At 37.4% G+C, this 72,089-nt stretch overlaps 2 protein-coding genes across 3 annotated transcripts in view; both read right to left on the minus strand.

The window, feature by feature from the left end:
• Positions 1 to 10,385: 10,385 nt before the first annotated feature.
• LOC118746277 (TBC1 domain family member 9-like) lies at positions 10,386 to 34,366 on the minus strand. 2 transcript variants are annotated; one of them, XM_036480117.1, is made up of 16 exons: positions 34,080 to 34,366; positions 33,910 to 33,983; positions 32,931 to 33,097; positions 19,698 to 19,956; positions 19,371 to 19,632; positions 19,129 to 19,300; positions 18,919 to 19,046; positions 18,703 to 18,851; positions 18,504 to 18,618; positions 18,263 to 18,451; positions 17,714 to 18,196; positions 17,032 to 17,619; positions 15,422 to 15,639; positions 14,735 to 15,333; positions 10,857 to 10,948; positions 10,496 to 10,789 (listed from the first exon to the last, which is right to left on the minus strand). In XM_036480117.1, the coding sequence occupies exons 2-16, from the start codon at positions 33,951 to 33,953 to the stop codon at positions 10,496 to 10,498; spliced, it is 3,759 nt and encodes a 1,252-aa protein (XP_036336010.1). In that variant the 5' UTR covers positions 33,954 to 33,983; positions 34,080 to 34,366. The 2 variants fall into 2 exon arrangements, with proteins under 2 accessions (XP_036336009.1, XP_036336010.1); XM_036480116.1 differs by having other exon boundaries at positions 10,386 to 10,789; positions 33,910 to 34,365.
• Positions 34,367 to 69,992: 35,626 nt separating this feature from the next.
• The window catches only part of LOC118746279, an 8,938-nt gene continuing 6,841 nt past the window's right edge, over positions 69,993 to 72,089 (minus strand). The window contains exon 2 of the mRNA XM_036480118.1: positions 69,993 to 71,361. Coding sequence (XP_036336011.1) covers positions 70,285 to 71,361 — 1,077 coding nt within the window. The 3' untranslated portion in view covers positions 69,993 to 70,284. The remainder of the gene's footprint in view (positions 71,362 to 72,089) is intronic.

Here is a 72,089-nt window from a genome sequence, read left to right on the forward strand (position 1 = left end):
TACAATCGCCATTCGGAGTCGGCGTAAAACTGTAGGTCCCTCCCCTTTGCGTGACAACATCGCCACAAATCGGAGGAGAAGCTCGGCCAAACACTAACCGATGTGTAAGCGCCAACCTATTATTTCGCGAAAACAATTTTTCGAACAATGGAAAAATCTCACCAAAAATTGGGAAAAAGAGAATATGAACACCTATATAATTTTAAAGTATGTATGTATAACCTTTGTTTTCTGAGAGTGTAAAGCAGGAAACAAAAATTAACCGGAATTCCATCACATTTAATGACTGGGCCCATAATTTTTGTGAGTTTTGGGCGTTGTAGTGATAGTGATAGTATTTCTAAGTAAAATTAGAGCACATGTTAAGTTTCAGCAAAATCGGTGGAGATTTACTATGATTTCCACCTGCCTCCATATAGTCGAAAGACTGTGTGGCGTTGCTGATTTTCTCCCATATAAAAAAAAAATCGAATATGCTTTGTATTGAAGAAAATGCGTGACACCGCCAGCGAAACCATCCCCAATAACCAATGCGAGTTCTTAACCGTTTAAAACTTGCACAAACAAAACTGCATGCCCGAATTTTTTTCTAGAAATTTTGATTAAAAAGTTTGAAATTCTAATGGCCATTTTTTGAAAGTTGGCGGACTTTTATAAATCTTGAGCAAGGTTTGAAACTTTGATTTGAGTTGTATGGTTCTCGTTGTGGTGTAAAAGAAATTAAAAAAATAAAGAAAAAATAAGTGGCCAAAATTTTTAAATCAGTAGCGTCCCTAATTAATGCGTATTAATTGTCGATGATATGTATATGAGTCACATGTTTTAAATAGGTACTCCATATATTTGTGGAAAATTATTTCTATATTATAGAGGAAGCATTAAGTTTTTGATTTAATTTAAGTAGAAGTTCACAAAAGCGCTCATTATAATTTAAAAACTATGATGTTAATATTGTACAAATACATATACAAATATGTATATTACTTTCTAGATCTGCATAAATTAACTGTAAATACATTACATATAATCAATATGAAGCAATAAACTCCACGTTTTTTTATTTATGAGTATACTCAGGCTTTCAGGATAAGTATTCAAATTCAGGATATACGGCTGTGTTAGAAAAATAGTATCAAAAAAGAAACTCAAGTGTTACACGTAAAGGATGCTTTAAAAAAGTGAAACAAGCAGATTCTAGATATTTCGAGTAATTGTCAAATCTGCGCAACCACGGTTAAAAGCCGAATTTGAACTTAGTTGCGTAAATAAGACATTTCCATCAATAATAGTTTAGAAATAAATGCACCCATAGCCAATTTGTTGTCCTTTTTTTGGTATATTTGTGTCTTGTATCTTGTATTAAATCATTTTCAGACTATTTTGGACAAATTTTGATGTTCCAGAGGGCCGGTAAAATCCTGATGGACTATAATGCGGATTTAAGCCATTTCTCTTTCAGAATTGGTTAGATCATTGTTTTTATTAATCGATTTGTTGCTGTTAAGATTTTTAAACCTTTCCTGCCTCTGCGCCATATACCAGCACGGTCATGATCAGTGACTTATAGAGTGTTGTTTTTGAACGTCGAGAGAGGACTTTACTCCTGAATTGCCTGCTCAGTCCAAAGTAGTACTTGTTGGCAAGAGTGATTCTACGTTGGATTTCTATGCTGACATTATTATCGGCGTTAATGCTGGTTCCCAAGTAAACGAAATTCTCTACTTTCTCGAAATTATAACAACAAATAGGTGGTGAGTGTCGATTCTTTTCTCGCGGGTCTTATCCAAGATTTGGCGTATTGTGAATACCTAGTCTATGGTGGATTTTCCAGGCCTAAAGCCACACTGATAAGGCCCAATCAGTTCATTGACGGTGGGCTTCAGTATTTCACACAATACACTCACTCTATAAGGCCTTGCAACCTATGCTTAGAAGACTGATCCCGCGGTAGTTGGCACGCATGGCGGGGTCGCCTTTCTTGCGGATTGGGCAGAGCGCACTTGAATTCCAGTCGTCGGGCATGCAGCTTATTAGCTCTTTGCCATCGTAATTGAATAGTTCAGCTGACAGGCCGTCAGCTCAAGCAGCTTTGTTACTTTTCATCAGCATAATCGTCATAGTCAGGCGCTGGGATATCGACTCCATATCATCATCGACTGGGGACTCGGGTTCGTCTTCTCCACTTCTTTCAGTGCTTCTGCCATTCAAAAGGGTCGAAAATTGCTACCTCCATAATTTGAGTACGTTCTGGACATCGGTCACTAGGTCGCCATGTTTGTTCCTACATGAGTCTTGAAACCTTTCGTAAGTCGCTCAACTCTGCTAAAAGTTTCGGGTGTTTTTTCTGTCGGCCAGCATTTCAAGTATTTTTCTCTGCAACTTATTGACACTCTTCATCGTACCAGTAATGAGCGGGAAATGTGGTTCCACTGCTCGCGTTTGTGGTTTGTTGAAGAGTGCTCTCTCACAGCAGGTGTTGGCCGTCTGCTTTGATTGCAGCTTTTCGACGTTGAACTTTCCTTTCATTGTTGGGGGCCCTTTTTTTACTGCACCGAGGTGGGGTCGTATATTGGCTGCATCAATATAGTGATGCGAGTCGATGTTTGGCCCTCGGAGTGTACGTATGTACATTTAAAACACTGGAAGCATGCCTTCTGTCAATCACAACTCGATTGGCTTCCCGTTTTTTGATCTGGAGACACCCATGTAGCTTGATGGATATTTTTATGCTGGAACCCAGTACTACATACAGCAAGAAGTCGATCAGCCTCAGCCCGCCGTTTCTATATGGAGGCTGAATTTTCCGACACTGGCGCCAAAGATCCTTTCGTTGCCCACATTGGCATTTAAATCACCAAGCACGATTTTTATACGTGTCGGGGGCAGCGCTAATATGTACGCTCTAAGCTAAGAGATCCTTGGATGCCTCGTTCTTCTCGTCCATCGGGGCATTGGCACATATGAGCGAGATGTTGAAAAATCTCGCTTTGATGCGGATTGTGGCTGTGGGAACTGCAGTAGACGTCGCAAGGCTCCACGCTTACCCTGCTCGCCCCGTCCATCGCATTTCATGGATGGCGGTGACGTCAGCCTTTATTTTCCCTAGAACATCAACCAGCCGGGCAGAGGCACCTTCCCTATTAAGGGTTCGGATATTCTAGGTGCATACCCTCAAATCATCGTCATCAAAAGATCATCCGAGACACGTGTTTTTTTTGCAGCGGGCAGGGTTTTAACGAGGCGGGACCCAAGCTCGCTTCCAAACTAATGTTCGGTTCGGTAGTGAGCTGCTATTTGAATCGTACGCACTCGAATCACTTTTGGCCACTCCCAAATGAATGGCAGTAAAAATCTTTGCAGTACTGGGAAATGTATAAAACATAGTGGTCAAAGGCGAATATCTCAACTAAACGCCGATGTATTTTTTAAATTCATAGCTCCGCATACCTGTATAGTAAACCAAATAGCCGGAACAGACGTTATTCAAAATAAAAAGTAAAAAAATAAACTTTTCCGTATACTCTGTAATATTCCTCCGCAATTTTGTAAGGTAAACTAACAATTTATAATCGTTGCTTTGCAGCGAAATATCTTCTCTTAAATTATACACATTTGTATGTATAAATATGAGGACGTATTGAACATTTTGAGTATGCAGATTTTTTATGCTGGTGTATTCATTTATGCTAAATATATTACTTGATTTTGTTTTGTCACACCATGTAATAAATAAAAAAATTCATTAAGGGCCGTTAACTTATCTATTTCAAAATATAGTTAAATCATTAGTTAAACTTAACTACAGAAAATTCTGTGTAATTTTTCTGTAACTTTCGATGTACGAAATTATCAAGCAAGCATTTCCTGGTACTATTTTTGAATATCTAGGCAAAAATTTGGAGGCCCTGCCCCTACCTGGCTACGCCCATGTTTCAGCCCTTCTTTGGTAGGCCTCTTAGAATGGCTTTACTTAAGAAGGCCTACCTAAATTATCTTCTGGGTAGTCAATACTAAGATTCGATACCATTAGAACCTAATTACCATTGGTGGACTAATTCATTAAACCCTTTAGGACGTTTTATTCATACCTCAGCATCTTCCATCATGAAACATGGTACTATTATGAAGAATTTCACCTTCAAATTATTTTAAGTTAATCAACCACATAGTTCTACAACGTTATTTGACAGATTTAGCTAATTTCTTATCACTTTTGGGAGACCCGAGGAGCCAAACCCACAAAGTTGCCCATACACCCGGTCGCTTTGAATGTTTGTTTTGTTTGACTACCAGAAGTTTTTTGTTGTTTCAGTTATTAATTAATAGGCGTAGTATTATAAGGAAGGTGTATTCAAGCATTTTTTTCTGAGGTTTTTTGTACATTTTGTCTTCTTTCTTTATAATTATCGATTTCTTGGTATAATTATCGCTTCTCGCTTGTCAATGAACAGATGCGTGTATCTTCCCAATTACAAAAAAAAAAAACGGGCACGGTATTTTTTAGTAATTTTACATTGAAAAATAGTCAAATAACTTAAAAACATCTAATTATGGAGACATGTTTTTTCCTTAAAATTTTATAGCTTCTCAAGTTAAGCACTACTATTTTTTTTCTAACAGCTGGTTTTTAGTGCATATTGGGAAATGGCAAAATGAAACAAAAGTGTCGAATCCCTTTCTCTTTCGTGTTTGTTATATTCTAACTTAAAGCATTATATCACAACTCTTCAAGTTGTAAAGCAGAACATGTCGAAAAATAGCTTTTATTATTCTGCGCCCGTCGCACTATTATTTTTTGAACACAACTCTACATACATTGCACATTTGTATATTTTCTATTTATTTCATAATCATATAGACACATACCTGATGCTAACAAATGCTTTGATAAAAAAAAAATAACACATTTGTTCTCAATGACCAACGAACGCTTTAATTATGCAAAAATGGCGTGTAAATTTTTTCTTGTTGGAAATCATAGAGTGGGAATCGATTGCAATTCATGCTGCGATTATGACAAATTTTTAAATATTCCTTCAGTTTGCTTTCACCTTATCGAAACTCAAAGCCAAAAATACTTTAATTTAAAAAGTTCTTTGAAGTGGTCGAAAAAATTATAGCCACACCACATATGTATTATTAACAAGTTTAAATATTTTTTTTATTTAAATTTAATTATTTTTTTATAAAAGTATAGTTCATTATTTAACAATTAAAACCTAGTATAATAAAAAGTGCAAGCATGATTCAAGTACTTTAAAGCAATGCTGGTGCATTCTCTTTTGTGTTTTCTATTTGCAAAAATGTCAAAAGCAAAGCAGGAAACTTGAAACCACTTGACGGTACAGACCATGATACAAATATTTAAAGGTAGCTTTACTTCTTCTTCTTATCCGTCATTACTCCCACTTGACGTAAACCGTGCTTTTGACGTTTTCTTTTAAATTGAAGCTACCAATTCTTTGAAGAAACTAAAAAGTGTTTTTTTACTTAAAAAAAAGTTATTCCAAAATTATTTCAAGGAATATATTTTGAGCATCATTTTATAGCGAGCTATTAGTGGTTTATTTCTATAATTAATTATAAAACGGAAGGCTCGTAAAATACTCCTATTACATTGCGTAATGCACATGGATAATCTATTTGTTTATGCAATTATTTTCATCGTTATTTAGTACGATTAGCTGCATATTTCGGGATGGCCACGTGCATGGTAACTTCCCCAAGGTGTTGTTTGCTTGTTCCAACCACTTTTCGTCGGAAAATTTTCAGCCTCGGCACGGATGTGCCCAATCTAAGCGAAACCGCTGCACCAGCAGCAGAAGAGCGAGTAGTTTATCTGTTTATAAACTATGTATAACAAGGAGCTCTAAGAATTCGTAAATTGTAATTGTTGTTATCTTTTAATGCATAAAAAATAATAAAATTTCTAAAACAACAATTTGTTGAGGTGGCAGTGATACTCGAGCAATTTACGAAAAGTATAAACGTCATAAGCACAGTTTATGTCAAAAAATTTCAAAGTGAAACTACCTTCTTTTTTTGTATCATGGTACAGACTCACCTCTCTCTTCCAATAGCAAGCAGAATTGAATTCATTACTTGAACCTTGTAAGACCCGGTAATAGGTAAAAAAAATTGTGATGTGTAAGCAAATCAAAGTAGCCAAATTCCCATTTTCAAAAATAAAAAAATGCATACTAGTTATAAGTCCCCCTTCAGACATGTCAAGTCTTGCTTTCAAGACTGCTCGTTGGTAGGCGAAGGAGGTGAGAAGAGAGGGGAAGAGTATAGATACCTCCGTACCGTCAATTCGTTTCAAGTTTTCTTGCCTCTTTTGATCTTTTCGTTGCTCCCCATTTAAAGAACCAAGGACTTGAATTCAAGTAAAGTTGACGCGTGTCGAAGCAAATAGAAAACACAAAAGAGAATGCGAAAAAAATTGCTCTCAAGACTTGACGTGTCTGAAAGAGGACTAATAAAAGCAATATATATCTTTCCTCGAACAAAGACTATCGATAGTGGTCAACGACCATAGTGCAAAAAAATATAACCATTCGATAGTATCGATAGTACCATCGATAGTTTTACAAAAATTCAATTTTGTTTATTTACAAAAGTTGCAACCATATGTTTTTTGATCATATGTTTTCGTGATGGATAATTTTTGCAGGCTAAAATTTTGCCAGTTCAAATGAACGCTTCTCTTGCATCAAAATGAACGCTTCTCTTGCATCAATATGAACGCGTGTTCTCTCAATTTTTGTGTGTTGGATAATTTTTTGTCATTAGGTTTGTTCGTCGAGCAAAAAATTTGTACGAATTATCACGATTTTTGCCCAAATCGCGTTCGTGCAGACCAAAAAATTATCCAACACTCAAAAATTGTGAGAGCAAAGTGACAGTTTTCTTGGAGAGAAGTTGCAAACACACACAAGCTGTTCAGGCGTTTGGCGCTTTACAAGCTTTCAGCTGCACAATTCAGCTATTGCTGAAAGCCTGAAAAGCTTGTTGTGAAGATGTACTCCAACATACATACATATGTGTAAGCGCCAAACTATTATTAATACAAAATAAGTAAGTGCAGCGCTGTCTTCGGCTATGCCGAAGGCTTCATACCTTTCATGAACATCTGAAAACTTTACTTTCAACAGATTACTGCATTTGAAAAAATTTATATATTCACAGCACACATAGATAGAGGAGTTACATATATAAAAAATCTTATCTAAACAATCAGAGGTATGGAAGATATACCTTATATAGCACCAATCTAAGTGATTTTCACTGCTGTGTGATCGGTAACACAATTTAATGGGTTTAGCTTCCTACATAAAGGAGATATATCGCAAAAACTGGTATAGGAACAATCAGTGGTATACGAGATAAGGCTTATGCAGCATAGATTTTGACAATTTTCTCAGTAAACTTTGTATTATTATTTATACAACAGCTTACGAAATTTATCGGTTTTAGCTGTCCAAATAAATTAGTTTTACAATAAAAACCCATATCTGAACAATCAGTTATATGGAGGCAATATATAAGTTACAGTCACCCGATCTTTGTTAATTTTACTCTAAACTATCTGTTGATATTGAGTGAAAATAGTGCGAAATATCATGTTTCTAGCTGCATATATTTAGAAGTTATAACAAAGAATCGCATATCTGAGCAATCAGTTGTATGGGAGCTATATGTAAAAGTGACCCGATCTTTGTTATTTTCACTGTAAGAATTCTGTTGATAATCGTTGGAACTATTGCAAAATTTCATCAAAGAACGTAGATAACAAGAAGGGACAACTCGTTATAATTGTAGCGAAAGTGAGCAACAGGGGCGTGCCTTCTCTTTTGTCCTAGTATGTTTTTTGATTGGATGAAAAGAGAAGGCATGCCCCTGTTGCGCACTTTCGCTACAATTATAACGAGTTGTCCCTTCTTGTTATCTACGTTCTTTGATTTCATGTTCCTAGCTGCATATATCGAGGAGTCATAACGAAAATTCTAATAACTGAACAATCAGTTGAATGGGAGATATATGTTATAGTGACCCGATCTTTGTTATTTTCACTGTAAATATTCTGTTAATAATGAGTGAAAACGGTGAGAATTTCCATGTTCCTAGCTGCATAACGGGAGAAGTTATCGCAAAAATATCTCATATCTGAACAATCAGTTGTATGGAGGCAATAGGTTATAGCGACCCGATCTTCGCCATTTTCACAGAAAGTATTCTTTTGATAATGAGTGACAACAGGAGGAGGTATAACGAAACATCTTATATCTGAACAATCAGTAGTACGGGAGCTATAGGTTATAGTAACCCGATCTTTGTAATTTTCACTATAAGTTCTCTGTTGATAATGGGTAGAAGTATTGCAAAATTTCATGTTCTTAGCTGCATAAATGGAGAAGTTATAACGAAAAATCTCATATCTGAACAATCAGTTGTATGGGACCTATATGTTATAGTGGTCCGATTCTTCCGGTTCCGACAAATGATTAATACATTATAAAAATACACCCACCTACCAAATTTCATCCGGATATCTCGAAAACTGAGAGACTAGATTGCATACAAACAGACGGACAGACAGACAGACAGACGGACAAGGCTAAATCGACTCAGCTCGACGTTCTGATCATTTAAGTATACATTTTAATGGGTCTATCTCATCTTATTCGGGTACTTACAAACATCGGACCAAAGTTATAATACCATTTCATGCTCATGAAAGGTATAATGAGAAAGAAATAAGTACAGATAAAGATCAATGTTATATACTAGGAAATAAAAAAATATTTACGATTTTCTTTAAATTTTTTAACCGGCATTAGGGTGGTACACAAATCCATGTGGGGAAAAAAGTAAAGTCGGAACTTTAATGCTCTCATCCCCTAGGATTGCTCTAAATCGAAAATAATAAACCCATTTTTTATTACGAAATCAAAGAGTATTTAGAGGTCGCCCAAAATTTTCCATGTATTTTATATGGGGAAAAAACTATTTTTCGTGAAAATGGTATAGAATTCTTAAAAATCAATATTTTTCGATCGGAGAACTCTGTTTCTCTTCAGGAGACTGCTAGTAATAATACCCAATTGTTTATTTTACCATTTCTTAACACTATAGTGTACACTATATATATATATATCGATGAAAAAAATTGTTAATATGAAAAAATGTTTAAACCAATGGTCATTGTTATTGAGTCTCCTGAAGACAAACAAAGTTCGAAAAAGATCGATTTTCAAGAATTCTAACTGAACATACTATCGAAGATGTTTGAAATAGGAGAAAACCACACCTGTTTACCATGTAACGGTAGTTTTCGGAAAGGTATTTAATACATACGTGCGCTAGGTATTTAATGTTCAGCTATGTCCGGTCTTAGACTTCTTTACTTGTTTTAGTTGTGATAGGCGTTTAGTAAATGAGTGATATCAAAGAACGTAGATAACAAGAAGGGACAACTCGTTATATTGTAGCGAAAGTGCGCAACAGGGGCATGCCTTCTCTTTTCATCCAATCAAAAAACGTACTAGGGCAAAAGAGAAGGCACGCCCCCGTTGCTCACTTTCGCTACAATCAAATCTAAAAAATACATTTCAGGTATCTTTGCTACCAACCTATTTCCTCGTGAGTAAACTAAACGGGATTACAACAATTTCTGTATTTTTAGCAACTTCTCTAGTTATTCACAAATTTAGACAGTCTGCTCCGGTTCTCATGGTCTTCAATCCAATAAAAGTAAGCGAAAGTTTGTTCTTTAACTAATATATTTACGTAAGAATATGTATGTAGTATGTGTATGTACGTATTTCTACTGTATGGTAGTACATGAATAATCCACAATGTAGGTACATATATAATGTAAAACAGTAATAATAATAGCTTTGTTTTTATAAAAAAAAACATCACTTTTTATATAACAGGCTACTTTTTTGTGTTTCAAGGCTAAAACAATGCATTATTAGCACAATTAACTATGAAAATTTTGTTTAAAAAATTTGGAAAGACAAGGGAATGGCCGTATATTTTAAAAGCGTTTGCTCATCGAGGTGCTTCTTTTACATAGAATTTATATTTAGCGTTTTCAACAATTATTACACATTATAGTCGAATAGAGACGTTAAGAACGTAATACCTCCGCATATGAATTTGAGATATGGTTTGCTATAGAGGGAACAGCCGATAATTCATTTTACAAAAAATCGTACACCATTTCTTTGAACAATATGTATATGCACATATAAATGCACATGCACGTGCAAATATATATATGTATATTTGTTTCAGTATTATAATGTGTATCATATTCGATATTTAAAAACACAAAATCAACTATGCGTTCTAAGTAAATTGTAATTATTTTAATCGCATATTTTTACTCATTTCTACTTTTTATTACTTTACTCAATATTCTCTTGAGATTAAGCTTATACTTATAAGTTAAGGTTGTTCGTCAAACCCAGACAATTCCTTCGTTTGCTTAATAATTCGTGATTACACATTTACGACGATTCTTTTGCATTTTTTCGATATTCTCTTTAATTGGTGTTTTCTGGTAGAAACACTGAACGATCGAAGTGACCGCCAAGACGGTTGCAATGAACTGATTTATGGATATTTCCCAACTGTCCAGATCTGTCGAGCTGTTGCTGCTGCTGCCTGCGCCGCCTCCACTGGAGGAGTTTTGCCTCAGTTCCTCTTCATAAGCTTGGAAGAGTTTTGTCGTCGCGTTGGTATCTGCGGAGGGAGTTGTTGGGTTGCCATTGCTGTCAGGCTGTTTAAAGGAAGTTGGAAAACAAATGTCTAAAGCTTTTCAAAGTCATTTGGCGAAGATTACAAACCTCATCACCGTTACCCAAGTTTAGTTGAGTAAAGCTGTCTAAGCTGATCCCTTTCTTCATGTTATTGTTACCAAGTTCCAGCAGATTTTCATCTAAAAGTGAACAAACATCCATAAAATAAATATTTTTTTTATTTTGTCTCTTGTAGCGGCACCACCAAGCCCTGCCCAGATCGCCTAGTCTAGCAATCGTTGCCGTCAAATTCAACTAACGGAAACATCCTATGTCGACGAGCCGGACCAAAGAAAAAGAGGTGTTGGCCGGATGGGTGTTAGGGGGCAAGTGAAGTGATGGACATATATTGGTTATGCCATGGGGTGAAGCTCCGCACTGAAAGAAGCGAGGATTTTCGGCAAGATAGCTGCTTACTTTTAAACACAGATCAACTATGACATTGCCGGGCGCAGTCGCCAACATATGATATCAATTCCCTCACATGGGCTGCCTAGGTTAAGGCAATGAGATACCAAAATTTTCATGGTGTTAAGTACTGCGGTTGCGATGTGCCATCATGTTGATGCGTAGTGGGGTTCAGGTAAAGTAAGGTAGTACTTAGTACGGCCCAATGTGTCTTACCTATTACAGAAGGAAAGTTATCGGCCGATAAGACTGTCCTCTCTCGGCTAGTTTCCCGGGGGCGTTAGCAGGGTAGGGTTCAGTGGGCATGCGAAGAGATGCTGCGAGTCAGTGGGCATGCGAAGAGATGCTGCGAGTCAGTGGGCATCTCTCCGCATGCCGGGCATTCGTTTAGCACATCTACATTTACTCTGCTCAGGTATGAGTTCAACCTGCTGAGCGAAGTTGGGCTATTGTGGTCCGAGTCTCGCGAGGCAGGCGAAGCTCTGTCTCATCAACGGCATTCACAGGTCGAGAGTCTATATAACTCGAGACTGACTCTCATTGAATGCCGTTCAAGGCCTGTCGGTGAGCTCACGGGTGGTTTAATAAACCTCTGGACTTCGTCCGTCTGTTCATATAGATGCCTTCTGACGTGCCCTGGCGTTCGGGTGCCCACGACGATGAACCCTACAAGAAACTGCTTGCAGAGCATTGTGTTATGCTCCTTAATCGGGAGCATGTGGGCCTCGTCTCGCAGGTGATGTTGCGGCGACATCAGAAAGCATCCTGCCGCTGTCCTAAGTGCCATACACTGCGTCCTACTAGTCCCCGGCAACCACACAGGCGCTGCATAGTTCAGAACCGGCCGGCCAATCGCCTTGTTCGTTGCCAACAACATTTATTTTTATTTGCCCCAGGTGTTGCCGACTAGCGACTTGAGGACCTTGTTGGGGCTTTGTACTCTTTGTTGACAATTGCGGTTGTATGCGCCGAGAAGGAGAGGACATTGTCGAAGGTTACTCCGAGGATCTTCGGGTTATTCACCGTCGGGATTGGTTCGTCATCGACGTGAATACCCAGTTGCAGTCTGACCTCCTTCGTACAAGTGGTAAAAAGCGTTGCTGAGGATTTTGTAGGGGAAAGGGTTAGGCTCTGCGCAGTGAAAAAGTGAGAGATCTCGGCGTGATAACCTTTTACTTTCGAGCACAATCATCAATTCCATTCCCAGACGCCATGATCGAACAATCGTCAGCAAAAGAGACAATCGAGACTCCCTCTGGTGGTTGAGGGAGCTTTGAAATATAATAATCAAACAGTAGTGGGGAAATGACACCACCCTGTGGAACCCCCTGTTTTATTTTCCTAAGATTGCTCGATTTGTCTCTAAATATTACTGACGAGTGTCGACCGCTCAGATAATTCGCCGACCACCGTTTAAGTCCCTGTGGGAGAGAGGAGGCCTCTATGTCTTCCAGCAGCTTTGAATGGCTGACAGTGTCGAACGCCTTAGACAGATCCAACACTACTAGAATAGTTCTCTAACAGGGGCGGTTTCGGTTAAGGCCACGAGTTATCTGGGTGTTTGTGGCGTTAGGTGCTGTTGTTGTGCTGTGCACTTTACGGAACCCATGCTGATCCTTCGCTGGGTCAGGTGATTTGTGTAGTGCGGAAGTAGAAGGGCCAATAGTGTCTTCGCTACCGGGGAAAGGAGAGTTATCGGGCGATAAAACTCTTTTATTGGACGGTTTCCCTGGTTTAAGCAGTGGGACCACTCTCCCCATTTTCCAGATGTCTGGGATGATGAGAGTGGCCATGGACAAATTGAGGACCTCCGTTAGGTACGCTACCCCCGCAGGACACAAATTTTTCAGCATCAGCATGCATATTCCGTCGGAACCCATGGCTTTGGAGGCTTTCGCCTCCAATGGCCACCTGAACTTCACCGCAAGTGAAAGCAAGGGGGAACAGGTTGTTGGCAGTTTGCGCAGCCTTCTGGTCACTCGACGCTTGGCTTTATTCACCGGAGGATGCAGTATGAACTGCCGGCTAAAATAGCTCGCGCATCGCTCGGGGTCCGACGAAGCATGGTCGCCGAAGGAAATTTCGACTCTGTCGTCGTGCTTCGTCGGATTGGACAGTGACCTCACGGTTGACCAAAGCTTACTCACACCAGAGGTGAAGTTGCAGGTCTTCAGATGCTCTTCCCACTTCTTCCGCTTATGTACGTTTACTAGTTGCCGAATCTCCGCGTTGAGATCCCTGATACGGGGATCTCCGGGATCGACCTGACGAAGGCTGTCACGCTCATCGGCTAGAACAGCCGCTTCTATTGTATTGTGGTTGTGTTTGCGTTGAGTTGCTTAGGCGGACTCTGGTTTGCCGTGGAGGCAGCTCAGTTTGAGCAGCAAGGGGCCACGTATGAGGTGGTCTACTGCCTGTGAGTTGTAAGGCCTGAGTATCTCGAAGGCGGCTCCACCCATTACAGGCGTTGCACCTGACGGCAGTGGAGATATGGTGTAGTCGTCTCTGGCACACACAGCAGGTTTCTGGCCCAGGGTTTGACTCGACGCCAGCCCTGAGCAGAAGTATGCGAAGCAGATGTAGCCCTATGAACGTACAACTTTTCAGGGATTTCGCCGACCTAAACGGGGTTAGATCGCCGAAACAACAGCATTTGTTTTGGTAAAACCCGAGTCATTCCGGTACGTAGAAGCAGCTGTCGTGGGAATGTCCGTACGTCGTCAGGACCAGTGGTTGTGCTGTTTATGTAGGTCTCGATCTCGTCCACGAGCTCGAAGGGAAGCCTTCTAACAGCGATCTGTTCGGTAAGTCTGCAGGTGACATCAGAAAGCGCCCTGTTGCAACTCGAACTGGTAATGCTGACAGGCATGCTTCGTCCGCTACGTCCAACTAGCCCCCGCTACTCAGTCTGTCATGGCGCATCGTTGGGTTGAACAGGTACCTCATGGTTGACAAAGTTTAACCCATTCCTGCAGGTAACCTTTCCACTTCTTCCGCTAATGCTGGATTACTAGTTGCCGTATCTCCAATTTGAGATCTTTGATACGGAGATTGACCAGGCTTAGATGGTCATGCACATTCGCTAGTAAAGCAGGCCCCGGCGGGAAATTTAGGCGGATTTCCGTAGCCTACTCCCTATGTGACCGAAGTGTAGTCCGGACCAATCCGTATCCGGCATACCCAGCAAATGTCGGTTTCGGACTCAATGCCAGCTCAAAATAGCAAGAATGCAGAGCAACCCTGCAGCAAGGTGTTGCTCCAGGGACTCACAAGAATTGGTAGGTTTCGCCGATCTAAACAGGGTAATTTCGGTAATTGCCGTTAATGGATTCTCAATGGCTGAATAAGAAATTGTATAGTAACAATGTAATTCAATGTGTAGCCCAGCTCGAAAGTTTCACGAAGCTAGATTGTTCATTGCTTATGCGTTTCTTTTGGAGGATCGTATCGGTAAATACTAAGGTTCATGCAGCATCTCCCTTCTTTTCCTCCTCTTTAGACTATATTTCTTTACTTACATGCTTTCCTCATGTCCTCGTCTTGCTCTCCTATTATTTCTACAAGTGATCTCCACAAAAATTGGAAGTTCGCCTTTTTCATGTTTGGTATATTCTTATTGGGCGCATTTCCATCGTCTGGTTGATCAAGTAAATATCTTAAACTGCCCAAGCTTTTTGTGTCAGTTGTTGAGTCTGCACGATCTCCTCTGGTAGCCATTATTAAATCACTGATTTGTGAAAAATTCGAAATCGTTTCCACATTTAATTGTGGCGGTGTCACCTTCGCGGCACCCAAATCGGAAATATCCGAAAACGTATCAGTCGATTCGAAACGGCCTTGATGACGCAATGCATTGCCAACAAGATCCGAAGTGCTGCTGCCAGTTGCACCATTTTGTGAGCGAGCAACGTCCATAGGGGCAACATGTTGCCGGGGTAGATCCACATAGAACGTTGACGAGCGTTCTCCGTTAATGGCGCCAGACGATGGTGATGGCTGTGATAGGCCTGCCAAGCAATGCAAATGTTTCGTGGCTGTGATGAGCGCGTACTCGTCATCGTCGAAGTTATTATCTGTAGGCGAGGGGAGTGCCTCGATTGATTCGGATGGATCGTCGCTAGTAAAAGCAAATCAAATGTTATAATAAAATGTTTAAAATACGGAAAAGTTTTGTGTATGTATATTTATATGTATGTATTAGGTACCCGAAAAAGTCCTCAGCTTCAATGGCCTCCTCAGCGTCTTCTTTGGCCTTCGACTTTGGACGTCTGACCTGCTGAATTTCAGCTTTCGAAAGCAGCGGCGGCAGGTGTAATATATAAAGCAGCTTGAGCTTTTCAGTGTATTTGCAAGAACATACTAAACCCAGTGCATTTATAATTTGTGAGAACTCTATTGTTCCAGTACTTTTCTTATCGGTCAGCTGGTGGATAAAAAAACAACAAAAAAAAATAAAAAATTATGTCCACAAGCATTTAAGACCAAGGTAAAGACGTTCTTGTAATGTTAACACTGTAAAATAACAGTGTTTGATTATAATAAATAAATAAAAAGTAATGTTAGGCAACATGTAGTCCAACTTAAAAGCTTTTTGTTGTCGGAATGTTCATTGCCTTAAAGTTGCTCTGGGAGGTTCGTATCGACAAAAACTAAAGCTGAATAGTGATTGTCTTCTTTACCCCCGAATTGTATTATAATTTAAGCAGCTGGCCAAGAAAATCAGCGATTAGTTTCACTTCAAACAAATAAAACTCCTTTTTCCTTGTACTAAATGGAAAATACGCAAATTTTAACGAACAAGAAAAAATTTGCTACCTTTTAATTAGTTAGTTAGTCTTCAACAAAACGCAAAAAATCCACTTAAGTTTTTTCTGGGTTTCGGTGATTCTAAATATTAAATTCTATGTAATTAACTTTATGTTTTAATGGAATTTTTAAAAAGATTTTTGAGAAAAATAGTTAGGAAAATGAAGCGAGTTTTATGTTTAATTAAGTCGAAACTTATTTAAAACGGTAGAGATGTGTCAAATTTATGGGGCGATTACGGATTGCAGCCGAACTAGGTTGCGCTAGTTAGACCTTTTCTTCTATGTAGTGCGTTTGGAAATAAAAGGGACTGATACTTTGTATGTCTACCTTCAGGACTTCACCCGTACTCTTGACCAGCTCCCAAGGCCAGGGAAAATCAGTTTTTATGCCTACTACGTTAGATTTCCAGAACAATTTTTAAATGAAGTGTCCTTATGGATGGTATTGGAGTAGAGGCTGGCATCTATACTGACGGGTCCAAAATACTGTGGCGGGGTGCGGCGGCAATCTCTGAAATGATGGATGGCTCTCTCTCGTTCAGACTACCTAACTTTACTAGTATTTTCCAAGCCGAAGATTTAGGATTTTAGAGTGACTGTAGGATTATGAAAAGAAATAAATAGATATTTCACACGTCTGGGCTCCCTGTCATTCAAACAGATATGGTAATCAATAGGGAAATACACTTGTAATTCGCAGGAAATGGCTGATTACTAACGTAAGTAGATTCATCAGCATGCTCTAGGGGTTTAAAGTTACCAACGAATTGTGACAGAAGATAATATCAGAGGTTCCAGAAATAGCATATCAAAGTAGCGCTTATACTGCTAATTGGGATCGGGGCCAATGATCAAAACCAAGGTGCAACCCAACCAATCAACAACGGATGCTATCTATCTGGCTGTGATATAATATTCTTAATTATCTCAGTAAATGTTAAAGTGGAGTTATTGCGTTCTGTTATAGAGTTCTTCATATGTTGTAGGTAATGGGAATAAAAATGTACCCTAAACAGCTTTTCTGCCAGATCAATGCTAACGCAGGTGCGCCATGGCGTTAACTCGTGGAATAGTGTCCGGAATGTTTCGAAATCAACATTATAAGATTCGGATCGGCTGCAATTACCCTCCGCATAGCCAACACGTCCTGTTGGTGGCAACAGTATTGGTGATTCCCCACCAAGTGCAGAGTGCGCTTTTTGTTGCAACACTTTACGTGGAGTCGATTTCTCCTCTCGTATAATGGCTAGAAGTAGATGAAGCTCCTCTTTATCAAAGTACATGTTGTCGGTATGGAATTTCACAATTGTATTTTCATTGTCAATATCGAATTGACGTATTGTTAGACGTCGGTGCTTATTTCTTAATTCTTCGATTTTCTGTTGAGAAATCTTGGAGCCAAACTTTGTGTACGCATCGTGGATAAGCATTTGCACTGATTGTGTTTTAGATTTTCGCTTATCCGCTGGTGTTGGTAGTTGATATTCTGGATTGTAAATTCCGTCCAAGAATTTAGAAAGCACCTGCATAGCTTCGCCGTCATCGTTGCATTTGAGTAGCTGTTCGCAGTTCCATTCCAGAATTTGGAGTGCAATCTACGTTGAAAAAAATAAGATTGAAAACAAGCAGTGAGTTATAAGCTCCCAAATTAAAAAATAATATTAAAAATAAAACATAATTTGTACTTACCACAAAAATTATCTTGGCACCATCGTAAAAGAAACAATCGATTATATGTAGTGAACTTTCATATGAAATGACACTTATGAAAATAGTTAATAGCCACGACAGTGAGATCATACGAATTATACCCAACTGCTCCAAGTGACTGTGCAACTCGGGTAGATATGTCTCAACGAGCTCATTTAATACACTTTGATCGATTTGTGCACCTACTACTTTGTCTTTGTAGTAGTCAGGCAGCAAGTTTTCACAAAGGCTTGCTAGCAACCAGAATGCATTCTCTTCGTCGCAAAATAGCAGAAATACTGATGAAACGATATTCATGGCTTGACAGTAACCCACTTGAGGATTGCGCAATGCGTATGCTTGTAATACGCGTCTCAGTGCGCCTATGCCGTCTGCATGGTGAAACGCCGGGTGTTCTGGCAGCGAACGGTGAAGGTCGCGATCAATTTCGTCGTGTATAGAGGATTGCTTAATACATGCAGCCTACAGAAAATATATCCAGCATAAGTAAAAGTTGTTGATATTCTTATAAGTGAATTTTTGGCATACTTTTTCAACCAAGTCTTCATATAGGCCAGGATTCATATCCTTCTCGTGTATTGCACCGGAAAATACTAGCCAGATCTCTTGACGCAGTTTATCAGGAATGCCTTCAACAATCAAATTAATTACTTCTGTTGTACGAAACATTGAAATGCCGCGCCCAAAATCACGGAAATGTAACTCCCAGCGTGCCAGCTGCAAAGGAATTGTAGAATTACGACTATACAAAATAAGGAGCGCTGTCTACCTTTTGTTCTTGAATCTTCAACATTTCCTCACTCAAATTAGTCTTGAATGAGTTCATGAGAGCGGCTTGTTTACTCCAGGATATATCGTATTTCGCACGCTCACGGCTGAGAGGACTGCACAGTTGAAAAAGAAGTTAATGTTTTATATACTAATATCGCATGGCTATTATTGCGATTACAACAAGTGGAAATGCTTACACGTGGAATTGTGATAGCAGCTCGCTAATTTTTTCCACCAACACCTCCCGGTCGACAATTTGAGCGAACACAAAGTGTACATTCTCAGCTGTATGTAGGACGATTTGATTATCATAACGATGTGGGCCATCATTTTTCTGTTCAACACTCTGCAAATTCACATATACCAACAATTACGCTACAGATGTTTTTTAAGGGAAAACTTTATAGACTTACTTTAATATTACGCATTGGAATGACAAGGCTGACAAGGTCGGTTACATCACTGCGAAAACAGAAGAAATTTCGAGACAGGTAAATGTTGCCGCCCACGTAGCGTTTCGAATATGGGGTCCAGATGTTGGCTATGAAATATTTATTTATTTAAAAAAAACGGGCAATTTCTTAGTAATATTTTCCCCAGATATGTATTATTCTAAACCATACCCCTTATTTGACCATCAATAATTTCCGACTGTGGTAAGCGAAAATAGCTACGATACTCTTCAGACTTTTGGCGAGCTGTCAAATCCCGCAAAAGTCCCGGTTTATTTGATGTTTTGCGACCGAAGCGTTGAAATACTGATGCATCATGATCGACTATTGGACTATCCGGGTCCTATTAACGTAAATAATAAAAAAAATATTGACCTCATTTTTAGTTTAATAATTTGGAGCCAAAAAAGTACCTGTATCTTTTGCTGTATAGCCATTTTGCTCAGCTGCTCAATCAGTCCATATGCCTCTTTTACATCAGTCAATAAGGTGAAATTATAGTGAACATTGTTAACCGTTTTCAAATATATAATTTGGCCGTGTCTTCTAATATCTTCCAGTTCGCTAAACCTTATGACTCGCTTCGTTTGACTACCCAGCATATACGAATAGAAGCAAATGTGATTTAACGAAATGTACAAGTTACCTTGATGTGGCATTTTATTTTTGACATAACTGAAAGTAAAAATGGGAATATTATGCAACCAAAATCATCCAATTTAAAAGAATGTCTTCATTACGTGCAAGCATAAGTAGTAACCAAACGCTCCTCTTTGGGCATTTCGAAAATTTGCTGGAATTTCGAAGCTGCCACTTTGAAATTAGCCGATTCATCTGATTCATCGTGATTATTTTGTGCGTTTAGAGATTGAATTTTGCAGATTGTAAAGTTTGTGATCTCTTCTTCACTTTCCATTTCGTTGAGCACTTTGAAAAGATGTTCGGCAAGCCATTCCCAATCTTTAATGATTTCGTCTTGTGTTAACCCGATGGCGATTTCTATCAGATGGAGAAGAATAAGTGGTTAGTAATTATGCGTACATACATACATACAAAGTAACTTAAATGAATTGTGGGAAAAAGTTTGTTTATAATCACCAAAAACCATATAAATCCAAGTTTCATTTGTTGTTTTTACAAGCTTTTTTGCAATTTATTGAACAAGAAAATTAATACAGTACGATTTTGAATATTTTATTGTACAACAGATACGAGTGGAACTCAGGTTGGTAATACATTTACAAAAACATTACCATGCTGATATTAAAAATGTAGGCTTACATATGTATATACTTAAGGCTACGTCAATAGTTATAATTTAAAATAAAATAAAATCATGCTACAAATATTTAAATTTTTGTATCATGAATAAAATAAAATAAGATGGTCAGTCTAGATAAGTTGAGAAAAATAATTATAAATAACAGTTCTATAATTGCTTTTGTTTGTAGTACTCCTTATGGCGTTCCAGGTACGTATAGTGTTCACAAAAAACAATCTAGTCGAGGCTACAGAGTTAAAGTTGGGGACAATTAAATCGTATAAACGGGACGATTTTGTAAATTTTAGTTTCTCATAATGATATGAAGGCGTTCTAGTTAGCATAAGTCGATAAAGAAATATGCAAATCGTGTCTCCACTGGGATGTGTGGTCAAATTTACGCAGGCCATGCACATACCGAGTGCTATTATTAAAAACAACCTCAACCTTATGGGCAGACTGTGAGTCTAGTCTATTGTAGATGAGTGCAGAGTACGTCAAATTATGTAACAGTAATTGGATGGCAAGCTTACGTCTGACGTTAACCAGGGTAAACAGGAACGAATGTCTTAAACTACGTAGCGCGCAATACAACTTACCTAAATATTACCATATTTATATGATCAACACATGTTAAATTCGAGTTGATTACAAAACCTAGGTTAGTACTTTTACTGACAAAAGCAATTTGTTTGGCACCTACGTAAAGGGATGGAATGTTATTTACAACAAACTTTCTTTTAGAGATAGGCAGTACATACATTTTATATGGGTTAAGGCAAATACTGTTGGTTTCTGTCCAGTGCATTATTGGTAAAAGATCTCGAATTACCTTATCACAGAGATCATTAACATTTTCGAAAGAATTTGACAAGTAAAGCTGGACCTCGTCTGCATAAGCATGCATACTAACAAATATACACAATGAAAAGATGCCATTAAGAAATAGGGCAAATAATATAGGTCCTAGAATTGAGCCCTGTCGTACACCAGAAACTAGTTTCATTGGTTGTGAGGATTGATTCCCTACTGTAACTCGTTGAAATCTGTTCTTTAGATAACTCGTCATAAGTTTCAGAGAATATTTGCTAAATCCAAAATAATACGTGAGCTTAAGACAAAGGAAATGATGGTCGACAGTGTCAAAAGCTTTGGAGAATTCAAGGAGACATAGTAATGTAAGGTAACTGTATCGTAGTAAGATATTTTGTTATTTAAAATTTTCTTTTCCTTATTGTTTGATTGCGTTGAAAGTTTATTTATTAATAAATAAAAAATTTCTTTTTCAATAACAAACAAATTCATAACACAATAAACTTAACTCCAAGAATTTAAACAAGTGTAAAAACATACGGTTTAATTAGCCTACATTTACAATATATCATGATGATATCTTATTATTTTGAATCATTTATTGCTCAATAAAAAATTTTATATTTGTATGTTGAAGACTTTTATTTTAACGCATTTAAAAACTTTTCATTTAGAAATTCCAATAAATTCTAAGAACAACAGAACAAATAAAAATTAAACAGGTATAAAATAAAAAGGTATTTATACCCTACATTTACTCTCCTTCCAATAAAACGATAATTTAACTAATATTAGATGGAGCGTGCAAAATAATATAAATAATAATAAAAAACAATATTTGTATGCATACATACATACATACATATGTATAAATATAGAAATATTTATCTAAACATTTAACTAAAAATTTGTTTGCTTATGATAACGACGACAAAAAAAATTAAATGCGCTAGAATGTTGTTGTTATTGCTGTGACATGATGTTGCTGCATCAGCTGTTGACCTTGCTGTTGATGCTGTAAATGCTGCTGCGTTTATAACGTAGTCAATGGTTATTGTTGATTAAGAGCCTAGAACCAATTTTATGTTAAGCGGCACAACAGTGACTAACATTTGTGGTGTTGAACTGTTGGCTGTGGTCATCGACGTTGAGGCTTGACGGAGAAATGAACGGCTGCTGTTGCGGTAGCAGTATCGGTAAATAAGCAGGGGGCTAATGCTTGGTTGCTTACTAAAATTGTGGTTGTGGTTGCGCAGATTCAGGAAGATGTGATATGGCAGGTTGTGCAAATTAAGGTTGCAAAATTCTCCATGTGGAGCGATTGACTAACTGAACAAGTGACTTGTTTCCGAGGCTTGCCTTTGTTGATGTATATTGAAGGATATAAGAACTGCGTTTGTACAGTTTGTTGTTGCTTACAGTTGTGGCAGTTGGACTGGCAAAAATTTTCACACTATTGCAGCGGAAAGGACAACAGCGGATGCATATCGAGCTAGCCGCTGAACATTTCGAAAGAGATTGATAGACATTTGATCTTGGTCGTTTTTTGGTAGTCGAAGTAATAATGCAGGATCGCCAATATACCGTAATAAGATATTTTGTTATTTAAATTTTAATTTTCTTTATTGTTTGATCACGTAGAAAGTTTATTTATTAATAAACAAAAATTTTCTTTTTCAATAAAAAACAAATTCATAGAACAATAAATTTAACAAGTGTAAACACATACAGTTTAATAACCCTACAATAACCTTTGTCGAAAAAAGAACGAGCGTCATCAAGAATTTTTAATATAGGCGTTGAGCAGCTGTGACCAATCCTAAAGCCAGACTGAAGCGGATAAAGCAGGTTCTTCTCTTGCACATGACGGGTATTTTGTTCCGCCATTAAATACTCAAAAACTTTTGACAACGTTGTTGGTGGAATAATTCTATCTATGTGCAAAACAAGTAATTTTTAAGCAAAAAACAAAACCGACTTCAATTCTCATATAAAAATTTAATATTAACGTAAATTTATTCATGATCGAAAGATCGGATTATAGAAATTGGTTAACGTGGCCCAAAGTTATGCGGCAACATACATTAAAAATATATATATATTCCGACGAATTGAAAACCTTCTCCTTTTTTCGAAGTCGGTTAAAAAGAAATCAACAAACTTTGTAAAAATTTGGAGCTTTTTAACTCGATTTTTTATAAATATTTTGAGTATGCAGTTTTGTAGCCCGATTTCAATTATCATTATTTTTGGATTTTTTTTTTTTCGTTGAAGATGTTGCTAATTTTATCCATATAAAAAAACGCTCGACGATGCTTCCCTGTATCCGCCACTGATTGTCTCTCTACATCGTGGAATGCATCAAGCCAAACCATCAGTCTCCCACGACAGCCGGTTCTACGTACCGGAATGACTCGGGTTTTACCCGGCCAAGGGCTGTTGTTTCGGCGATCTAACCCCGTTTAGGTCGGCGTAGTATCTCAGAAGTTGTTCGTCCATAGGGCTACATTTGCTACGTATTCTTCTTCTCAGAGCTGGCATCGAGTCAAACCCAGGGCCAGAAACTTACACCTGCTGCGTATGCCAGAGACGACTACACCAGAGATTGGCAAACGATTCTGATTTTGTGACTTTAAGCCTGCTCACATTAAAAACGGGGGATGAACGAACACCAGCGCATAGCGTACAGTGCTTGCAAATACAGTCACTACAAGTGAACGATACTTATAACAGCTCATACTGATATTGACTTCGGCAAAACAGAATTCCGAGCGAACGTGCACGAAACCAGCAACCGCCGTATTTGATCGACTGCCGAAAGCACGATACTGCATTAGGACGGTTGCCGAAAGCACGAGAGCTCATTTGGACGGTTGCCGAAAGCATGAGAGCGAAGGTTGACGGTTGGCGAAGGCAAGACGCCGCCATTCATTTGTTGCTGAAGGCATGTTTGATGGGTTGCCGAAGTCATGATACTGTATTTCAAAAACAATTCAACGACATTTGCTTGTTTGAAATGAAGCATTGATATGTACATACATACATACGTACGTATGCACATTCCTCACAACTAGCCAGCCAACACGCTCTTGGCGCCAGCACGCTCACTGTAAAGCAATTGAATGGTAGACGCGCTATAAATACATACATACATACGAGACGATAAATTACCCTTTACTACATTCGTCGTGCTTTCGGCAACAAGTCAAATGGCTTTCAGCAACAAGTCAAACGACTTCTGCAACAAATAAACTGCGGCGTCTTGCTTCGCCAACCGTCCAAATCAGCTCTCATGCTTTCGGCAACTGTTCAAATGCCGCGTTTGCTAGTTTCGTGAACGAGCATTCGGAATACTGGATTGCCGAATTCAATATCAGTATGAGCTGTTATAAGTATCGTTCACTTGTGGTGGCTGTATTTGCAAGACAGTACCCTATGCGCTGGTGTTCAGTCATCCTCTAATTTCTTTTAGGTATCGATACTACTAAGTCAACGCGCTGCTCAGTCATACAAAGCAGCAGTATTGATTGAGTATGCAACAGTTGGCGTTCAACGCAAGCCAGTCTCTGGACTACACTACAACTCCACCTCAGTCAAGTGCAATGCCTGCGATGGGTGGAATCACCTCAGAGTCTGCTCAGGCCTACGGACATATCGGCAGTGGACCACGGCATTTGTGCCCCCTGCTGCTCTAACAGAGCAGCCTTCAAGGCTAATCCCAGTCCATCTGAGCAGCTCAACACAAACACCACACCACCACAATAGACCACATCACAACCACGACAGACCACACAACAGACACAACCGCACCACCACCCACACGCCGCCGCCAACAACTCCTGTTTCCTCCTACAATCTGCACGGTGGGTCCGACCAGGATATTCCGTAACGTGACACCAGTCAAGTGCAACACCTGCCTTGGCTGGTGCCACATTACGGCATGTTCAGGTCTGCGCACCACGCGAGATTGGACGAGGAACTTCGGAGGGCCCGTGTTGCGATGCACGGTCGCATACCCCTATTGCGACGCCACCCACTACCACCACAGGGCGGCACGGCAACACACATCCCTCACAACATAAAACACATCTCCCGAACCACATGAAGCTCCTACAATCCAACTGTAACGGACTTCAAATCAAGATCGAGGAGATAACCGTCTTTATGGGAAGGAATGGTATATTGACAGCTGCGGTCCAACGTGCACCGTCGAGATCGCGAGCGAGATAATGGTGGTGGCTTAGCGTTTATCACGCACCACACAATGCAGTATCGTCTTATCGAAGCAGAATTGCTATCCGGTCAGGCGATGTTGAGCTCGAAATATTTAACGCGTATGTACCCCCTGTCCCTAGCTGCCCGGCAGGATATCACCCTGATATAGGTGCGCTTCTCAGAGGTGAAAGCCACATGGAAGTTGATGACTTTAATGCGCAGCACGATCTTTGGCATTCAAGCCTGTCAAATGATCGTAGGGGAACAGACTTGACTAATCAGATAGATGATTCGACATTCTGAAGAATGAACGACGACGCACCCAGCAAGATTATGGACAGCTGCTGCAGCTCGCCAGGCATAACAATAGTCAGCGCTGGTCTGATAAACAGCGTATCATGACGACATATGCTGACTTTGGCATCAGACCATCTGCCCATAGTCATCTCGATCGATAAACCAACCGACTTTGCTTCCGCGGAACACCGGACCTATATCAACTTTTATAAAGCTTCAAAGCTTAAAGGCTTCGCAGAATTTACTGAGAGCACCTCCACACCAACCGACGTCCACTTAGGTGGACGTAAGTTCCGCGGGGTTGTGGGTTTGCTGCTGCAGCTCGCTTCGTACAAGCAGGATGCATTACGGATCCTCGTCCAAACTTCCCTGCTGAAGCGGCTGTTCTAGCCGATGAGCGTGATAACCTTCCTTAGGCCGATCCGGGAAATATCCGTATCAGGGATCTCAACGCGAAGATTCGGCAGCTTGTGAACGTACATAAAGCGGAAAAAGTGGGAAGAGCATCTGAAGGCATATAACTTCGCCTCTGGTGTGAGTAAGCTTTAGTCAACCGTGAGGTCACTGTCAAATCCTACGAAGCACGACGACAGGGTCGAAATTTCTTTCGGCGACCATGCTTCGTCGGACCCGGAGCAATGCGCAAGCTATTTTAGCCGGCAATGCATACTGCATCCTCCGGTGGACAAAGCCAAGCGTCGAGTTACCAGAAGGCCGCGCAAACTGCCAACAACTTGTGCCCCTCTTGCTTGCATTAACGGTGAAGTTCGGAATATGCATGTTGATGCTGAAAAATTTGGGTCCTGCGGGAGTAGCGTACTTAACGGAGGTCCTCAATCTGGCAAGTCACTAGAGGCCTTGCTACTCCCGTATTTCACGAACCACTTGATCCCAGTGAAGCATCAGCATGGTTTTCGTAAAGTACACAGTACAACAACAGCACTTAACGCCATAAACACGCAGAAAACACGTGGCGTAAACCGCAACAGTCCCTGTAAGAGAACTATTTTAGTAGCGTTGGACCTGTCAAAGGCGTTTGACACCGTCAGCCACACCACGCTGCTAGAAGACATAGATGCTTCCTTTCTCCCACAGAGGCTCAAACGGTGGGCTGCGAATTATCCAAGTGGTCGACACTCGTCAGTAATGTTTAGAGACAAATCGAGCAAACCTAGGAAAATAAAACAGGGGGTTCCACAGGGTGGTGTCCTTTCCCCACTACTGTTTAATTATTGTATTTCAACGCCCCCTCTACCACCAGAGGGAGTCTCGATTGTCTCCTATGCTGACGATTGTTCGATAATGGCGTCTGGGAATGGAATTGATGACTTGTGTTCGAAAGTTAACGGATATCTCTCCGAGCTTTCTCGGTTCTTCACTGCTAGGAGCCCAACCCTCTCCCCTACAAAATCCTCTGCGACCTTGTTCACCATCTGGGCGAAGGAGGTCAGACTACCGCTAGGAATTCACGTCGATGATACACTAATTCCGACGGTGAATAACACCAAAATACTCGGAGTAACCTTCGACAGTCTGCTCTCCTTCTCTGCGCACGCAACCGCTATTGTCAGCAAAGTACAGAGCCGCAACAAGGTCCTCAAGTAGCTAGCCGGCAGTACTTGGGGCAAATACAAAGAAACATTGCTGGCAACGTACAAGGCAATAGGCCGGCCGGTTTTAAATTACGCAGCACCAGTGTGCTAGCCGGGGACTAGTAGGACACAGTGGATGAAGCTGCAGACGACGTAAAACACTGCACTTCGGACAGCGACTGGATGTCTTCTTATGTCGCCAGAACACCACCTTCATAATGAGGCGAAAATGCTCCCCATAGAGGAGCATAACACAATGCTCTGCAAGCAATTCTTAGTGGCGAGCCACAGACGTGGACACGAACAGACACTTGCTTGCAGCGGAGCCCTCGCCAAGGCATGTCAAAAGGCATCTATACGAACTGACGAACGAAGTCCAGAGGACCCGTCAGCTTATCGACCGGCCTTGATCGGCATTCACAGGGAGTCAGTCTCGAGTTTTGTAGACTCCAGACCTGTGAGTGCCGTTCTATGCACACAACCGCCGGACATCGACGAGACGGAGCTTCATCTGCCACGGGAGACTATAACCACAATAGCCCAACTTCGCTCTAGCTACTGCAGCAGGTTAAACTCATACCTGAGCAGATTAGACGCGATGTGCCAAATGAGTGCTCGGCATGCGGAGAGACACCCCACGACTCGAAACACATCTTCGTATGCCTGGAAAACTCGACACTGCTAACGCCTTTGTCCCTGTGGACCGACCCCATTGAGGCTGCACGCTTCTTAGGGCTTCCGTTAGTTGAGCTTGACGACAACGATAGAGATATTAACCGATCTGGGCGGGGTTGTTGTAGCCGCTACAACAACAACAATCAGTCTCTTTTATTTCTAAACTATAATTGATGCGAATGTCAAAGTTGCACAACTAAGTTCCAATTCGGCATTTAAACGCGGTTGCGCATATTGGACACTTGCATCAATTATAATAATAATATAATAATAGATTGGCGCTTACGCATGTTAGTGTTTGGCCGAGCTTCTCCTCTGATTTGTGGCGTGGGCCTTGATGTTTTTCACACAAAGTGGAGTGACCTACAGTTTTACGCCGACTACGACCGGCGATTTTTATGAGAAACTGTTTTTCATGGTAGAAATACACTCGGAGGTTTGCCATTGCCTGCTGAGGGCATGAAACCAGGCGCTGCGGAGTGGAAGCGCGCACTGCTTACCACTACACCACAGCGGCCGCTCTAATTACAGTTTAGAAATAAAGACACTGATACTTTCGCTTGATGCATTTCTGAACGGAGGGTAATATATGTACAGGGTGGACTAAAAGTCCGTTTACATTTCATTCGGTAGCTGTGTCGAGCAGTCACGGCGGGGTAGGGCGGAGGAGTTAGGAAATTCAAGAGCAGCCAAAGGGAGTTCAGAGCCGAAAGCTCCATGGATTCAAATGAAAATATGTGCAGAACTTTGAGGAGATGGGTTCACCAATGAATCAACCACGTTCCGACCGACCTAGAACTTCCAAGGAATCCCGAAAACCTAGAGTGTAAGAGCGACTGTTTGTCAAAACCCGGACTCTCTACTGGTACGCGGTCTACCGTCTTAAATGTGCCCAGAACATCGTTAAACTGCATTCTTCACAAAGATTTACATTTACATCCGTAGCAAATTTGAATGGAAGAGTAATTAAAGTCTCAAGATCATGCTCACTGTAGGGATACATTGAACCGTCCTTTCAGTTTTTCAATTATGCAGAAAAGAGAAGTAACTTTCGACTAAAATCAAAATGAAATCGATGCAAAAATCTCTACTAGATACATAATTAGCTCAGTTTTGCTAATAAGTTATTATTGTACCGCCAAAAAAATATTAGGAAAATATTTTTTTTGCAGAGCGACGATATTTATTTCGAAATATTCAGAAGCAAACATCTTTTTAATTTTTCATAGATAATCTAACTAAATATTTATAAACTTTTTTGGATATGAAACGGCTTCCTTTCTAAATCTCGGTAGATAAAATGATCCAATATGTGCAAATTTACTAGAAATTCACATTGTATGAAAACAAGGCAATTGCTTTTTCTTAAAATTTCATACCTTTCACTGAAATTTATTTGAAAAAGTTGAGTGAAAGGTCTGAAATTTTAAGAAAAAGCATTTATATCATACATACAGTATTGACCAATACAATAGCACCCCCATTTCAAAGAGATATTGTTTGCCACACATGTTTATTTTTAATTTTTAGGAATTTTCAATTAAAATACAGTTCATTCTCTGTCAAAAACCTATATAAACCCAAGTTTAAAACTTTGTAGAAAACTACAAAAAACACGAAAAAAATTTTCACCCAAATTTCTAAGTTTTCTCTCAGAAGTGTTAGAATTTTTTTGAGTACATAGTTTTATAGCCCATTAAATTTTGGTCTAACAAGTGGAGAAAAGTTACCGTTGATTTTTTAGATTTTTTTTCGCCGAGGGTGTTGTGGTCTTTTTCCACATACAAATAAATTGTGTTTATTCGTTATATGGAATCAAATGCGACAAAACAAGTTCTAAAAAATCAACGGTAACTTTTAGCCACTTGAAACTTGCATATTATTGTACTAAAATTGAATGGGAATTATACTGCGTACTCAAAAAATCTTAACACTTCTGAGAAAAAAGTTTGAAATTTGGATGAAAATTTTTTGAATTAAAAAAAACCTATCCCACCAAACAATTTTTGTTGCCGGCAATATCGCCATCGAATCGATTTCTTATTACCAGTCGCTCTAAAACGTCCACCGCAGGCAACTCGCCTGGGCGAGTCGTTTTCTTATTACCTGAATGAGTCGTTTAATTATTGCTACAGGCGATATTTGAATAATAACTTCTTGCAACAATTTTACTCTTTCTTAATATTTAATTTGTTTTTGAACACAAACTTATAATTTGTAAACGAAAATAACTATTTCGTCGCTATGGAGCTTCCTATTTTTTCAATCCTGTCTTGGGCATAAATTATTTGTTTTTGAAGAATCCTATTGACGCGAAGTTCATCAGTTTGGGAATTTTTGAAAACATATTCCTAAAATGACATGAAAGCAATAATGTTGCCGATTTCTCACTACGGCAATAAATCGGCGAGTTGCCAATTTTGTTGCCATTGACGATTGTTGCCTATTTCTCATGTTTTGCATGGTGGGATATTTCACTTTTCCCTGAAAACTTTGTAATTATACAAATATTTTTTACACATCTCCATTTTAATTCAAATTTTTATAAAAATAACTACCTTCACTCACAATTCAATTGAGTGTACTGTGATTTTTTTTTTTTAATATTCACAATTGTTTACATGTTAAAAATTGTTTGTTTATTTTTTATTAAAATATGACTTGTATTTTAACAAACACCATATAAATCTGAGTTCCAAACTTTGTACGAAATTTAGGAGAATTCCGCAAAATTTCAGCGAAAATTGCAAACTTTTTAATAATTAAAAAAATTCTAGTAGACAAGTTTATAAACCATTCAACTTTAGTAAAAAAAAAGTTAAAATTTTTAATGTATTAAAATTCGCGCTGATTTTTGACAATTTTTTTCAGACGGCATTATACATTTTCTTCATACAAAAAAAAATATATATTTTATATGGAGGAAAATGCTTAGCACCGTCACAACGCGAGTTTTGGGACTGTTAAACGTTGCACATTATTATACCAATTTGAGTTTTAAGAAAAAAAATGTGTTCATATTATTTTATTTTAACACGTAAGAATATGTGAAAATGTTCGCTGTTGGGTCTTCTGGTGGCAGTTTTGAGAAGAAGATAAATTAATACAAGTGCACCCATAGCCAAAATAATAGAAACGTTCCCACGACAGTACGGTCTACGTAACCGGAACGACCCAGATTTATATTTGGCCAAGGACTGTCACTCCAGCAACACTCCCCAAAAACTCTTTGGGGAACTTGTATGCTGCTACAACAACAACAACAAACGCCTTAGATTAAGTTCATACAGAAATTCAATTGAGTCAATTAACTCTTTAATTGAGCTACCGTTTTTGGTTTTCACATGCACTCACAGCTGCTCGATTACTTAGCTACTGTGATGGAAAGGTGGTACAATTGTACTTCACAAAAGGGAGAAGGTTATCAATTCGTCGGATTTTTTATTTTTTTTAGTATGTATGTTACCGCATAACTTTGGACAACGTTAACCGCTATAATTATTTTTTTAAGTGAAAGATGTTACCTCACAGGTGGTTCCATATTAATTTGGTTTAAATCCGATCATTGGATCATGGAGAAATTAACGATGATCTTAAATTTGTATATGAGAATAAGTCGGTTTTGTTTTTTGCTTAAAAATTACTTGTTAGTTTGAAAGTACATACATTCGGTACAAAAACACCATTTTATGTACATTTGGAACGTAGTCAAATAACATTTCAGGAAATCAGTTCTAATTTTTATGGAATAGCCTCCCTCATTTGTGAAGGGGCATACAAGTGATACAAAAGGGTGCCCAAAGTAACGTAACTGTAGTTGATATCGCCAGAAAGACAGTGAAAATTGCTCGAAGAGATTCTTTTTATAGCCAAATTTGTTTCATGTAAATACAGAAGTTGTTATGATATCGAAAGGAAAGGTTATCGTGTTATTTTCATTAATATATAGATACAAATACAAATATATATTTACTTTTAAATATACATATTTGGCTAATTGGTCGACATACAGGCCGAACATACTTTTTTCGACCAGTTTTGGATATATTTCTTTTTATAGTTTTCATGAATATGAAATGGTATTAAAGCTTTGGTTCAATGCTTGTAAGTACCAGAAGAAAAAGAGACATACCCATTAAAATGCATACTTAAATGATCAGAACGTCGAGCTGAGTCGATTTAGCCATGCCCGTATGTTTGAACGTAATCTAGTTCCTCAGTTTTGGAGACATTTGACTGAAATTTGGTAAGCGGGTGTAGTTTTACAATGTATTATTCATTTGTCGGATGCGGCAAAATCGAACGACTATAAAATATAGCTTCCATACAACTGATTGTTCGGATCCGAGGTTTCTCTTTAATACTTTTTCATTTGGACACGCCATACAACGTCCACTGAGAAAATCGCCAAGATGGGCTATAAAACTGTATACTCAAAAAGATTCTACAAAATCTGATTAAAAAGTTTAAAATTTAGCTGTAACTTTATATAAATGTTTATAATTTTTGCAGAGGGTTTGAAATATAAATTTATATGATTTTTATTAGATAATGAGCTGCACTTTTATAAAAACAAAATATTAAATAAACAAAATATATGTATGTATATAGCCAAAACTGGTCAAAATTAGGCGTTTCTGTTATTTTTGGCTATGGGTATATATATGTAGTTAACTAAATTTATTCCTATTATATCGTTACCACATGATATTTTGAAGAGGTGTACCCAAAATATCTTGCATTTTAAAGTCCTAGTGGAAATTGGGCATAAAGTAGTATATGCAGGAATTTCGAAATGTCAGTTAACAGTGTATGATGAACTTTACTGCAAAAGTGCAATTTTTGTTTTTTTTTATAAAAATGTCTGACCCTTTAATTTATGTTGTTCTTAATTTTTGCCTTTTTTAAATGTATTTTACCAAATTTGAAATATTTAGCACCACAAGATCTGGGCCCTCCGCATAATTTGTGATATTAATAAGCTTATCGAACGGACTACATATATATATGTCTGAATTTGTATTTTCATGCATATATACATACATTTAGCAATATTTAAAAAGCTGTTTTAAATTTATTTTTATTATTTTTTTATACTTACAAATCAGCCGTTAACTTACCGTAATAAACTTCGGAATTGGGTGTCTGGTGTAGGATGCGATACGGTGGTGGCTTTGTGTCCCATACACTATCCAAAGTATTCACAAGGAGAGAAGTAAAGCTACGTGTTTCTCCGTGGCCACGACGTTTTTGCAGCACGAAATATTTTGAACGCATTTCGTCAATCCTAAAAAAATGGTTAATTAATTCTCAAGTAAATAAATATGTACATATCTGTCGTATGGAATAGTAGCATATGTCGGGAAGCTGGCTTTAGTATAATGCGGCATTCCCTTTATTCTTTAAACGACAAGGAAATTTTTGATGAGACTTAATAAGAATATTGACTTGCTAGAATCGGAACTATTTCTGTACGTTTATTTTCCAAAAGTTTTTCAACGGCTCGGCGCCAGTGAGTCATTCGCAATCGTATGCTGAAAATGCCGCATTATACTAAAGCCTACCATTCGACATAAGTTAATGTTCCATACGAACGCAGATATGTATGTATGTACATAATGTACAATAACTATTAGTAAGACGAATGTTGTCACAATACATGTATAAGTACTTAATAGAAAAAATGGCAATGTCGAAACATCTGTGAATTGCCAGAGTTCATTGGTTTCCTGATAACAGCAAATGTGTTTAACAATAAAACGCCAATATGAGAAATAGTGCATTTTAAATACATACATGTACATATGGAGATATGTACATACATACCTATGTATATACTATTGTATCAGCAAGAGGTACATTAAAGCCACTGTTGGCTCACTAGAATGCCTTTGTAATTGCATTCACCGCTAGAGCAGACTGCTACTCTATTTCGGTGCTGCGTAAAATAAACTCTACTGAAATAGCTATACAGAAAATTCGATGGGTCTTTTTTTGTATTGCAAGCTACTTGTAGTTTTTCTATCTACATATTTGTGGGCAAATCATAATGCTGATGCGCCTCACGGACCAAAAAAATATTTACTATCTCAAACTTACCAAAAAGCTGGTGGCATTAGCATTTCTTTTGGATGAATCCACATCTTATTGCGTTTTTTCCGACAAGTTCCTTTCTTTATTACGTATGTTAGTGTTAAAAAAAAAATTAGAAGATATGTTCTCCACTTCTTCGATTAGCCTTAAATCAATTTCTTTGTGTAAAATTCTACCTTTAGCAATGGTCTTTAATTATTTGATACCGTCCAACCCAACCACTTTCCCATATAGAGAAATAACACAAAGTTCACTTTATGCTGCAGTTTATCTCTTTTCGTCGTTAGCAAATATATTTTTCTATTGTTGCGAAACTAGAAGTACAGAAACATGCACTTATTGAAGCGGTTATTGTGGTACTTTGTGTAAAAATCTTTTTAATTTTCCACTGTCAACTGGAATTCGCTGCGGTGATTATACGACAGCTACGCCGTTTTCCGTCGTGCGATGGTTACTCGTTCGGTTCATCAACTCGTTCCTTCGCTGCCGCATATGTTTTTTGTATTTTTTTCAGTCTTCTTTTATTTGTATTTCTGTATTTTGGTTGACTTTTCTGTTTTGCTTTGTTGTTTGCCGTTTTGTACAGCGTTGCCATTGCCTTTTTAATCGCAATTTATTTCAATCTTAATGGGGGTTTCCACAAGCAAGCCGTTGTGTACCAGATTTCCCACCTCAGTATATCCAGTAAACAAACTTAGCTATTTTTTTTTTCGCCAAGTTTGGTCCCCATAAAGGACTAGTGTTGCAAACAACGCTTTTGCGGCAATTAGGGTGTTGTGCAGCTATTTAATGTGGTGAATATTATTTAAGCACTGGGGAGATTTATTCACATGGAATTGGAGATTGGGCTAATAGATTTATTTTAAATAAATTGTGAATCTGCGAAAATATCTTTTCAGCAGATGGATACACTTTTTAACCTTTTTCCCGAAAATGTACATAGAGGCTCGAAAATATGCGAGTAACATTAGGTTTGTATAGTAACAGTAACATTGCAGCGAGAGCGTAAAAGCAAAATAGAGCGTTAAATTGAGAAGAAGAGAAAACTAGCAGAAGAACTTATTGAACACAAAACTAGCAATAACTTGCAAGTGAACAGTTGTTGCACTGCTTTGAAAATCTGCTGTAAACATTTTACTATTTATAAATCAGTTTTAAACTCTTTGCTTTACACACAAGCACTAACACTGTCCAGTACATCATTAATATATTTGTTTCCACTCATTTTACTTTTGTTTGTGCCAAGGCGAATCAATATAAGGTGATAGCAGGAGTAAAAAAACAAAAATTTACATGTATTTTGTTTTTGCTTTGGCGGCATAAACTATCAAAACCTGCAAGTGTGAGTAGAAATTCAAACAAAATTTTTCAATTTGATATCAGAAGCCGTGCGGCGAAACACATACACAAAATCAACTGAGCTAGTAACACCACTTTTTATATATTCTTTTGACATTTATTCTTCTTCTTCTTCTGCTAGCTAATTTCTGCTAGTAAAAATTTCACTAGCAAGAATTTGCAGCTCTCTCGTGTTATTACGCTCTCGATTCAGTGCTCTCTTGCAAATTTTTTGGGTTATCATACACTTTTCCAGTAAAAGTGTGCAGGTTCCAGTACAAATTCGTACTGACTAATGGTAACTATACAAACCTATTCAAATATCGTCGCCTGGATGGAAAATTGCCGGACTAAAATTTTTTCGGTTGTTTGGTACAAATTGCGTTAGTATTGCTGTCGTACTAAACTAATCAAGATCTTTCAAATAGAGTTATCTGTTCTTCTTTAGTTTCCGACATATTCAGCTTTATCATGAGTTTCATTTTCTAGAACCGGGTCACTTTTCGTTTGCGTGTGTTCACTACAGGTGGATGAAAAAATTGTTGGCGAAATTTTGTTCGGGCGAAACTCACGATTAGGCTGATTAGTAAAAAGTATGGTTAATTTATAAAAATTGTTATCACATTTTGGCGTATATCACTAAAACTGACTGCAAATTTTTTGACAAATGTCGTATACGACAAAATTTTATTAAACTCATAAATGGTTGACACTAAACTAAAAAAAATAAGATAATTTAAGAATTTCATGAACTAGTACATAGCATTCTCCGACACTTTGGAGAAAATCTGTAGTCGTGTTTCTGAGAAATTACATTCCAAACTTCAATCATGAGTTACCGAAAGTAACTTGTGACAATCTTTTATTCAGGGATCTACATAAGTTATAATTGTCATTATTTTCGCAGTTGGAGTATATGCCAGACGAGTAACAGGTATATACATACAAGGATACCTAAATTAGCGCGTTGAACTTGTATATTTATCTCTCTCCAACGCATTAATTCTATATACGTAGGTACCAACGCCTGACAAAGTTATGTCTTAATTTAATAATGGCTCTATGACAAAATATTCATGGGATGTATTCGTAGATTTTTATTTACTTCATTTCATACATTAGCATTGATGTTTTGTTTTTCATACATTAGTATTGATGTTTTTTACTAAATACCAGGAATAAATATTTAATAAAAAACTATTTAATTTAAGCTTAACCAACTTTTAAATGCTCGGAGCTAATATTGGAACGCTTCACGAAATATTTTCATAGACAGTAAATGCAACCCTGGGTGCATCATTAACGAGCTGAAAAACCAAACAAATAAAAAAATTCCATCTGAACCAATATTCCCAAAAATTATAAAGCAAAACAAAAACCATTTTTTCCAATTTATGCACTTTTATTATTGCAATACAATTTCGCAGCTCTTCAAACATTTTCCACATTATGCTTTTAGGGCTAGTAGTTTCCGACCCCATTTGCTCGTTTTTTTTCAGTTCTGAATTTAGGCTAGGCTTCATGGGAACTTACTGTGGGTGCAAACAGACCACATTTTGTAAATATGTACATATGTATACACTTCAACGGAATTGTAATATTTAATTTTATTTTATAATGAAAAATGAAATTAATGTGCAATTTTTTAAGTTTACTAGATGTAAGACAACTTTTAATTTTCTTTATATATTGCATGCTTTAGTTTTAATTCTGTTTAAGTTAAGTTGTAAAGGTGAAAATAGGCCTCCGGGCAACCGAGCACATTAAAAAAAATCGGTAACGCGCGTAAAAGCATACCTCACAAGTGGTGTGGAAAATGCAAGAACAAATATAAATGGAATAATTTTCGAAATTATGAAATGGTTATTGGTATTTTCCATCTCAAAGGGGGTGATTAATTTGAACGTTATTTAAGCTGCCTTTACACGGTCGACTTTTGTCGTTTAACCAAAATCTACCCATGTAAATTGCAATTCAACCGTAAAATGTAAGCGTTTTGGCTAGTCGATATCTTAAGTAAATTTTCCAGTCGACAGAAATCGACCCGTGAAAAGGCAACTTCAGGAATTTTTTAATTTTCTTTTTTTTTTTTTGCTTGGGCGTCTTTTGAAGATGTGCCAAATTATATTGTCTACTTAAATACAAAACAACAATATCTTTAAGCCATCTTGTGCAGCAATTTATTGATCTTATCCTCTCGGCTACCGAAATCACCAACCTCAACGTAGTGATTAGCCTTCTTGCGCCAGCCTCGGGTTGATGTGTTGAGCTTGAATAGCAACAGGAAGTTGGGGGCTTTCTTGAAGTGAAGTGAATCAACCCACTGAATTTCGTGCGCTTCGCGAAATTTGCGTTCATCGCAAAGCAGAGATTGGGACACGCTTGACCATTCCACGTTGGAACATCAATTCACAAACTGATTTAAAATTTGGATAACCCCATATAGGGGTTCGGCATACGTAGCATATTAATGGTTGCCTTGCTCAATTGTGGCGAAGACAGAACTGTAAAACTACGCACTTTTTGTGCAACTTTGTTGATACCGCGGATGCGGATCACAAAAGCCAATTTGGATTTTTCAGGCCCGTCGAATTGGCAGCATTTCTTTGCCACACAGCGTTACTCCATCTCACGGCGTCCATCACGGAGTTTTCTTGTTTGATATTTCTCAGCATGCACCAAGTTTTCACATTTACGGAGTGCAATCACAGCAGAGCGCTTTAGTTTACGTTTGATCAGGGTAGCAATTTGCTGACCTGCTCTTGCTGAACTGCAGCTTCGGCTCGGGGACAGGAGGCAGATTCCTGGAAGGTTGTCTGCCCTTTGCTTGCGGTTTCTTACCGGCCCATGATGGCAGTCATCTTAACTTGTTACTTAGCACGTTGAAAAGGCGAAAAAAGTTCGCCAAATGTTTGGAGCACATCGTAAATGAGCCACTCGATTTATAACATTTCTATAAACAATTTAATTAAATACTTTTTATACATAGATATGCAGCAACCATGCACTTACTTTCCCAAATTCCATCCTGTTTATCGGCATAATTTTCCAAATATGCCTGCTACTTCATTACTAATTACTAAATTTTCCAACTGCGCCTTCTTTGTTGGCTCGACATATCCTAAAAAGAAAAAATTTACATTAAACAATAGAAATCGCAAAAATTAGCAAATAAAATACTCGCTTTGTTTTGTTTTGTTGTCAAATTTCTGAGAAATGTGAATTCACCACGATGCGATACAGAAAGAACAAGGACCAGGGATGTAATTTTAAGTAAATCTATTATTCAGTGGCAAGGCGCAGAGCGTTCGGGGCAGCAATATTAATTTGTATCAAATATAACATTAAACGGTGGTTCTAATACATTTTTTGATATTATTAACCAGAGTACATACATTATATGGTATTTCTTTCAAAATTAATGTAATATAAACTTTTTTTTTCAAATATTTCTTAAATTTCTTTCATCAGTGCTGAAAAGCAACCATGCGTGTAAGAAATTGTGTGCTACCTAAAATTTCACCTCTGGAAACTTTATCCCCATAAAGGACTTCACCACAGTTTTTTTACTGGATATACTGAGTTTCCCACGACTGCGACGTCTCTCCAAAGAATCATAGAGAAATTGATTTACTGTTTCAGAAAAAATATTTACATAGGCCTGTGCCAATGGATAGTAAATTTTTGTCTACAATGAAGTGAATAAACCAAAGTCACACATTTTCTATTAAATTGCTGCATTTTAATTGCTTAACTGGCTAGTGTTTTGCATCAAACCAATTGGCGCAGCAGAAATGTAAAATTTTATCACCGTAGTTAAACATTTTCTCACAATTAAAGTTCGATACTCAGGGCCAGTCTTTTCAGTGCACGGCCGTGGTTTGGACTAAGATCAGCCAATCAAATGTCAGCCAACTGTTCAATTTAAACTCAGTTTTTTTAATCTAAGTTTAAACTGGCACTGAAAAACTGGCCCTCACTGACACAGACCCTTGGAACAAAATTGAGTATTACCCCCAAGAAAGAGCGAAATAACTAAAAGCGAAAAAACACTAAATATAAATTAATAACATTCCTACGCCAATGACTTAACGGGTGACCATTGTCTTTACTACTGCACCTAATACTATGCCGCAAATTTATCTTAAGCGTTCTAATGTTCTATTGTCATTCTTATTATTATGACCTCAGTATATCCAGTAAAAAAACTGTGGTGAAGTCCTTTATGGGGATAAAGTTTCCAGAGGTGAAATTTTATTTTTTTTTTTTTAATTAGCAATGTCGTCAGACATTAAAACGTTGGCCAGGTATCTTATTAACCTCAGGGGCCAGGTTGTCCAAACAACTTTAGCAAGTTCTAGTTCGTCTTTGTCGTAAGCGTATATCCACACAGGCAGGTCCAGCGAAGGGAAGATCCCACGAAGACCAAGAGTGGTGGCTTACAACTTGAAACAGAAAAACTAAGACGCAAAGAATTACACAGTGACAAAATTTGAAGTAAAAACGTATCTAAGTAACTTAAACTGACCTCACAAAGCAATTTAGGCACTTCAGAAATATGGGATTACACCCAAAAAAAATAGTAATCTACTTTTTTTTTTTTTTTAAACAGAATACATTGACTCCATTCTTAATTAATATTATTCTTATAATTTAATTTATTTATACATTTTTTATTTTTTTTTTTTTTTTATTTTTTTTTAATAATTTGTACTCGAATTGTACTTTAGTAAGCACTACAAGGGTACGAATCACAGCCATACAAATGCAATACAATCATTTAATGAACAGTCTTTTGCAATAAAAATCACCACTACGAATTTCAATTACTCGAAATTTTATCTTTTTTTGTTTTCTTTTTTTTTTTTTTTCCAAACTCTACTCTTCTAATATACATAACTATATGTACACATATATTACTATACTTATTATTATTAATGTATATTTCAATCTCATTAACCCTAAAGGACTTTGTCCAGCTTTACCTTGTGTAGAAAGTGTATTAGCTCACTAAAAAGATACAAATTAGAATTATTAAAAAAATCTTTTAAATTATTACAATTGTTAAAAAAGGTATACGTGCTTCTAGCGGCTGAAAATTTACTACACTGAAAAATAAGGTGATCACTAGTCTCTCTGATTCCACATACATCACATAAATCATTTACACCTCTTAGAAATTTGCTAAGAAACGTCCTACCATATGTGTGCCCCATCATCAACCTGTTAACTAATTTGATATCATGAACATCGAAATTACATTTTTTGTCAGTAAACCAAGGACGCCTTTTGATATCACTGATATTACCCGCAAAAAAACTACCTTTAGTACAACTAATTTCTCTAAACTCCATTTCCCACTCAGTCCAAATAGCACTTTGAATCTTACATACAGCCTCCCCCAAGGTGAGATCCATTTCGATGGGTAATCCCTCACTAACTGCAGCCCTTGCAAAATGATCCGCTTTTTCGTTAATTCCAATACCTACATGACTAGGCACCCACACCAACATGGCACTGACACAATTTGACTTAGCAATCATATTGTGAATGGACGCAACTATAAAATTTGTAGAAGCCTTCTTTCCTATCAAACGTACCGCCGCTAGGCTATCCGTGACTATGACCCACCTGTTTATGTTTTTTTTAAGTAAAAAGCTAACTGCTTGTCTAATCGCCACTAACTCTCCAAACGTGGATGAATATTTCCCATCCAGCTTAAACATTTCCGAAATTTTCTGCTGAGGGTCATAAAAAGCCAAACCTACAACATTATTCACAACTGATGCATCCGTAGCCAACAGATAACACCCTTCCTCAGCCCATTTGCTAAATTTATATCTGAATATGCTATTAAGTTGTTCTTTACTAAACTCACACTTGGACCTTCCCAAAGAAGAACTCTCCACACGAAAATTAGTATGTCTACTAAAAGTAACATTTACATTAATTTTGTTAAATAGATGTCGAAACTTGGAATAAATAAAACTGTAGCTCGATTTAACAGAGCTCTCGCCCATCAAATCTTTCCTCAATTCTTCATTCACAAGCCATTGCTTGCCTAATTCCTTGGCCACAAGCCATTCCGCCCTTTTAAGAGGCGGCAGCTCACCAGCCAATACAAATCTCGCATGAATAGGAGAACTTGGTGGAAGCCCTAGACACCTCCTTAGCGTATCATTTGAAATACCCTGCAGTTTCTTATTAAACCCTCGAGGAGCATTAGCATAAGTCGTGTTGGCATATTCAGCTTTACTTCTAATAAAGGCTTTATAGAAGTTGATAGCCACTTTGGGTTCCAACCCCCCCTTAATAGTCGTAAGCTTCTTAATCAGATTTTTGCCTGAGCTTGCAGCGCTTCTTACCTTATCCACATGATTACTTATTGACGCATTAGCACAAATGGTCCTACCCAACCATTTAATACTCTTTACCTGCTGCACTTCCGTCCCATCCAGTCTAAGCGAAAACGTTTTATTACTAGTTGAATTCATTAATAGAAATTTAGTTTTACTGACATTAATATTCAGATTTAAGCTATTAAGCATGGTTCTAATTTCATTTAACTTAAAATTTAACCTATCAATTGCCTCACAATAACTGTTCCCGCTACATAATAGCGCAAAATCATCAGCAAACTGAAAGACTTTTATGTTATCATCACCCAAGCAGTGCAAACTTGCAGTATATAGGTTAAACAACAGTGGCGATAAGCAGCTACCTTGAGGAAGACCATTTGAAACCTCCACCCTATCTTTTCCCAAAACCAAAACCCTCCTGGAAAAGAAATTTACCACCCAGTTACGAATCTTATTTTCCACCCTAAACCCAGCCAAAATTTCCCCCAGCAGTGAGATATCAACACAATTATAAGCATCAGATATATCTAATACACACATAAACACTTTCTTTTTCCCTTGTTTAAGCCTACCAGCCCAATGCAAGCATTCATTTAGGCACATCGAGGCCGACTTCCCTTTGCGATACGCAAAGCTATTGCCTGGTAAGATATTGTTGCTTTCAACCCAATTATTCAATCTATCCTTAATTAACATGTTCAGACATTTCACCACAACAGAAAGTAATGAAATCGGCCTAAAATTCCTGAAATCACTTAAATCTTTATTGGCTTTTGGAATCGGAACAATCTTAATCGTTCTCCACTCCTCTTTTACAATGTTACTATTGAAACAAGATTCTAACTCTCTCACAAGACATAATTTCGTTTCATATGGCAGTTTATTGACCATATCAAACGTAATTCTGTCAGCTCCCCCAGCAGATTTCTTTTTACGTTTTAACACTACATCCAGATCCTCAACCAAGAACCTAACTACCTCATCTCTTTCATTAACCATACTGGGTCCACTTAAGACTCGCCAACCACTGTTGCCACCCTGCTGATCCACCTGATTCTTAAGATGGGTGAGATATCTGCCATTATCCTCACTAATCCACTTAGTACCATATCTACCTCCTTTAACTTGATTAACAAATCTCCAAGCATCACCAGAGTTTGGACATTCATTCAATTGCATTATTCTAGATTTGTAACTATTACTTTTGGCCTCTTTTACCTCTTTCTTCCACACCTCCTCTAATTGTCGGAGTTTTTCAAAATCCTGAACACGGTTCGTTAAAGCAGCTTTTTTCCTCGCCGCCAAAACCAGCCTAAAACGCTTTTTTTAGCTCCTCATTCCACCAAGCCTTAGGGGATCTTTTGAGAGAATTTAAATCAATTGACGCATTCTTAATCTCATTTTGTACTGCATTTACAATACTATCCAGTCCCCCACTAACAACACAACCCGCAAGAGCAGAAGCAAGTTTTCTCTTTTGCAAAAACATATAAGGCCTTTTAGCTACATTTTCTACTTCAATAACAATAGGCCTATGATGGCTTCCCCCAACATATCCCAGATTACATTCCCATTTTAACCCTCCAGAAATATTTGTGAACGATAGATCCAGCACAGATAAACCCTGCTGAGTCACCCTATTTACCACAAAAGTCGGATTGCCATTATTTAAACATACCAGCCCAGCCTTCATAGTAGCATTTTTGAGCACTCTACCCTTAGGATCGTCTTTATTACACCCCCAGTCCCGCATTTTGGCATTAAAATCACCAAGCAGCAGAACCTCTTCTTTACCATCCAAAAACAATAACAATTTACTCAACTCATAATCCAAAAGAAACCTATTCGTTCCAGGCGGAAAATATGCTGAAACAATCAACAGATTTCTATCAAGATTTGTAGTTTTAACCACTATTATGTCATGTACTGTATTAAACCTTACACGCTGCAACTTTATATTCTTCCTACCCCCTATAGCAACTCCTCCATATCCATCAGGACGATTCTTAATAACTAAATTAAAGTCTATTAACTTGTGACCTTCTTTAATATCCCCCAAGGAAAACACTTCCTGGAGAACAACAATATCAATACTGTTGTGCTCAATAAAATATTCAATGTAGCTACGATTCGCTTTCAGGCTCTGACAATTAAGTTGTAAAATCTTTACTGCCATCATTGATTGAACTAACTTTAAGTCTGTCATTCACATTTTCTTTAACCAAAAGACTCAAAACCTTTAATATAGGTTCATCCGCTTGAATATTAAACTTTTCAACTAACAAATTTAACAGCTTTTCAATCTCCGATGTTCTCTCCCACTTAGTATTTTCAAAAACCGGTTTACTACCTCCTTTTATCTCAGTACTTTTGCTTTTACTATTTACTACCCTTTCCTGCCTCACATCCATTTTTGTCACCTGATTATACCTCTTCTTAGTCAGAGTCCTATTAACTATAACCTCATTATCTTGTATATTTCCACCATTCCCACCTAATACAGGAAAATTTGTACCATAATCTTCTAAAATAGAAAATCTGTTATTGGATAGTGTATCCCCATAAGAGTCATAGACCTCGCGCTTCGACATCTTCTTTATCGTCATAATCTCAATTACATTTTTCTCTTTTTCCCAACTTGGGCACTTATTCTTGTTGACAGACACATGATCATCCCCACCGCACAAAATACATTTAGTCTCACTTCCAGTACACTTTCCTACACACCTCTCGTCTTTACCACAAATGATACATCGGTTTTTGGCTCTACAAGATAATTTGGTGTGGCCTAACCTCCCGCAGTTGAAGCACTGTTTTGCCCTGGGGAAAAAGTGGCACACCTTAAAGTTCACGCAAAAAATCTTAATAGTTTCAGGGATCGCATTACCCTCAAACCCAATCTTGATAGAAAATGTAGGTAAAAATCTATCTTTATTGTCCGGATCCCGCCTCGTGATGCGAGAAATGGACTTAACTTTTATATTGGATTGCATGTTGTTAAAAATCTCATCCTCTTGAAAATCCAATGGCACTTGTCGTATTACTCCATACGTCTCCATAAAACTTCTCGGTATAAAAACCCGAATACCCATCTCTTTTAATTTGCTGTTACTAACACTCTTGTTTGCATTTTCGATCGAGTTGAAAAATACCTTGTACAAGGACCTTCCAACGGCTAGGATGTTGTCCATCCCTTCTAAATTAAATTTCCGAATTTTATCAAATAAAAAAAAGTCCATTCTTCAACCTTTTGTTCTCAAAATTAACACTTTTGGAAGTGTCCATAAGTACAATAGCTTCCCCCCTATAGCCAACTTGATATAATTGACTGTACCCACTATCATTACCAGCACTATCACCAGTTTTTGAAGACTCTTTATTCTGATTTTTGGAAACAGCGCCTTTAACTCCACGCTCATTTGACATCACCTGTACCCCACCTGTGTTCCATGCCGTATGCTCAGTCCGATAAACGTCGTCAACAACTTGCTTAAGGCTAGTCACAGCATTTCCATCGGGAAACGCTGAGCAGTCACTACTCTTCACATTTGTCACACCCGCCTTATTCTTTTCAGTCCTATTATTGCAATTGCCGGAATTTAAGTAAACCCCATCATCTCCATTAATTTTGCCCTGGTCGCCAATTTCCATGTGCGCCCCCTCATCACTGGCACAAATCCCCTTACCTTCACCATCACTCTCGCAAAAAACAATTTTGGTCATAACTGTACCCGACACAGTATCACAATTTTCACTGGGATTAGTTTGAACTAACTTGTACGTACCACGCTTCACGAGCATGCCACTAAGTGGAATTTCAGGCTCATTTTGCACAAAATTAATATCCTCGCTAGAATCAGAGAAGTTTTCTAGTAAGGAATTCGCATTTTGCATGCCACTATCTTTCTTCTTTTTGGCATTAATTGGAGCAGGTCTCCCTTTTTTTCTAGTCTTTGCGTTTTTACCCATAATAGCAGGCGTTGGTCCATAAGACACGCCGGCCATGATGGCATCACTCGGCGACGCCGAGGCGTCCGCCATTTTGTGTATGAAACAACCGCTACTTATAATTTAGAAAATTTTCAGCCACAGAAAAAGCACTCACCCGATATAAAAACGACAATTTGAGCTCACACACCTCTACTCAGGTGTACAATAATGTGCCTATATTGTATTTAACAAATTTAATCAGCAACTATAACTTTAATAAATTCAAACTAATATTATGCGTCGAACACCAGATAAATTGATAACTGCCACCACTCTTCAGCAACACTTCCAAAATTCCGCTGCAACTTCTCACACGTCCATACGCTACGAAGACAAACGACGAAATGAGGTGAAATTTTAGGTAGCACACAATTTCTTACACGCATGGTTGCTTTTCAGCACTCATGAAAGAAACTTAAGAAATATTTGAAAAAAAAAGTTCATATATTACATTAATTTTGAAAGAAATACCATATAATGTATGTACTCTGGTTAATAATATCAAAAAATGTATTAGAACCACCGTTTAATGTTATATTTGATACAAATTAATATTGCTGCCCCGAACGCTCTGCGCCTTGCCACTGAATAATAGATTTACTTAAAATTACATCCCTGGTCCTTGTTCTTTCTGTATCGCATCGTGGTGAATTCATATTTCTCAGAAATTTGACAACAAAACAAAACAAAGCAAGTATTTTATTTGCTAATTTTTGCGATTTCTATTGTTTAATGTAAATTTGTCTTTTTAGGATATGTCGAGCCAACAAAGAAGGCGCAGTTGGAAAATGTATTAATTAGTAATGAAGTAGCTGGCATATTTGGAAAATTATGCCGATAAACAGGATGGAATTTGGGAAAGTAAGTGCATGGTTGCAGCATATCTATGTATAAAAAGTATTTAATTAAATTGTTTATAGAAATGTTATAAATCGAGTGGCTCATTTACGATGTGCTCCAAACATTTGGCGAATTTTTTTCGCCTTTTCAACGTGCTAAGTAACAAGTTAAGATGACTGCCATCATGGGCCAGTAAGAAACCGCAAGCAAAGGGCAGACAACCTTCCAGGAAGCTGCCTCCTGTCCCCGAGCCGAAGCTGCAGTTCAGCAAGAGCAGGTCAGCAAATTGCTACCCTGATCAAACGTAAACTAAAGCGCTCTGCTGTGATTGCACTCCGTAAATGTGAAAACTTGGTGCATGCTGAGAAATATCAAACAAGAAAACTCCGTGATGGACGCCGTGAGATGGAGTAACGCTGTGTGGCAAAGAAATGCTGCCAATTCGACGGGCCTGAAAAATCCAAATTGGCTTTTGTGATCCGCATCCGCGGTATCAACAAAGTTGCACAAAAAGTGCGTAGTTTTACAGTTCTGTCTTCGCCACAATTGAGCAAGGCAACCATTAATATGCTACGTATGCCGAACCCCTATATGGGGTTATCCAAATTTTAAATCAGTTTGTGAATTGATGTTCCAACGTGGAATGGTCAAGCGTGTCCCAATCTCTGCTTTGCGATGAACGCAAATTTCGCGAAGCGCACGAAATTCAGTGGGTTGATTCACTTCACTTCAAGAAAGCCCCCAACTTCCTGTTGCTATTCAAGCTCAACACATCAACCCGAGGCTGGCGCAAGAAGGCTAATCACTACGTTGAGGTTGGTGATTTCGGTAGCCGAGAGGATAAGATCAATAAATTGCTGCACAAGATGGCTTAAAGATATTGTTGTTTTGTATTTAAGTAGACAATATAATTTGGCACATCTTCAAAAGACGCCCAAGCAAAAAAAAAAAAAAGAAAATTAAAAAATTCCTGAAGTTGCTTTTTCACGGGTCGATTTCTGTCGACTGGAAAATTTACTTAAGATATCGACTAGCCAAAACGCTTACATTTTACGGTTGAATTGCAATTTACATGGGTAGATTTTGGTTAAACGACAAAAGTCGACCGTGTAAAGGCAGCTTAAATAACGTTCAAATTAATCACCCCCTTTGAGATGGAAAATACCAATAACCATTTCATAATTTCGAAAATTATTCCATTTATATTTGTTCTTGCATTTTCCACACCACTTGTGAGGTATGCTTTTACGCGCGTTACCGATTTTTTTTAATGTGCTCGGTTGCCCGGAGGCCTATTTTCACCTTTACAACTTAACTTAAACAGAATTAAAACTAAAGCATGCAATATATAAAGAAAATTAAAAGTTGTCTTACATCTAGTAAACTTAAAAAATTTCACATTAAATTAATTTTTCATTATAAAATAAAATTAAATATCACAATTCAGTTTACAAAATGTGGTCTGTTTGCACCCACAGTAAGTTCCCATGAAGCCTAGCCTAAATTCAGAATTGAAAAAAACGAGCAAATGGGGTCGGAAACTACTAGCCCTAAAAGCATAATGTGGAAAATGTTTGAAGAGCTGCGAAATTGTATTGCAATAATAAAAGTGCATAAATTGGAAAAAATGGTTTTTGTTTTGCTTTATAATTTTTGGGAATATTGGTTCAGATGGAATTTTTTTATTTGTTTGGTTTTTCAGCTCGTTAATGATGCACCCAGGGTTGCATTTACTGTCTATGAAAATATTTCGTGAAGCGTTCCAATATTAGCTCCGAGCATTTAAAAGTTGGTTAAGCTTAAATTAAATAGTTTTTTATTAAATATTTATTCCTGGTATTTAGTAAAAAACATCAATACTAATGTATGAAAAACAAAACATCAATGCTAATGTATGAAATGAAGTAAATAAAAATCTACGAATACATCCCATGAATATTTTGTCATAGAGCCATTATTAAATTAAGACATAACTTTGTCAGGCGTTGGTACCTACGTATATAGAATTAATGCGTTGGAGAGAGATAAATATACAAGTTCAACGCGCTAATTTAGGTATCCTTGTATGTATATACCTGTTACTCGTCTGGCATATACTCCAACTGCGAAAATAATGACAATTATAACTTATGTAGATCCCTGAATAAAAGATTGTCACAAGTTACTTTCGGTAACTCATGATTGAAGTTTGGAATGTAATTTCTCAGAAACACGACTACAGATTTTCTCCAAAGTGTCGGAGAATGCTATGTACTAGTTCATGAAATTCTTAAATTATCTTATTTTTTTTAGTTTAGTGTCAACCATTTATGAGTTTAATAAAATTTTGTCGTATACGACATTTCTCAAAAAATTTGCAGTCAGTTTTAGTGATATACGCCAAAATGTGATAACAATTTTTATAAATTAACCATACTTTTTACTAATCAGCCTAATCGTGAGTTTCGCCCGAACAAAATTTCGCCAACAATTTTTTCATCCACCTGTAGTGAACACACGCAAACGAAAAGTGACCCGGTTCTAGAAAATGAAACTCATGATAAAGCTGAATATGTCGGAAACTAAAGAAGAACAGATAACTCTATTTGAAAGATCTTGATTAGTTTAGTACGACAGCAATACTAACGCAATTTGTACCAAACAACCGAAAAAATTTTAGTCCGGCAATTTTCCATCCAGGCGACGATATTTGAATAGGTTTGTATAGTTACCAATAGTCAGTACGAATTTGTACTGGAACCTGCACACTTTTACTGGAAAAGTGTATGATAACCCAAAAAATTTGCAAGAGAGCACTGAATCGAGAGCGTAATAACACGAGAGAGCTGCAAATTCTTGCTAGTGAAATTTTTACTAGCAGAAATTAGCTAGCAGAAGAAGAAGAAGAATAAATGTCAAAAGAATATATAAAAAGTGGTGTTACTAGCTCAGTTGATTTTGTGTATGTGTTTCGCCGCACGGCTTCTGATATCAAATTGAAAAATTTTGTTTGAATTTCTACTCACACTTGCAGGTTTTGACAGTTTATGCCGCCAAAGCAAAAACAAAATACATGTAAATTTTTGTTTTTGTACTCCTGCTATCACCTTATATTGATTCGCCTTGGCACAAACAAAAGTAAAATGAGTGGAAACAAAAATATTAATGATGTACTGGACAGTGTTAGTGCTTGTGTGTAAAGCAAAGAGTTTAAAACTGATTTATAAATAGTAAAATGTTTACTGCAGATTGTCAAAGCAGTGCAACAACTGTTCACTTGCAAGTTATTGCTAGTTTTGTGTTCAATAAGTTCTTCTGCTAGTTTTCTCTTCTTCTCAATTTAACGCTCTATTTTGCTTTTACGCTCTCGCTGCAATGTTACTGTTACTATACAAACCTAATGTTACTCGCATATTTTCGAGCCTCTATGTACATTTTCGGGAAAAAGGTTAAAAAGTGTATCCATCTGCTGAAAAGATATTTTCGCAGATTCACAATTTATTTAAAATAAATCTATTAGCCCAATCTCCAATTCCATGTGAATAAATCTCCCCAGTGCTTAAATAATTTTCACCACATTAAATAGCTGCACAACACCCTAATTGCCGAAAAAGCGTTGCTTGCAACACTAGTCCTTTATGGGGACCAAACTCGGCGAAAAAAAAATAGCTAAGTTTGTTTACTGGATATACTGAGATTATGACCTACTGAAGCTGTTGCCAGATAAAACTTTTTAGCTTTGCGTGACATTTATAACTTTCTGCCGTCCCTAAATTGGAGCGCTAAGCGTTGCGTTATCCATTGTCAACGAGTGTCATCGCGCGCTATACCCAAATCAACGCGTCGTCAATTTTGACGTTTTCTCATGTCCTCTCGTTTTTATTCTCGTTTCCTTTTTCACTTCTTTGTCCGTTCTCTTTCTCTTCGTCTTCTGCATCCAACTTCAGCACGTAACGCCCTGTCAAAAATGAAAATTCCATTTGCTCGGCGTTAGCGCCGCGTTATTGTGGGATGCTTCATACAAATTGTATGGGCATGAGGATTTTTGACAGTTGGTTGGCGCTTGACGCGCCAATTTAGGGATGGCAGTTTGCTAGCAAAGCGCCAGATGCCACAATGAACGCCAAGAAAGCATTTTTGTACTGCTTTTTTGCTCGTAAAAATTGCTGTGGATTTTATATATTTTGCTTTAAAAATATTAGCGTGAACGTTCGCAAAGGCAAATAATTCCATTTGTATTCTTATGGACGCTCACACACATCTGTCAAAACTTGCCGTTCATATGCGAATGCTTTGCGTACGCACACAGTTGAGTGCGAGCTCGAAAAAGGCATATTAAGGGTATTCATCAAACCTTATAAATGCATTGTAAACCGTATAAACTTATAATTGTGTAAACCTTATAAATGAACTTTCAAAATTTGTATGGAAACTCGTTAACACATTTCTGATAAATTTATCCAGCGATTTCACTGAATAAACTTCATAACCTGAAGACAATGCAACTCTGTCGCAACTCTAGCTATGTTTTCTTCGGCAATAATCGGGATCCGCATAAAAATTATGCACGCAAATTCAACAACAACGATATGTTCCTGATAAAGATCTGGTTCAATTGTTATCCGTTCTGTTTGTTTTGTTTCACTGATAATTTGGCCGCAAAGTTTGGTAGCCGCGACAAAGGAATTCATATACAAACAGACATTCTGCTATCGTTTCTTTTAACTTGCTTCAAATAAGTAGCCTTTATGTTATATGTATATTTATCTAAATAGATATTATCTCGTAAATAAAATTTTTTCCCACTTAGTGAGTTAGTTTCTATAATTTCTTTATCCTCGCGCTAGTAGTATAAAGTTAGTGATACTGAGCTTTATAACTAAAGAAAACACGACTATTGTCGTATGTGTAAACGAAAAGAGAGTGTGGGTCGTTCATGTAACAGAGTGTGTAAACTTATACGAGGTCCATTCAATAACTTTTCCAGTAAGTACTTGCAGCGAGAGCGTAAAAGAAAAATAAAGAGTAAAATTGAGAGCAAAAGAAAATTTTCAGAAAAAGTTATTGAACGCAAAACTAGTAAAAACTTGCAACTTAAGCCATTTTGACACTTTCTGACGGATACGTTGGCGCGCAATTTTTTTTTAATTGGGAATAGTTCCCATCGTCATAAAAACAAAAAAAATATGCAATAGATTTAAATTTTTCATTCATATTTTCATTTCACTAATTATGATGCATCCTATTAAGTAGTTTGTTTACATTTGAATTTGAAACCTAACCTTACTTTTTGACTCCTGCAAATTCCTGCTAGTAAAATTTTTACTTGCAAGAATTTGCAGCTCTCTCGGGTTGTTGCGCTCTCGAATTCGCTCTCTCTTGCAAATATTTTGGGTTATTGAATGCATTTCCAGTAAAAACTTGCAAGTACTAGTAAAAACTCGTAACAATTTTTTGATATTGAATGGGCCTACGATTATCTGATTGATAAAGTTATCGGTTTAGATGAATACCACAAGGCAAACCACCGCGCCATGATATCAAAATTGCGCTTGGCGACTTAAATGCCAGGTTCAAGTATAAAAAGCTTCATAAAGCTACGTGGCTGTCTCCGGATCGAAAAACGAGAAACCAAATCGATAATGTTGTGATAGACGGAAGGCATGCTCGACTCTCACACCTGCTCTCAGAGAGCGCTCTTCAACAAATCGGTATTTGCGAGCAGTGCAATTGCATTTCTGCTTGGATACAAAAATTTAAAACCAATGGTTCGTCTCTACGGGAAGGCATTGGTGTTATTGAGATCAAAAATAATTTATCTCAGATGGAGAATAACGATTATTTAGCAAAATTAAAATGACCAGCGGAGATATCTATCATTTGAGAATATCAAGCAACACTTGTATGTCCATTGTAATTTTTAAATCCTTGAAATAAACTGAATAAAAAAAAAAAACTAAACATTAAACTGGACTTTAATTTTTGTTGTTTTTCGAGCATATTTACCAATGTTTTAGTGCTTATCTAAGCGCTTAAAATGACTTTTTTTTGCCTCTTTTCTTGGGCCCTGCTAATTACATATTCCATGGCATCTGTATTTATATTATTTGTCTTTCATTCATTATTTGTATTAATTCTAGTTTCATAACGAATCTGTCTGTAGCGACCATATATGTAATATTGGCATAAGCTAACTCCTCAATGTGCATCAAATTTGCCTCGTAATTTTACGAGACGGTCGTAAATAGAGCTCCATATAAATTTTGACAGTTCTTTTACGAGGCTCGTAAACTTACGAGCTTTACGAGGCTTACGAGGCTTTTACGAGTTTAAGAGAAGACCCCTATTATTTAACAGGTATGGTATAATTGAGTACGTAGTTCGATATAATGGTTTACAATATAACCAATTAAAAGTTATAATATTTTGTTTACTTTATTATATTAAACTGTCGAAGTCAAATAAAACAGGGCATGAAAAAATCGTTTTGTACTTGGTACAAATCTGGTAATTTTCGAACTAGTTCGGTTTCTGTCAGGAAATTCTAGTTGTAAACTAGTATTTTGGCTGACTAGTTTGGGATTTCACTGCAGGGATACGATGAAGAGTCTCAAGAAGCCACAGAGAAAAAAGATGTCGCGTACAGGATCACGCTGCGAGCGTGCGTAGCTCGATCTATGTGGGACCATTATAGGCAACAGGAGAGCGAAGCGAGTTGTGCGATTTACGGAGGGAGAACAACGGAGGAGAACAACCATGGCGACCGATGTCCGAAAGTACTTAAATTATGGAGGGAACACTGAATGGTAGCAGAACTGGAAGTTGTGGAGAAGTCAAAACCGAGCCCACAGTCGATGATGACGGAGTCGATGTTTCGCCGCCTGACTATGACGAGGTACGAATAGCGGTTATGTGGCTGAAAAACAACAAAATGCTGGAGCTGACTTTCTGCCAGCCGAGATACTCAAGTGCGGCGGCGAGGAGCTGATAAGGTGCATGCATCAACTCTTATGCAGAATATGGTCAGATGAATGCATGTTCTATGCCTGGAATTTAAGTGTGCTCTGTCCAATCAACACGAAAAACGACTACGCCAGTCGCGGCAAAGTCGCTTTCCACAGCACTAAAAGGGAACTGATACGGCTGTGTAGCATGACGTTGAGCAATACCACCAGCTCCTTCAGAATTGGGAAGGACTTCTTCGAGCCGTTTGCCACCAGACGGGGGTTCAGACAGGGTGACTCCCTTTTGTGTGATTTTTTTTAATCTGATGTTGGAGAAGATAATAAGAGCTGCAGAACTAAACCCCTCAGTAACAATTAACTACAAGATCGTGCAATGGCTGGCGTATGCCGATGATATCGACATCATCAGTAACAAAAACCACGAAGTCTGCTCTGCCTTTTCGAATGGGTCTGTGGTAAACTAAGACAAGACGAAGTATCTCCTGTTATCAAACGAATAGTTTAAGCATACACGTCTTGGCACCCAGGATGATATTACTGAAAGTTTTATAAATGTGTGTACGGGAACTAGGGGAGAATTTTAATTTGTTGCCTTGCCGACTGCAACTTGAAACTAAAATTGATTATCAAATCAGCAGACTGCGCTGTTATGCCCTGTCAGCGCCGCGTCTGGTAATCGCTTTTATGCAAAACTCATTAAATAGACTGCGGATAACCATCACTTTAACGCCAAGGAGCAGCAGCAAGTATTATACCCAAATAAACGGCTTAAAATGTTGAGGTTTTATGTTGTTATTGTAGCGGCACACTAAGCACCGCCTAAATTGGTTAATCCATAAATCGTTGTCCTTAAGCTCAACTAAAGATAGGCCCGGGAACCATATTGTTTCGATGGGGTTGGACCAGAGGAAGAGAGGTATTAGTTGAGTAGGCTTAAGTAGGCAGGTCGTGGGGGGAATCTCTACAAGTCGGACATATGCTAGGTATGCTGTAGTCGAGTCTGGATAGAAACAAGTTCAGACGACTGCCGTTTCCAGAACTTTACTGGGACGCGTGACGCGGGTCTCTCGTAGCAGCTGAAGATCATTGTCTGGAATTGGTGGTGACTGGGCTTCAATAACGGCATCCTTAGGGCGAGGGCCATGTTATATAGTGACAAACTCCTGTCGTTGTCCAGGGTGCGACGTTATGGTAAGTCTATAGCTTCTTCCAATGCATCCAACTAGTCCCCGGTGACCAAACGGGCGCAGCGTAATTCAGAACTGGCTGGCCAATTGCCTTGTTGCGGCTCTGTACTGTACTGAAAATTGCGGTTGTATGCTCGGAGAAGGAGAGAAGCTTTCAAAGGTTACCCCTAGAATTTTCGTGTTATTTGCTGTGGGAGTCGGTGTTCCGTCGATTTGGGTACCTAATTAATGTTTGATTTCCTTTATCCAGGTAGTGAAGAGGGTCGCCACTGATTTCGCCGAGGAGATTCTGTGCAGTGAAGAAGAAATAAAGTTCGAAGAGTTAGCCGTTTACTTTCGAGCAGAAGCAATCATTTCCATTTCCAGAAGCCAACAATGAACAACTGTCAGCGTTTGAGATCAGATATTTCGCTGACCACCGTTTGAGTACCTACGAGAGAGGGGAAGGCTCAATGTTTTCTAGCAGCGCAGAATGACCGACGGTATCAAACGGCATTGACAAGTTTAGCGCTACTAATACTGATCTCTCACAGGGACGGTTTTGGTTAAGACCACGAGTCATTTGGGTGTTTATAGCGTTAAGTGCAGTGGTTGCGCTGTGCACTTTACGGAAGCCATGCTGTTGCTTTGCTGGGGTCAAGTGACCAGTGAGGTACAGGACCAGCTGGGCCCCAAGTGTCTCCAATGCTGGGGAAAGGAGAGTTATCGGACGATAAGACTCCCCTTCGTTGGCTGGTTTCCGTGGCTTTAGTACTGGAACCATCCTCCTCGATTTCCACATATCTGGCATTATAAGGGTAGCCAGCGACAAACTGAGGACCTTGGTGAGGGGGCTACCACAGCCGGAACCAATTTTTTCAGCATCTGCGTGTATATTGAGTCGGGATCGATAGGTTTGGCGGCGTTTGCCCCCCTCCCCCCACGAGGTGTGACCATTGAATGCAATTTCCACTCTGTCCTTCTCCTCGTCGGCTTGAACAGGGACATCAAGGTTGATCAAAGCTTACTACCAACTGAGGCGAAGTTGCAGGTTTCAAGTTTTCCTCGTACTTCTTTCCGCTTATTTATGTCAATTTACTAGTTACAGAATATCCAAGTTAAAGTCCCTAATGCGTTAGTTCGCGGGAACGACCCTTAGTCGAATAATTGGGCATATAGGATGAAGCGAACCGCTGCAGCAGTGTCTACCCGTTCCCACAACAGTTGGGTCTACGTAACCAGAAGGACCCGGATTTATATCTGGCCAAGGATTGTCACTCCCCAAAAACTCAGGGTATTTTGAATGCTGTGACCACAACAACAACTGCAGTGACTACTTTGCGGAACTAACTTTTGGCAACGAGTACGTTTGTGAGTGCAGGAAGGGCAGTGAAGGTGCCAATGTGCGATGGATGTCAGAACGTTCTAGAGTGCGAAGCAGCGCGGGTATATAATGGCGTTGCTACAACGCACATCAAGTTCAGTTGCGAATCAGAAAACTACAAGTTCAGTTGTAAAGCAGAGATCAATTGTGTCTGCAAGTTTGGTAAAGTGTTGTAATTGTTTTAGCAAGTAAATTGTTAATTGTTGTTATTACCTAAACTAGTATTGAAAAGTATTTGTTGTACAATAAAGTTAGGACAATTGTAAGAGGTGCCGCCGCGAGCCTTTAGTTTTCCCATAGGAACTCTTCTTCTTCTTCTTCTTCTTATTTGGCGCTGTAACTGCTCGAAACTATCAGAATACATTGATTACATGCCATTTGAATATTATGCATGCTAAGATTATTTAAATTCCTAAATTATCATTTTTTAATCCCTTGTCCTATTTGGATCAAATCTAGTATATACCAAAAGTTTTTTTTTTGGAATTTAAGGAATCTGAGCATGCACAGTAGGCTGGGTCGATTTGGTATGGGGGAAAAGAAAGGCCATTTGATTGTATTGTAATAGTAATGTTATGTTGCTTTAGGACTAGGAAAATGATAATTGGTCCAAAAGTTTAAAATAAAGCATATCTTTAGCCCGCGCAGTTGATGCAAAGAATCAAATTTTTGAAAAAGAAACATTTGTTCCTAATATCTAATACGTTAACCGTTATACAATTTAGTATCTCGTGTTCATATGCCATTTTGACATAAGACTTCAAGTTGCCAATATATTTTGAAGGAACAAGCAAAAATAATTCTTTTCTCATACATAAAAACTTTTAATATCTCGTTAGTTCAGTAACTTAGTGAATTTACTTAAAAAATGGCCCGCGAATTATTTCGAACGGTTTGCGTTTTTGTATGTCTGTATTATATTTATAGGACCATACGCGTAGTTAAACCCCGATTTAAATAGTTCTCAAAATTATAGTTAATGACCTCAATGCGACTCATTCTGGATATGGTATTGTTTGATAGTGAGTTCGAGTACTTACATATGCAGATTAACTAAACATGAATAAGTGGAACCACATCCATTTTTAGTACATTATTTAATTCATTTAATTTAATTTTGAAGACAAAAATATTTTAGTGAAATTAATTATTTTTTTTACAAAAATACCTGTTTTGATAATAAAAGTCTATTTTTACATAGTATTTATGCAGAGACATAGGTATATCAAACTATTATTTCGTATTTTGTTTGAGTTCGAAGCTTCAATATTTCGAGCCCTAACCGCCAAAATAACGTAAGCGAAATTTTTTCAAAATTTTCGTTTTGATGCAGAAATATTCCTAGAGCGTCTAGATGCATTTCTGCATCAAAAATACAATTTTGAAAAAAATGTCGCTTACGTTATTTTGGCGGTTAGGGCTCGATTTGTTTGCATAGGCAGGTATTTTCTACAGTGACGGTTTTGGTTTTCGACTTTTAGATACCGAAAATGTTCCTAAATTCGCTACAATTCGCCAACTCGAGCCAATTTGACAAAACTGAGAGTATATTCGGAATCAGCGCCTTGAACACACCCTAGAAATATGAACACTGTTCTTGCCTTCTCTCGTCTGCATACCAACGAAATAATCAATAGAACAATAAATCTATATGTTTGTTGAAAAACGGTAATTTTAAGAGCATCGCTAAACTATAGGACTGCCACAATAGTTGCTCATTTATATGGTTTGGGTTTCTGGTTTAATTCTATAATATCAAGATTAAACTGTTTTCCTAAACCTTGAATTCGTAACGAGGATTCGTACGTGTGCTTTCTTACACTTGGTGGTCGATGCGCGGGCTCTTGCGCTTCAAATAAAAGGATAATATTTTTCTGGCTTGTAATTGACTTCATAAAACAACATCTTATCACTATTACAAAGGGATTAAATGAAAATAAAAATTTTGACCCGCCCTAATGCACAATTCTCAAATGGCATGTAATCAATAGGTGCAATCCCATATTCCTCGGACTAAAACTAGTAAAACTGTCAAAAAAATAAAAATTCGAGAGAGTAACACAGATGGGTACGGGATCACTTTCTAATAAAATATGGTAACTTCTGACAACTTCAACATAACCTCCAAATTTTGGTTGTAAATTTTTGCTTATTTCGAGTGTAAACCCACTCAGCTCACACATAACCAAACCAAAATAACCAAAAAATACTTCCAAATTCATAAGACTCCGCTTAAATAAGTAATTAAATACTTTTCAACATGAATTAGCAGAGTGCACTTTTCTTTTGTTTACAATTTGGTTGTCAAACACACTACAGCTGACCCTTTAACAGACTTACCAGAATTTACCAGCAAAAAATCTTCGGACTAAAACTGGTAGCTTTTGACAGAGACATGACCTTATTTACGCTATTTTCATCTTCTCAATAGTCAGAGAACCGAGTACGGGATCGATTTCCTGTAAAATCTGACTAATTCTGACTATTTCTGACTATGGCGGACTCGTACGGGATTGCAACTAATGTATTCTTACAGTTTCGAGCATATTCATTGATCCTATTTATTTTAGATTTATTTATTTATTTTGACATGCGATGTGACAAACGCAGTCTTGTCTTGGTCTTCTTTTTCCATGCTAATCTGCCAATAACCAGATTAAAGATCGATTGTAGACATAAATTTTGTTGTTTAGCTTCATGCAGTAAGTAGTCAATGCTTGGAAGTGGGTATAGATCTTGTTTAGTTATAGCGTTGAATTACCGGTAATAAACCTAGACTCGTACGCCACCAGTTTTCTTGGCTAGTATGACTACTGGAGCAGTCGATAGTAAGTCGCATTCAACAAATACGCCACTTTTCGACAATTTGACATTTTGACAATATGTCGTGTAAAAGCAAACAACGCCTCAAAGATTTAAATGCACTGAAATTCACTAATACTTTCACTAAGATCACAGTTTTTGACATTTTCTTTATTAATTGTTATTACAAATCATATATTTTCACAATTGAAAGCAATTAACGCACGCTTCCTATCGAAAATTGGAATATTAAGATAATGGACTCTTGTGACATTTCCTTTTATCCTTCTTTTCGGCTTTGTTTACTTTTGCACGAAATGCGCAATCTTCACTCAGAAAAAAACATTCCTTGATGCTAGGAAAAAAGTATATTATTCTAAGGAAATATTACCTTGAAATAGCTCCAATGAATGGCTGCCTTAATATGAGTAAACGATTTGACTCAGTTTAAGGAAAAAAAATTCCTTAGTTTTTAGGAAAAATTTACTTGCCATTTCATCCCCCGTGAAAGGAATAAGTATGTCATTTAGCTCTTGGCGCTCAAACAGTGGCAATGGCCGACAGAACAAAGCTCTGGAGTGCTAGTCCAGATATGCAAGGTTCGAGTCCCAGAGCAGGAAATTTAAATTTTTTTTATTTTATTTTTTTTAAATTGTATTTAAAAAAAAAATTATCTAATTTATTTTTTATGGTATTTAAGCATTTAAGCATTTCCATATATGAAATTAATTTTTCAATTTGTAATTTATATTTAAATTGAAATAATTGACTTACCTTACTCTAACCACTTCCAACCGGACTCGAACCCGCGATCTCAAAACCAGAAGCAGTTGTCTTCATGTGACGCCACAGCCGACATTTGCCAGGAAAGCAATAACTTTGTCTTAACAGCACTGACAAAATTCAAAATTATTTAAGGAAATTATTACTTATATTGAGGAAATTATTACTTATATTGAGTAAATTTACTTCCTCAAATTAATGACACTCTATTTTTAGCATGAACCTGAATTAGGGAAAAACTTCTCAAATCGAATACATTTTTTGTAATATTAAGAAAAAAACAGTAACTCTAAAATAAGGATACTGTTTTCTTGTTTTAAGAAAATGGTTTTTTCTGAGTGTTGCTTTCTATCGTTCTTGTGGCATTCCGACAACTCGATAGCGTCGGTTACTAGTAGCATTGTCAGCTCTATCGAGTGGAGAGACAAGTCGTAGTCTGAGTCGGCAATTGCTTGGTGCTTGACTCATTCGATAACCCTTTTCCAAAAATTTCGAAAAATGTTTATGTTCGAATGAAATCTGGTGAGCGGACGACGACAGTCATACAGGCGTTAATATACTCTCCAGCTATATCCAAGGCAAAGAGCTGGTGAAAAGGCAGCAACATTATTTTGTATTAAATGCAATGCTCCAATTAAATTCAAATACTAAACAAAGTAAACATTATTAAAAATTACTAATTTTTTAATTTACCTAAATTATATCTTAAAAAAATTCCTAACATGGGTCATTCCGGCACCGAAATGACTTTTTGGCTTTTGCATCTCCGATATTTTTTATGTTATACAACCAATTCAGAGGGGCTTCCCTAAATTTTGCAGTGTTTTTGTCTAGCCGTTCTCGAGATGTCGATTTTTGAAAAAAGTCCTATTTATTTAAATACCCATAACTCTACCAAAAATGGACCGACTGGTACTTTTTCAATTTGTCTTTAAAATTTTGTCCAATTCAACTCAGACTAAGTCATCCATTAATCAAAGCGATAAAAAATACCACATTGTAGAGCAAGAAACGAACTACATATGTATTTACTATTTAGGCTACGATTAATCCCAATCGCGTAATTAATTGTTGCCGTCTTCCTTTACGTTTAATCAAACGCTTGGATACTTGTACATGGCGTATGAGTAACATTATTTCCTGCTCATATCTATGCATTTCATAAAAAAAAATCATAATTGAATTTACCAATCGATTACGCGAAAGTGGTAAGTCATGACGTCATACTTTCCGCTGCAGTTACGTAGATAATTTATTTTCCTACAATGTGGTATATTTATCTTTTTGATTATTTGTTTGTTTTGAAGATTTTTTTGATGTGAAGATTTGTTAGTTTTTCATGAATTTAAAAATTCAAAAAAAAAAGATAATAAATTAGACAATATTTTGACATTCCGAACGTCAATTCCTCTCTTCGGAAAAACGATTGGAACAAGGCGAATTAATATAAGGTGATAGCAGGAGTACAAAAACAAAAATTAACATGTATTTTGTTTTTGCTTTGGCGGCATAAACTGTCAAAATCTGTAAGAGTGTGTGTAGAAATTCAAACATAATTTTTCAATTTGATATCAGAAGCCGTGCGGCGAAACACATACACAAAATCAGCTGAGCTAGTAACACCACCTTATATAAATTCGCCTTGTATTGGAATAAATAGTTATTTCTCTGCCCGAAATGCTATTCCGTAGCGAATCATTGACAAAAAAGTTATTCCGCCCTCGCACAGTGTTTCGACTAGTATATGGAGGCATGGGGAAAAAGTGGCGACACTTGATTAAAAAAAGATTTCAGACTATTTCATTTCGTTTATTACTTCAACATTTTGGTACAATGTAGAACAAAACGCGGGATTCATGAAAATAGAGAGGGAGTTACCGAAATAATTATAAATCTGTTGTTAGTCTGTGTAGTTCGAAAAATATAAAAATGTTGTACAATTTATTTTTTTTGGGTTTTTTCAAGTTTTAGTTTGATTTACAATATTAAACAAGTAAGAAAGTCTAAGTGCGGGCGGAGCCGAACATTAAATACCCGGCGCAAGTATTAAAGATATGTTTTTCACCTTTCCGAAAGCTACATCCCGCATCAATTTTGAGTAAATTAGCGTCCTTAAATTTTGAAATATGTATTGAAGTTTCAAGCATTTCTGAAATTTACCGTTATATGCAAAACGGCCTTAATTTTAGTCCGATTTCGATAATTTTCAACGTATTGCTTTTGTTTGGCAAGCACAATAACCACACCGGGTTTGGTACAAATTGGTAGAACGGTTACCGAGATACATATATGTGATCATAAGTGGGCGGTGCCACGCCCATTTTCCAAAATTTTATCATAAACGTATTTCTTGGCAAAGAATTGTTGCAAGCATCAATTTTGAATAAATTAGCTTTAATATTTACTGATTTATCGAAGATTTCGTATTTCTCTAAATTACCGTTATATGGGATGTGGGCGTGGTTATTGTCCGATTTTAAAAATTTTCGGACATTTGGTATGCTATACCAAGGCCAACAACTGTACCAAGTGTGGAAGAAATTGGTGCAACGGTAACGAAGATATACACATGTAACCATAAGTGGGCGTGGCTACGCCCATTTTCCAAAAATGTATAATATTCTTATTTTTCGTCTAAAAAGCACTGTAAATATCAATTTTGAGTGAATAATCTTCAGTAGTTACTAAAATATCGCAGTTTTCGTATTTCTGAAAATTACCGTTATATGGGAGGTAGGCGTGGTTATTGTCCGATTTTGCCCATTTTCAATGCCATCCGTGCTACGCCAGAAAGAAGTGCACTTACCAAGTTTCGTTAAGATATCTCAATTTTTACTCGAGTTATCGTGTGCACAGGCGGACGGACGGACGGACGGATGGACAGACAGTCACCGCTCAATCGATTTCTCTTTTCATTCTGATCATTTATGTATACATTTGTCTATATCTATCTCGATTCGTTTTGCCTGTTACAAACAACCGTTATGTGAACAAAGTTATAATACCCTTGTGCACAAGTGCGCTCGGGTATGAAAATTGCTTACATATAATTTGCTTTGCAGCGCCATATTGTGGTTCTTTAAACACAAAATAGTTGTCCAAAATAAATTTTACACATCAAAAACTTTTATTAAAAAATAGTATTTGTAACACTTTAGTAAGTATTAATTTGTATATTAACACTGCATTAATTAAAGATAGCTTCATTAAAAATGTCGCAGGCTCGAAATTGACCATAGAGCCACGGTCTAATGGAATTTTTCATAGAATTTTATGTAGAATCCGAATACGCTAAGAACGATGTCGAAAGAAATTGACCCGCTCTAATGTATATGTATGCTGCTGAATTACTTTTGCCAATTTTTTTGAAACACATGAAAATATTGATGATTTTTACAAAAAAGCTACTGTTGCCATAACAACTGAAGCTTGTAACATTTTTTCAGTATACTTTAATTTGAAATCGTTCCCCTTATGCCAGAAGCAGGAATGTGCAAATTTACAAGTTATTAGGTTGACTTGATTCACCTTTGGATGTTCTATGTTATACCAAAACCCAGAACACAATGCGTAAAAGGTAACCACATATTTTACAATGTCAAATACACGAATGTAAAGTTAATTCTCATAAAAAAACTTTCAAACTTGATTTCTCGGCCATTGCCACATACTTATTCCTTTCACGGGTGGCAAGTAAATTTTTCCTAAAAATTAAGGAATTGTGTTTTCCTTAAACTCAGTCAAATCGTTTACTCATATTAAGGCAGCCATGTCATTGAAGGCACTTCAAGGTAATATTTCCTTAAAATAATATACTTTTTTCCTAGCATCAAGGAATTTTTTTTCTGAGTGTTGTAACAGGCAAAACGAATCGAGATGGATATGGACAAATGTATACATAAATGATCAGAATGAAAAGAGAAATCGATTACGCGGTGACTGTATAAACATACATATGAAGCAATTCTGATAAAAATGTGAGTATCTATAAAAATACTACACTTTTTTCAGTAATTCAGCAGGAGTTGTACTTTGCATCCTGTTCAAAAAAATATATATTTTCATGAAGGTACATACATACATACATATGTTGTTTTTAAATAGTATTCTTGACCATTTGAGGCATTCGATAGTTTTTTTAAAAACGTATGTACATTCCCCGTTCTTTGTCAGTATTGTAGTAATTTTTGATATGATATTCCTCGCAGTATTATATAATTTTTAATACATTCGATGACAAAAAGTACAAATTCGTAGATACCCACGTTCTTCACTAAGAAACTACGGTTTACAGCGCATCCGTCTCGCTAAACTGCTGTATCTGCGCAGATACGCCTTTTGAACAGGTTACTCGCAAAGTTTACGTTCGAGAGAAAGACGTATCTACAGCTTGGTATATATTACGTGTGAACTAGAAAAAGTGCTTCTTGTACTTATTTAATTACCTCTTTAAAAACTTTAGAATAATGTATTAAAGATTTTTTGGAATAACATGCAGCAGGTATGCATTTAAGTTTCAATTAAAAATAATTTGAAATTTGAATTCAGTGTTAAATTTATTTCGTATAAGAGAACATTTAAAATCAACAAAAAATACAAAAAAAGTCAATTTTAGAACTTTGTTATTTTTGTCAGCGTCGAGGACATACAATTTTTTCCGTTATTGCAAAATTTAATATATCTACTACGCTTTGGGATTAATTGTGTTTTTTCCAATAAAATAATACAAAACAAACGGTACCACCGCGACTCATATTGGCAAAATGTTGAAAAAATTCGTAACTTTACAATCGGACATTAGTCCTTCAAAGAATCCTTATGAAGTACGCACCTATATAGGGGACAGTCCGAATGCAAATGATTGGAAGGTAGAGATTTGTGAAAACGTGCGCAAATGTGATCGACCAGATAACTCCACCATTTCTAAAGTAATGACCATTGAGGAGGAACTTCGACGGCTGAACCAAAAAGTGAAGGAGTCACGCTTTCAACGTAAAATTAAGAAGAAATGCGCCAAAGCTGATGATTACCTCATGTGCACCCATCCACAGCGCACGCCAAGTGAGCTAAGAGAGCATTCGATAATGCGCGAACGATTTCTCCGAGTCGCTTACGATTTGACGCGACGCGTACATGATGGGTCGGAAGTGCCGTTGAAGGTGCCAAGTCGCATTCAGCTGGTTAGTCCCGTACCGAGTGTGGGGGAAGAGAGTGGAGGTCAATCTGAAGAGGAAGAAGGCGAAGAGAATGACATGAAATCGGTGATGCCAAAACTTGCAAGTCCGTCCTGTAGTCTGGATATTATTTATAAGCCATCAGCCAAGCTGGTAAGTTTAAAATTTTGATTTCATATACATACATATGTATATATCGTCATCTGAGTGGAAGATCGACCTACATATATCGGCAGCCAGTTCGAAAACGCCCTAACTCAGAAAATTTTTCAAGAACGCACTACTTCAGAATTTGATTGAAGAACGGCCATATCTCTAAATTCGGCTTAAGAACGCTCTATCTCAACTGAAAATACATTTAAAATGTGCTGATTTGAATCGGCAGCTGGGATAGAGCGCTTTTAAATTAAATTCTGAAATTGGGCGTTCTTAAAAATTTTTCTGAGATAGGACGTTTTCGAACTGGCTGCCGAGATAAGTCGATCTTCCACTCAGGTATGAATATGTAAGTATGTATAAGATCAAGCTGGAGTGTGTGATTATCAGCATGTACTACCTGTATGTGATGTATGTATATACTCACTTAAACCAAAGACCATTCGACGAATACTCGAATTAGTCGAATACCAACGAAATTTATTATATGACCTTATAATCTTTTGTGGGTTTAGTTCATTGCTTCTTTCCTTTGCGAAGTTCAGCCATGTAGTCACACCACGTGTAGACAGGCAATATTTAACTTGGTCGGTTCTTCCTTCAGGTTCGGGGACACCCTTGCTTTCGTTGTGGACCCATGGTTGCCAAGTCGAAGGATCTTATTGGCGGTGCTTGTGCCGAATGCCATTTAGACAAAGTCCTTCACTACTTCGAAATTCTAATTGTCAACAGTGTCCCAATATGCGAACACTCTTTGTTTGTTGGTAGGTGGTAACTTTGTATTCTCCTCGCTCTCTGCTAGACCAAACTGTTTTAGTTCCTTCTCTAAGCTAGCGAATGCTGCACTGGCATGCTGGTGTTGAAGTCGACGATGTCAACGATACCCACATACGCTAACTGCCTCGTTCTTTTGAAATTCGGAATGGTAGCTCGTATTACGTTTTCCAAAAAAAGATTTAAAAAGTCCCACGAATGTCAGTCTCCTTGACTCAAACATCGCTTGGTCGCGAACGGTGCGGGAAAGTCCTTCCCAATTTGGACGGAGCTAAAAGTTGTGCTCAAATTCACTTTATATAGCCGTATTAGTCTTGCGGGCTTCCCAAATTCAGACAAGGCGTCGAAGAGCCATTTTATCTTTGCACTGTCAAAAGCGGCTTCAAAATAGATAAAACAAACATTGGAAACGCCCAATCAGCTGATTCATGAAAAATTTCAGTCTTTCACGGTATTTGGCGCAAACAGAAGAATCTCTGCACCTTTTCGACATCAAACTTTCGCTGCTCTGCCTTGCGCACGCTGTTTACTGTACAAATGGCTTTAAGACTGATACGATGCTAATGTCTGCTCCTGCTAACTAATATTTACTGTCCGTGCCGCAATGAAGTTGATCAGCCTCGCTTGGTTGTTGAAGGTATTGTCATGAAAGTACCATTTAAAACGCGTCCAATGGTAAGCGCTTGAAACACATTGCTAAAAGTTGGTATGCGGTAATAAAAGGTAGAGAACCATTGCTCAAGTGTCTCATTTTGACTCTACTTGGATGCGAAAGACTTCACTACCTATAAAATCCCCAAAAAAGTGTACTTATTACAAGCTTTTATACAGCCATATCTTGAGTTTCATATTCCCCAATCCGGTTCAATTTTCACTTTTGGTTTCCATGTATTTACTATGGACGGATGAAAAATTTTCGGGTGAATTTTTTTTTCGGCCGAAACTCAGGATAAGGTAGATTATGTTTCTCCTGTGTGTAATCAAATCTTGCAATCAATTTTTAAAAACTTTCCGATGAAAGACTTGAAACTTCAAACTTAGCTCGGAGCCCGATGTAGATATATTTGAAAACTCCGTATTTATAATCCGATTTGTTTCATATTTAGAACGTATATCACTTAAATGGAAAGAAATATTTCCACAAAAAATTTAGCCGTTCGATGGTGCAGGGGTAATTTTTTTTTTTACATTTTCTCTGAGAAAGGTAATGTCTCACAGATTGGATCATGAAAAATATAACGGTATTCCTAAATTTTTATATGAGAATTGAAGTCGGTTGTGTTTTTTTCTTAAAAATTACTTGCTGTTTTTAAATTAATTGTTTTATTATAAAAATGATTAGTAAAAAGGTGAGCACTCTATATTTTTTATTTATCTATTTTATAGATTTGGGCACTGATAAAATGACTGCTGTTAGTTCAAGTATATCTTTTATTTGGATTTTTTGTTTATTTATTTGGTTTTTGTGGTACAAACACCGATTTTAATAGTTTTATATTTATCAGTAAACAATAGAAACTTTAGCTGACTTAAAAAAAATAGTTGTGATGGGGTAGTCCTTTTGGAATTTGACTATCACAATACTCTTGGGTTTATATAGCTTGTTTGAGACCCTTAAAGTTCATTTCCACCAAGCTGTAACTGAAGTTTATAACAATTGGAAAAGGGAGATAATAATTCGAAGGGATAATTGCTTGTATTAAGTACAAGAAAACGAAATTAAAAAGGCAAAAAATTAATAATAAACCTCTCCGATAACCCCATGTTTAAGTTCTTGGAACTTACCTCAGCTCTTAAATGCAGTTAAGCTTTTGTTGGAAATGGGCTTTAAAATGGCTGTACCTATAAGTTGTTTTCAAGATAGTAGCGATTCCCAATCCCTGAGAGTCGGAAATCAAGTGTCATATTTTTACTACACTAATAAGAGATGTATCATTCCGTATTAACTATAATTCCGTTAAATAAAATACTTTATCTATAAACACATATCGTCATTTAAAGTACAAAACCGCGTGTCGTCATTCCGAAAAACCGCGTAACTGGCATTAGCTGCCAAAAATTCGATTTGCTCACACCAGCTCTTGGCTCAATCCTTATCCATTCGTTCTGAAATATACTGGCCAGGTGTGCGATTGCTTTATAAAAAAGAGAACCATTTTGAAATATGAATGCTTTTACTCTCTAGAAGATAATTTACATAATTCACATACATCTTGATACGCGGTTTTGCATTTTGTTTATACGCGGTTTTGTACTTTAAATGACGATATGTAATTATAATGCCGAGTTTTTAAGTGAGAACTGAGAGAATACATACATACATACATTTGTACATAGGAGTTGTGGTTGCTAAAGTTGATAATGATATTAAATGGTCTGAACTCGTTCAGCAGAAATCAAATATGTATGTATGTCAATTAATTTCGTAGTATTGTATCACGTAGGTCCATTGGCTTTGATAATGACTTTCTGCATACATATTTATATTAAATTTTCGTCACTTTTCCAATTGTTCCTCATGATCCTGTTTCAATTACGAAAAAAGTTTGTATCTTAAGTCTTTTGTTTGAGATGTTCTCCTTTTTTACGTAGTGTATGTATGTATGTATATACATATATTCATATGTACATACTGAGTCACAGTACCCAACAAACATTTAGGTTTGAGTGTTTTCATTCACTGAAAAATATTTTCCTAACCGCATGGATTTCAGTATGAAGTATAATTCTATAAAAAATTTTCATTTTTTTGAAGCAGGGGGAATCATGGAAAGCTGAAGGGCGAGACCTTAACCCACTAAACATAACCTACTTCCTCCCAAAATCGCTCCTACGGGACCACCGATTAAGCATTACCTTATAGGAGTGATATAGGGCAATGAACCCATCAGTATAATGGACGGATTGACGCCTAAGGTTATCTGTGTCGTAATTCAGTCATAATTATAGCTGACGCACTGGAGATAGCTTTCCAATTTTCAGTATTATTATTTTGAAAGATTTGATATTGCCTGTGTGTGTCAATATGTACGAAGTGCTAAGCAGCAAGCATCAGTTTTGTAGTGCTGGTAACTCAATTAAGCAAAGAGGAACTACAACAATGAGCTAGTGAACATTTCATCACCTCACTAATACGCACTTAATAATGTACTTATTATTCGTCTTTTGCCTTTACTTGAAAATCATAGACGAGTTAATTTTGAAAACTATTATTCAGTTCAATGACTAATGAATCCAACATACATATCGCTACCTTAACATAGGAGGACGCTATCCAACGTTTTTGTTTCTTTACGACGTGATAAACAAACTCCACAGAAAATTAAGTCCATTTGCTGCTAATTTCTTTTAAAAGCTATTTTTTATTGAAGAATGTAACTAGTTTTACGCTGTCGTAATTTTTAGGTTTTTAGTGAGTAATCGAAAAATTCCTTTTAATTGTTTTTATTTTTTTAAGCTAATAAAGTTAGAATGACATGATTCGAGGATGCGGTCGTGTATATAAATATTAGTCTTTCACATGTAATTTTTTTCAAAAATAATACATACTGCAAATTTTCAAGGATGTCCAAAGATAAAATTTTTTAAAAGACATTTTCAATACTAATTCGTCCTTGTGTACCAACAAAATGTATCCTTTTCAATTCTCTTTCATTAAGTAGCCATATTTTAATTCTATATTGCTCTAAATTTTTTTAAAAATTTTATAGAAATAATCATATTTTTTGAAATTTCAAAGTCTTTTCGAAAAATCCCGACGCCCCTTCTTTCGCGAGTATATTAGTGGAATTCTCGCATCGGTGTATTCGTTGTATCTTGCGTAAGTGTATCTGGACGAGCGTGTGATTGTTGTTGCATGTGTATTTATTGTACCGCCAGCACCAACAAATCACACGCTCATTCAATTTAATTGAATTCCACTATTGATTTTGTGGTGAGTAAAATTTACTGACGTACGGTGTTATGAGTGCATACATATGGCGTTGAGAGTTACCAAGACGGTCATCTGTATTTATAAAAACGGTGGCTTTGAACTCAAAAGATTCGTATCAAACTCACAACTCGTTAGAAGCTTAAATAAAGCGACATCCACCGATCGTGGGAAACTAAGCATTAGGCACATAGTACCTCATGGTGAATAGGACGAGTTTCATCTTACCAGGATTAATAGCAAGTGGCTGACAAGCAGACAATTTTTTCACTAACTGCTTGAGGTCATTTAGCTTGCTCAGAAACTTACCCTTTACTACAAAAGCTTCGTACGAGGAGAAAAAACGTGTACCTACTCAAGAAGGGAGCTGTAAATGCATCTAGTAGTAGCGTGTGCCAAAAGCTCAAAACTACACAGTAATTTTTGTTTTAATTCTATTTTATTTATTACTTCATTTCCTTAAACTTTTATTCTTATGAACCAAGGACATTTTCTTATTCATCTCGGTATGCTATTAAATTCACACTTTGCTTATTAAAAAGATTACACTAATTCTAGAACTTATGATACAAGTGTGTATTGTTATACAAAATTTTAAGGCGGTCATTCATTTCCAATTTAAAGGGCAACGTATGGTTTTCGCTCCATAAGCGCTTGTATTGTAATTCATATGTCTGTACAAACTATGTACGCATTTAAATAGTTACTAAATATGTATGTGTATATGAAATACTCGTATTTCATTCAATCAGCACAATATCATCAAGATCTGCTGCATATAGACCATTAACATCAGTCTGCGCATTTTCTGCATTTGCCTCATCACTCGTTGACGCCAGCGTCAGCTGTTTGTATGCTCCCTCGATTGCCTGCCTTTGCATATGTACACCCAATTGTGAGATCAACTCCAGAGCCTTCACATCGGCGTTCAACAATGCAAACTGGTGTATGACAGCTAGATGAGGGAATACACTGCCTAGAACCGCTGTGGTGCCTGCATTCATTTTAATTTGTTCGGTATTTTCCTCCTGATTAGCGCTGCTCGTCGCGCAAGGAGTATTTGCATTGGTGTTGGGTGCACTAGCACTGCAGTCTTTGGACTCACTCACTACCGTTGTATTTTCATCGTCAATTTCGATGGCACCATCTCCCCCCTCTTCCACTTCATCGTCATCGCTGAGCACACAATCAACGCTATTTTCACTGCTTTCTCCTTGCACTTCACCACTTTTCTTTGCCATTTCTGTATTCACTGTTTTATCAAGTGCGGTGATTGTTGAAATTTCTGTTTGCATGAAGTTCGGCAGCGCGTCTTTAAATTCGATGATGATATCTTCCACGGCAAGCTCACCGTCCGTCGCATTCGGGTCGGTCGTGCCCAAATCTTCGTCCGTGTATTTGTATTTGCTACGAAAGCGATCCAACCATCTATACGATGGCCGGAAGCTGGGCAAATTTAGTAAAGCTGCCATTTTGAGTGCCGTGTCCTTGAGCGTCTGATTGGTTATTCTTTTACGCAGCCGCAACTCCCTACAGCGTTCCACCCACTGATGCAGAATGAAACTAATTGCGCTCATTTCGAATTTGCGTCGCTTACGTGTCATTTCTTCAATAAAGTTGGTGGCATCAGACTCGCTGAGTGTGGCCAATTGCTGGAGCAGTTCATTTTTGTGTTCGAGAATGCGTCGAATTTGTGTGGCACAACAGTGGAACAGCTTTGCCAAGCGATTTCGTGATACGCTTGTCTCATCGTAGTAGTGTATGACGGCAATCTTCTCGTAGAATGTCAATATGTTGCGCTCGTTGCGGCTTTTCACCTGAAAGTAATAAAAATTGTTCTGTCATAAAATCAGTCAGCAAAATGAGGAACTCTTATTAATCAACACTCTTAGGCAGACCTTTTTAGGTATAATACCTTATCTTTGGAAGTTGTATTAGAAGACATTCTACTATTTGAAATAAAGGAATAACTGGGGCATGCGTGTAGCGGTGTATTTGGAGCAAAGTTTAACTGATACCCCGTCGAGAACGAAAGGTCTGTCGCCTAAAGAGATCGGTAAAAAGTCTCTTAAGGCCGACTGCAAAGTTTTGAGCAAAAAAATATAAAAATCAGAAAAAATATGTGTTTATAGAAGCTTAAAATTAAAAAAATAAAACAACTTTGAATCTACAATAGACGGAATTTTCATACTCAGGGTAATAAAAACGTCATTTGAACTAATTATCTTCACTAAAATCAAATTATTTCAGTTCCTTGGTACTCTTTATAAGCAAGTAAACTACCATGTAACAATAACAACGAATGCATAAGAAAGATTTAAATTTTTATTTCACAAAACAGGCCTTAGTTTGCGAAAAAAATTAAATAGCAACCTCTGAAAAAATTAAAAAAAAATCTGAAAAAATCGTGCATTGGATACCATCGATGGTACTATCGAAATTAAATCAAATTTTTATTTTTTTAATGAAAATTTCTAGTGTTAGTTGGATTTTTGTTGTTATGCATTGTATTTAAATGTAAATTTAATACTTTTATTTGTGTTTT

This window comes from Rhagoletis pomonella, unplaced genomic scaffold, assembly GCF_013731165.1.
Source record: "Rhagoletis pomonella isolate Grant_MI unplaced genomic scaffold, Rhpom_1.0 Rhpom_scaffold_00010, whole genome shotgun sequence".
NCBI lineage: Eukaryota > Metazoa > Arthropoda > Insecta > Diptera > Tephritidae > Rhagoletis > Rhagoletis pomonella.

What these genes read in the sequence shown, in the direction of transcription:
- LOC118746277 (XM_036480116.1), bottom strand. Translation starts at nt 33,953, where the DNA reads ATGTGGATTCATCCAAAAGAAATGCTAATGCCACCAGCTTTTTG. An exon ending in GTTACTACTTATGCTTGCAC is followed by an intron (nt 19,633 to 19,697) that starts GTAATGAAGACA and finishes TTTTACTTTCAG; the next exon opens with TTATGTCAAAAATAAAATGC. An exon ending in TGAAGATTCAAGAACAAAAG is followed by an intron (nt 18,452 to 18,503) that starts GTAGACAGCGCT and finishes ATTCCTTTGCAG; the next exon opens with CTGGCACGCTGGGAGTTACA.